Source organism: Tasmannia lanceolata, unplaced genomic scaffold (assembly GCF_043159265.1).
Source record: "Tasmannia lanceolata isolate RefF3 unplaced genomic scaffold, GAP_Taslan_0.1 ptg000002l, whole genome shotgun sequence".
In the NCBI taxonomy this organism is placed as follows: Eukaryota; Viridiplantae; Streptophyta; class Magnoliopsida; order Canellales; family Winteraceae; genus Tasmannia; species Tasmannia lanceolata.
The window spans coordinates 46,917,528-46,988,116 of NW_027518679.1; the positions used below are offsets into that span (position 1 = coordinate 46,917,528).

Consider the following 70,589-nt stretch of genomic DNA (forward strand, 5'->3'; position numbering starts at 1 on the left):
AACCTCAAAGAGTTTCGGGCGAAAATCATATGAAATAGGAACAATTCTCAGGAATCGTCTACCTAAGCATGCATTTCCTGAGGATAAAGAAATGAGCATACATAAAATGAAATAAAAAATGTGTAACCTAAGCAAAGCTAGGTTATGAGTGACATACCTAATGGGTGTCTAAGTACTGGTGGACATACACATGCAAGCTACAGTTAAATGTATAGTATCAGTACAAGAAAGTAAGAAAACACATCAAAACATAAAACACAAATCAATCCTATATATGACAGGACAAGACAAATCCTAACTCTAATGCGACTTGACTCGGACCAAGATGACCGTCCATCCCAGCTGCTCTACGTATCCCGGCCTCGGGAAGAATCGGAGTCAACGTAGTTCGATGACCTATTCTAACTACGATGCCTAACCATCTAGAACCACTAACCTAGACTCGATCCACTAGACTCGACTGATTTTTAAAGCTTTTTGCATGATTACTTAAGTTCAGGTGAATTGTAATTTTTAGGACTCTCTATATGCCCTAACTAATGCAAGTTGATTAGCCTTAAGCTAATGCAGGTGGGCCCTACATCCTATGTATAACTAGGCTGTGCATCCCAAGGAAAACCATGGGCTGACTATATGCTTCCTAGTCTAGCCATCGGTTCGACTAAATGTCTAACCGATCGACTCGAGGCCTCCTAACTCTAGGGACACTCACACGACAGGACACACCACATCAATGCAAATCAAGACAGCCTCCTAACTCTAAAACACCCCAAACAGCTAGGACAGACTCCTAACTCTAGAGGAAGATCTCTTTTGAAAAGGTTTTGAAGAAGCTTTGTATTTTTTGAAGGTTTGACAAATTTATTTTTAAAAGTTTGGCTGGACCTGGGATGTGAATCCCAAGCTGCACTACGTACCTCGTGGAAGAGGATCAAACCAACGTAGTTCGAAACGAACTTTCTAACTACGCTACTAAAAACACTCAACACTTTAAATTTTTTTTAAAGGTTTTTTATGCTTTCAAATGTTTTTGATGTTTTAAATTCCTAATGTTTTTGAGTTTTCAAATATTCCAATACTTTTGGACCTTAAAATGTTTTAACTCTTAAAGGGAACACGCAAGTAACACCACAAACTAGGGCAAAGCCCTAAATCTAAAGGAGAAACCCCGAACAAATAACAAGCAATTAGCGTCTCAAAGAGACGGACTACAACAAGTAAATAAGCGTCCCAAGAACAGAGAAAACAATCTAAGATCCCAAGCAGGGAAGGCTCTAATAAGACTGAGTTAGTCTCGAATCAAGAAGAATGACAATTCTAAAGGAGAAACTCCTAACTAGAAAAACACCAAAGAGGGGTATAAATGAGTCAATGACTCTCTAATAACGCTACCAAGAAAAAGACTCGCTCTAAAAGAGGAGGCCACTCTAACATGAGGCTAGGTAAGCCTCCTAAATGGGAAACTCTCTACGCGAGACAAGGCTTGTCTCCAAATAGGGGTTCTATAAATAAGGCAAGACATGCCTCCCGCACACAAAAGATGCAGACAAAGGATCAACGAGACTGGGCAAGTCTCCTAGTCACGAAGGACGCAAACAAAGGATCTAACGAGACTTGGCAAGTCTCCTTAAACAAGAGAGGGCTCCAAGTATCCCTATCGTCGCCCTTGTAATGAGAAGGGTTCTAATATCTAAAAGGCGTCTAACAGACTAGGCAAGTCTACTATACAAAGGAGGGGTACGCTACTTGGAGTGAGCAAGTCCCCTAAGGATGGGCTTGGGCTAGCGCCTTCATCGCCCCAAAAGAAGAAGGGTTATCTATGGTTCGAAGGGTGTATAACAGGTTAAGAACACCCTACCTAAAGAAGAGGAAAGGTAGAAAGAGGGTGCTACCATGTCTAGGTAAGTCCCCTAAAAGAAAAAGGAAAGTCTTGGAAGGACAACTATAGAAAAAATAGATCCATAAATTTCTGAAAATAACTCTAAGGAATGAGGCATATAAAACATTTTCCAAAAAATAGAATAACAGTATGATATAATTTTGAATAAATAAAACATACTTGTATTAAAAACCTAATCTATCACATATCACTTTACATATGTTAATCAAGCTATACATTAATCACAACTCAATCAACTTCATCCCATTGACATCAATAACCTGAATGAATTATGTACATGTCAAATACCTGTTCATTTTTATTATGTATTACATATTCTAAAAAAAAAATTCTTAGTTTAACTATAAAATTTCTTATTATTAATACCACATATGCGAAATGACTTTGAAGGTCAACCAAAATAGATGATGAAATAATATTATATTCTCAATATGATAATATCCATATTCTACATCATAAAGTTTATAAACATTTTGCAGTACGAATGAACTATAGTTTAGTGAAACCATAACCTATCTATCAATATCTTATCATTTCAGAAATATGACTATTTAATAAGATAAACCATAAGGAAATGTTATTCATATCATTACATTCTTATACCTGCACCAACTCAACTGTCCCCTTGAAATTCATAGAGCATCAAAATTTAAATAACCCTTATATTTGCGAGTGACTTTCTTAAACATAAACTAATTAAGATAAAGTAAACTGCTAATTATATTAACATTATTCCCTAAAGGTATTATAGAAATTAATCTTTTTAAAAAAAACGTACAAACATAATTGCTAGAACAATGGCCTCTGACTATAATTCCTTCAAAGTAAAATAAGAAATCATAATCATATAAGAGCATTTTTCCTTAAATGATAGTACCTTCAGAAAACTGTTTTGAAATTAAACTACTTATAAGAAAGACATAACCTGATCATGTGCTCCAACCTGCCCCATCCCATTTTATCTTTTAATATATTAAGGTATAACTGTTCCTAGTATTTCAACATCACACATCTCTTTAAACCATTTAAATCAACAACATAATCCAAGGAATTATCAACCTTAAGGCTAAAAGCCTCCTATTAGCTTCTCCCCTAAAACAAGATATACATGACACAACATGGTCCAATCACCTCTCGCCACATTTTTTTTTTATATAAGAAACACGGATACACCGCGGCGGATAAATTTCCCCCTTCTATCTGCAAATCAAGAAAATAGCCACGAACAAGAAAACCACAAAGCAAGAAAATAGCAATTCACCACACAAATCAAGAATACACGATTTTAACGTGGAAAACCTTCCGATGTGAAGGGAAAAACCAATGGACAAGCTCCGAAAGAAATCCACTATGAAAAGAGAAATACAAAGTCTTTCTTCTCAAGTTTTTCCAAAAACTTGAGGAATATACAAGAATAGAAGATTAACAATCAAATCTTGGAGGAAATATGGGTTACCTCATGAAACCCTTGCAAGAGAACGCTTTCCTACCTCAAAGAACCAAGCGTGAGAGATCTTCTCCAAGAACCACTCCAAACCCTAGGTTTTGGCTTCTTTTCCCTCTTCCTTCTTGCCCAAGAAAAGACTTTAAGTTTCAATGGAGATTAGGATTTCCAAACCCTCTTTAGGATTACCCCAAAGCAAACCTTAGAGAAAACCCTTTTTTTTCTCCTCTCTCTCCTCACGTTTTTTTTTTCCTTTTTTTCTCGTTGAAAAAACCCGTCTCACGACTCTCTTTTGTTTTACAAGAGAGTTGCGTGAGTGGTGGGCCCTACATCATGGGGTGGACCCACAACAAGTGGATGGGGCTCTTGTTGCTAAGATCTTCTTCCACATACTCAAATTCCACTTCCACATACTCAGTTTTTTTTTTTTTTTGTTGATCTATTTACTTTTCGCTATAAAACCAATAATGTTAGAAATTTGGGGGCAAATTATTAATTCTATGTGATGATGGACTGAAAATTTGGGCCGCAATTGTATATAATCTTCATAATGCTCTATCGGGATGTTTTGGCAGGCCTTTGGACTAAACACTAGTCTATCTCAACAAAGATGCTCTCAAGCGCATTTCAACTACTCACAGATGCTAAAAAACATGGTTGCTAATTTATCAACTGTCTGGAATCTTCATAATGCACATCTGGGAACAGTTTCTTTCTTGATTTATCAACTGTTTCACAAACAGATATCATCTTCTTCTGTTCACCAAACAATCCAACTGGTTCTGCTGGGACAAAGGACAGCTAATGCTGGTGATGTAGTTTGCAAGGGATAATAGATCGATTCTAGTTTATGATTCTGCATATGCCATGTACATTTCAAATTCCAGCTAACACATCTAGTTTATGATTCAAGTGTTATCGTGGGCCAAATTGTCATTAGTTTGCATTTAACTTAAATATGGTTTACTTTGTCTCATCTGAGTCACCTGTATTGCTGGGACTGTACCTACATTAAAGGGTATTTTGGTCATTTATTGTCCCATAAGATGAATCAATAATCACTTGTGAATGTCATTTGTGAAATGATGCGAAGAATGCTAATTCCATTTTATTAGATTATTTTAGTAATTGGTGATTGGCATAATCAGTTACCATAACCACATTCAGTTTTTTAATAATCACAAACAAAAGGGCGTAAAAAAGCATTAGAACTAAGTAATTCTATTACCAAAAAAAGAGGGTGAGAAGAGATGAATTGAATGAATAAGACAAAATATGTGGAAAAATGAGCCTATGTAGCTGCTCTCTCATGCGACAGCAGCGAAATGCCTTCTGCAATGTTCCCTAGCAAATCCCATGCAATAATGTTGGATGGGGGTGGACATGGTTCCGGTTCGAACCGAGGAACCGAACCGAACCGAACCGAATGGTTCGGTTCGGTTCGGTTCGGTTCCAAATCTATATGGTTCGGTTCTGGTTCTGATATCTTGGAACCGGTGGAAATTCAGTTTGGTTCTGGGTTTGGGATCCCGGAACCGAGAACCAACCCTCACCTTAAAACTCACTGCCTCCTCATTTGATAAAATCACCCCACCCCCTTTTAATTCATCCCTCTTTAATGTATTGCTTTGCCTTTAAAATTTTAATTCACCCCCCAAATTTTTGCCTGATTATCTCAAATTTGTGCCTGTTTGTAGTTCATATATAATTTTTGCATTGCTCAAATTTGTGCCTGATTATCCCAAATTTGTGCCTGTTAGTGTTTGTAGCTCATATATAAACATGATCGAACCGAACTGAACCGATTATAAACACGATTAGGCAAAATATCTACATTTGGTGAAGGTTGGGTAAACCTAGAACCGAACCGATTATATATGGTTCTGGTTCGGTTCGGTTCCAAACATATATGGTTCGGTTCTGGCTCCAATTTCAGGGGACCGATTATATGTGGTTCGGTTCCGGGAATACCCCAACACCGAACCGAACCATGTACACCCCTAATGTTGGCCACACAAGGGTGTTAATCACTTTGTATAATGGTCAAAGATAGCCCTGAGTGTATTATATGTGTGTCTTAGAACCCTTTTTATAGAGTTTACAGCACAAACTAGCCGTTTCTGGGTTGTAACGAATCCTACAGACAAGTCACGCTCGGCTCTCTAGAGAGTCGTTTGGACCCACGTAAAACTGCCAAAGCTTTGCATGGTCATCTCTCTCCTGATCGAGTCCCCCAGCTAACTGTGAAAGGGATGATCGGGCTCTTAACTAAGCCTAATCCCTCCATATCACACATCTGAAGGCACAAAGGTGTTAAACACTTTTTGAGGGACTAGATTTTATAGTCTAGACTCTTAAGACTTAACTTGAATATTGAATTCTTCTTCTTCAAATCTTTAGTCCTCTTCTTCTTCTCCGTGGATCTTCTTCTCTATCATTTGGTTCCATTGATCTTCAATCTTAGTGCTTTGATCCATTTTCTGTGCAATCCAATTTGACCGTCAAAAAGAATTCTCAAACGACAATTAAGCATTAGAACTATAACTAATATATTGTGTTTAGAATCATAAGGCATGATTTGAGAAAGCTACCAAGGCAAAACCCTTGGGCTAACAATTATGTGCGAAATTTTCAAAAAGTAGGCCCTACCTTGTTTGAAGATCCAAACCGTTCATTTGGATCGCCCCACCGTAGAAAGGTTGGGCTCCAAAAGTCAACACCAAAGGATGATCCTAACCCTCTATCCCTGCGGTTTTTATAATATGCCATCCTACATATCATATCATCCTTTGGAGATGATCTTGGTGATCCGATCTATTTATATTGGGTCAATCCAAATGAACGGTTTGGATCTTCAAATAAGGTGGGCTCGTCATATTAAAAAAAAAAAAAAAAAACACACACGAGGACATCATTTATAAAGTCCTTTTAAGATAGGCTTAGAGAAGCTTGGGGAAAGATGGCTACACTAGTTTTCGTGTGTTATATGGAATAGATTGTTTGGAAGTAATGTTTATAGATCTAGAAATAATACTAGGGGCATCAATGCGTCCAGACGGTCCTATGGATCCGAACGGTCTGATGAATCCGAACGTTAATGGACAGGATTGAGGCATGATATCTAGATCTGAATGTATCCATTTGATCCATATCCTGTTATCTGGAATGATTGGGCATAAAGCGTGCGAAATTATTTTGGATCGTGACTTAGAAGCAGCCACAAAATTCGATGAGCATCCTTGACCTAAATGGAGGGTGCCAATGAACGAAAATATGCTTCATATTTTTGTTTATTTATGCCTTTCAAATCCAGACGGCTTTTGAGAGGGATGGCTTAGAGAGAAGCAGGAACAGGATTGGGTCCAAACCATAGAATTCAATTCCAGGAAATTGATGGATGTGATCTGTTGCGGCCAAAAATCAGAGATCTGTTGATATGGCTTCGGAAGAGCTGATGTGGACCTACGCGAGGTAGCTAACGGTCAGACGACCGACCCAGAGTTGATGCTCCGAGAAGGCCCTCCGATGCTTAAGTTAGTGACTGCAACATATAAGTAAGGTCTGCTATGAATAGTAAATTTTGGGATCTAAACCCTTACCTCTGACCCTTAGAAGGCTATTTATAGTTGGGTGTCAAGCATGAGATTACCCACGTACCCTTAGATAGGTGTCGACCTGTGATTGCGTAGGGGAGTAGCCTGGAAGCTTCCTATCAGGATGTAATTACATGATTATCCCTTTGCCACATGCCACCCTGTGATTGGGTGTTTATTTTGGTCTCCATCATGATCCAAATGGGAGAACAAGAAAATCTAGAAAAAAGCCCGTAAACATTTCCCAGAAAAATATTATTTTCTATATTTCTCTTTGGACCAATTACCAATGGGGGACAAAAATTAGGTGGAATTATTAACAGGACCCATGCTTTTCATAAATTATCAACGAGGGACAAAAGAGGTCTTGTCATTAAAAGCTGGACGAAAATGCCCTTTTCTTAAGCAACACGTTTTGCTTTTCCACTTTTCCCTCTTCTCTCTTCTTTCCCTCTTTTTTTTTACTTTTTCATTTTCAACTTTGTTTTCACTTGCAAATCATGAACTTGTGGAAGAATAGGCTTACCATCAATCATAGCAAAATCATCATAATTGGCTATAAGAAATCTGTTTGTACCTTCTTCTTCAGCCCTATATTTGAATTCTAGCGCATCCCAGATTTCTCTAGGAGACTTGACATCAGTGAAAAGATCATAGAGACGATCAGACAGAGTGTTGAGAATGTTTCCTCGGCACAACAATTCATCTTCGTCACGTTTCTTCTTTTCTTTGTTGATGCGATCCACTTCTGCAGGGGACAGATTTTCTCCTTCAACGATTGGCTGCAAACCAGGATCCAAAACGTAGATGATCTTCAAGGCAGTCAGGAGAAACTTCATCTTATCTTGCCAACGACTGAAGTTGTTGCCATCAAATTTGTCCAGTTTCATCACTTTGATTGATTCCGACTCCATTAGAACAAAAATAAAGCCTTAAAATTGTTAGAAGATATTGCAGTCGAAATCAGAAAATAAACAAAACCTAGACTTTGAGGCACGATGATCGCTTTCTTTAAGGCTTTATTTGTCCCCACTCGATCTTGAGTTTGCTTAAGGGTTGGAGACAAATTGCCTCCATGATACAACAAAGTCTTTGAGAATTTTCAGAAAGCAAATCTGATAACTCTCCAACGAATTCTCTATGAAATAGTATAAGTATGGCTGTAAGAGTTATAAGAAAGAAAGAGAGAGAGATAGATAATCAGTGTCTATGAAAACCCACTAATTTTAAGTATTTATAGATTATGAATAGTTGCTTCCAATAGTTAGAAAACAGTTAGAAAAAGACACCCTTTCATTTAAATCCTAACAGTCATATCTGTTAGTTTATAACCCCTTTCATTTAAATCCTAGCAGTCATATATGTTACTTTATAACTGTCAAAACTGATTTTTTAAATTCAAAATAAAAGAGTGTCTTTTACAGAAAAATAATTCCGAAAATAATAATTAAAAGTAATGGGCTTACATTGTAATTCAACATTCTTTTTGCAAACAAAATTCAACAAGTCCCTCTTTTGTTTGATGAAATGCCTCTGTTATGAGGTAAAAGTCCTTTCTGGCATGTTGTATGAGAGGGTGAACTCAAAACTAGTCTATTGTGGGCTTTTTTCTATTCTACTACTTTTAGTTATATTATTTTTAGACTGAATTCCATTCGAGTGGCTTTCATGGATTGGTGATGGTTTCTGTAGGCTTTAGATGGAAAGGCCTCAACATGTCCTTTTTGCACTTCACACGATTTGGCAAACATAGGCAATTTAAGGGTCCCAACTAGGGTCCCCTCTTCTGTTTGATGAAATGCCTCTGTTATGAGACAAGGTTTTTGAATTTTCTATTAAAAAAAGAAGCTTTCTGGCGTGTAGTTTGGGGGGAAATGCTTCTGCATTTTGGCTTAGTAGGCTTTTGATGTAATTGGAGTTATACAACTAGGGTCCCAACTAGGGTCCACTCTTCTGTTTGATGTAATTGGAGTTATGCAATTTATGGCTTAGTAGGCTGTTTCCAGAGAAAAAAATTGATTATTAGGAGCAGTCCTTTTTCTTTCTTTTTCCTGTTATGGATTTTAATTTTATGGGGTTTGTAAGGTTCTGTGTTTGAGAACTAATATGACATTGTTGAGCTTGTGTTTCAGAATGGCTCCCTAATGATTATATGCCCTTTTAGATCTATATGATTCGACTGAGAGTTGGCTTCTAACCCCGTTCCAATTGCCATGTATCATTTTTACCAACATTACATGAGCAGCAAAATGCCGATAACCAAGATGGAAATGAGTAAGATTTAGAGAGTTAGACACTTGCTTTCTAGATGAAGGTGCCATTTCTCTCCGCCCATTGTCATTATTTTTAGAAGCTGAAGAAAAAAAGAACATAAGCCAAAACTTAGGAAAAAAATCATTTAGAAGAAACTTTAAATCATGAGTCCTTGGATTATGGGTGTTTTTCTCACTGCCCATTGTCATTTAAAAAAGTTTACATCATTTACAATAAAGTTTAAATCATCATTTAAAAAAAAATCATTTAGAAGGTGCCATTTCTCACTGCCCATTGTCACTAACTTGGTGTTTTTTGTTTTTGCAGACCCACTATCGATCCTTCATTTGGTGCGATCAATACCGGTTGTACTTGCATTTGCTGCCTGTTAGGCTTCATTCTGATTATGGCAGCTATGATTCTTTGGTTTTTGAAGCTGTAATATTGGATGGTAGGCATTGCTAGGATGTTATTTTGCATCTTGAGATCACTATGTAGTATTTGTGATGTATGGTATTTTAGAAACAAACTATTTTAATTGTTATTGGCTATAGAAGACGGGGATATGTAATGGTCTTTTGATAGAACTTGTGCTGCCTTTTCAATTGTTATTGTCAATATGCTATGTACCAACTAATTATGAACGTGGCCTTGCTCTCAGATCATTGACACTGAATGTATGATGTTTAGAATTTGCAAGTAGCAGTGTCATATGAAGAGATTGTTCTCCAACTGAACCACTGCAATTGTCAATCTGAAAACTTTCGCAGATCACTTGTGTAAGAGAGAACAGCATCTAAGATGAATTCTAATTCATCTGCCCAACATAAATGCCCAAGGCAGCCCCCATCATAAACAACAGTGCAGGAATTTTGAAGGTCATTTGGGTGGTAAGAGCATACATGGGAGAATTAATTTATGGAGTTTTTGAACTCGGTAGTTGAACTAGCTGTTCAACTTGTACCTTTGGACGCCCATAATTTTCTTTGGAGAAATATGGATAAACATCTTATAACAACTCTTATTTTTAAACTTTTCTAAATTGGGTGGAAGGGATCGGGATTGTTGGACCAATTCATCAATGGTAGCTGGATGAAAATGAATTGGTCCACAGCCAATGGGGGCACCCTTTTTTTTTTTATTCACGTCATATCAGGTTATAAGGGGGTGTGCATGTATGCCGGGGGGGTGAAAATATCATCTCCCTTTTTTTAATGGTACTCAACGGGAACACTCAATGGAATCGTAGGGTGTTGAATCATATTCCCATTTACAAGTGCTGTATATTATGATCCGTTCCTCTTCTTTTATGGGCCCAAAGAAAACCTCTTTTCTGTATGGAGGATGAGCGTTTTTTACTCTTGAATCACTCTCAATCGCTCTTGCATTTTTCATCTCTTGCATTTTTCGTTGTTTGTTTGGGTGTTGGCTTGACCATCTATGCCAGTGTACTTAATGTCAGCCCTTGAATAAAGTTTATGTCTGTTAATTATCAGAACCATTGGCCAAATGCTTCCCTTAGTCTTTCGGGACCAAAATTAATGACACCAACCAAAGATTAAATGATAGAAAGACCACTAGGCAGGAAATCTCTTCATGCCGGGCTTCAATTTTTTGAAGGTTCTAACTTTTGCTGTATCAAACAAGGTGTGGCTGTTCAAGAGGACTTACACCATTAAGAATGTTCAGTTAATGAAGCCGTTTTACATTTGCTTAAAGACATGTTTAAGTATTTACTGTATGGACAATACTATAGGATGATCCAAACCGTCCATACATAGCCCATAGCTTTTTTTTGGGCACAACTTATTTATGTTATGGCCCGTAACATAGACGGTTTGGATCATCCTATACTGTGGCCGCACAGCTTATTTTGTATGCTTACACCATACAAAATCTTGTGTTATGCTATCAACAAAAATTTAGTTACAGAACTGAATTCTTGATCAAGTAAATCCAATTCCACACAAGTATACGAGTGATGAGTCCTCAGTTGAGGTTTTTTTCCCCACTAATGTGAATAATCTTAGAGGTCTGCACCATTCATGCCACTTTAAACCCCAAATCTGCACCATTCATGATTAAAAAAAAAAAAATTACACGATTTTTGAAGGGAAAAAAAAAGATAAAAAACAAAGAGAAGATCAAAAACCATATCAGAAACACTAAATTTCTGATCTTCCTAACAAAATTTATAACATTTTTTGAGAAGAAGTATGGATTCTCAAAAAATAGTGTTTGCAGAAAATCTTTTTTCTTTTGCAAAAAACATAACAGAATTCATAACATTTTTTGAGAATTCATAACTAACTCTTTTTTTTTTTCCAAAAAAATCATGAAAGGTTTTTTATGTTCCTACAATCCATACTTTTTTTGCAAAAAATTAGGGTTTTTTCCTTCTTTTTGGCAAGAACAGAAACCCTAATTTTTGCAAGAACAAAAAATTAGGGTTTCCTTCTTAAACTAATAACAGAAACCCTAGTTTTTTTTGCAAAACCCAAAATTTCAGCACCATTCATGCCACTTTAAACCCCAAATCTGCATCATTCATGATTTTTTGGCAAAAAAAAAAAGAGAAAAAGAGAAAAAAGTGAAGAACGCACTAACCTTTGAGAAGATCATTCGTCGAGGTTGAGGTTTCGGCCTCTCTCTGTCGAGCTTTTTCGTCCGACGGATCGTGGAAGGTGGCGGATCGTGGAAGCTTTTTCTTTACAAACCAGTCCAAGAGAAAGAGAGAGAAGAGGCGGGGATTTAGGGTTTACAAATGTTTTCTCGAGGGTACGTCTAAGACGCACCCTCGATAACGCAGAAACTCTCTCTTTTTTTTTCCAACCGGGCCCACTAAATTAACCAACGAGAGTGTTTCTCTCTCTTCAACCGCATGGAGGCTTCGTGCGGACACTCTTTTTCCTCATATATATATATATATCTAGAAGGAGATTTTACTGTTCACCCGCCACGTGTCGTCGTCCCTTACTCCCTCAGCCTATTTTTCCCTGCTTCTTTCCGGTTGAACCCTCGAACAATTGGGATTTTTCCTCTTTCTCCACGTGTCCCAGCCATCCCAATTCCTCCCTCAGAGATATTTCTCTTTCGTCTTCTCCTGCAGATATTTTTAAAGAGAAGACTTCTCCTGCAGATATTTTTAAAGAGACGAGCTTTATCTGTTTTGTTTGCTAATATCTCTTTCAAGGTATCTGTTTTGTTTGCTAATATCTCTTTCAAGGTAGCAAGAAAAGGGTGCCATTTGAACGATTTCAAGGTAAAACGTAACGTTCCTATATTTTTCTTGAGATTTCAGATTATCCTCTTCTTTCTTCCTATTTATTTTTTTACTCCAAATCAGGGTTCTATTTGTTTTGGGCATTTCTTCTGTTGGATTATTTTTGTTTTTTTTTGCATAGTCAAGGTGGGGTTTTATGTTTATGAAGCTATTAGCAGGGTGGCTTTTGAAACTGCGAAATCGTTTTGGGGATTTCTTCTGTTGGATTCTTTTTGTTTTTTTTGCATAGTCAAGGTGGGGTTTTATTTCTTCTGTTGAATTCTTTTTTTTTTTTTTTTGCATAGTCAAGGTGGGGTTTTATTTCTTCTGTTGAATTCTTTTTGTTTTTTTTGCATAGTCAAGGTGGGGTTTTATGTTTATGAAGCTATTAGCAGGGTGGCTTTTGAAACAGCAGGGTGGCTTTTGAAACTGGGAAATCGTTTTGGGGATTTCTCCTGTTGGATTTTTTTGACTTTTTTCCCGTAATTGTCATATATTACTACATGTTCTTCGTATTTTTTTTGTAATTTAAAAACTTTGTAACCATTTCTAGGTAATTTTTCATTGAAAACTTTATAACTTTAGCTTATTTACTTTTTTGTGTAATGATTACTTTTTTTCTTGGTTTGCTAGCAACATTTGCCACGCATCTTTGCACCTAGGTTGGCTTTTATGTGTGATGATTACTTCTTTCTTCATTTGCTAGCAACATTTGCCATTTCTTATGCTCTTGATTTTTCATTTCTTGATACTTCTTTCACACTTTAATGGATATTGATTATGCTCTTGATTATGCTCAATAGTGTCTCACCTTTCAAAGCATATCATGGATATTGATTTCATACTTTTTTCAAAACAGATTGTTATATTGAGGCATATTGTTACTGCTTCATAATCGCCTTCACAATGGACACACACGGTAGTGCACGTGAGTATATTTAGACTCCATAGGTGTAATGTATATTATCTTTACTTTACTTATTTTTACATGAAAATTTAAGTATCTACTATTATAGATATTGCACGGAAAAAATACGTTACGAAAATGGCTCACCAACGTAGAATTAGATATTTGCGTATGAAGAGACTCAATATTGCATCAACATATGAAGCTATCAGTACCCACGTGTCGACTGATTTGGCCTCCTCCATTGATATTAATATTCGACCATTTCCGCAACATATTATTCCACCAATCAGACTACGATCTTATCCCGACAGTTAGGCTGTGCTTGATTATGAGATTCATTCTCACTTATACTTACAAATTAAATATCTTTGGTAACATGTTTCGATATATAATTTACAGATATTCCTGCACAACGTACACATGATATCGATCACTTCATGGGGTTCAATTTTTTCCCCTCGAATGACATTCATATTGAGTCGTCAGAAAGGGATTCGTTGCCACAAGAAACTTTACGAATCGGCATACGTCAAAATTTTCATCAAGGTTAGCATTTGGCCAAGTCTGATGTTCATTAATTAAGGGTTAAATATGTTGCATATATGTCTTAATTGCACTTTTCCCAGGCTCTACATCGAATACTGCACAGAGGGAATTTCGAGAATATAACGGATTTACAGAAACTTGGGATTTCAGCCCTCCAAATACGGGATGCCAATTCTGTGGAGCATTAATGTGGAATCAAGAAAGATCTTCTAAGCCCGGCCCTGTCCCAAGATTTTTCATGTGTTGTCAAGATAGCAAAATTCAGTTGCCGTTGCTTGGTGAGGCACCAAATTACTTGCAAGACTTGCATAGAGGAATATATGATAACAATCGTACATGTTTTAGGGAGCTTATCCGTGCTTATAATTCGATGTATAGCTTCACTTCCATAGGTGGTATGATTGATCACAATATTGTTGATGGTCGTAGTCCGTACTCTTTTAGGATTTCAGGTTCTAACTACCACAAGATTGGGTCATTGTTACCAAATCCTAATTGCAAACCAATGTTTGCACAGCTATATGTGTGCGTGACAGGCGATGAGGCCAAAAATAGGATGGATGCTGTTCACATTAACAATGGTCGGTTTACCATTAACGAGGATGTCGTTGCTGGTTTAAGACAAATGCTTGACACTACCAATCCATATGTACAAACTTTTAGATATGGGAGGGATTTCTTGGCTAATAGTGCCGCTGTTGACCTGCGTATTCGAATCATAGAACAGAGATCACGAGATGCTAGGCAATATAATCTACCTACTGCGTCAGAAGTCGCTGCACTAATGGTTGGTGATGGGTCTGAGATTGTTGAGCGTCGTGACATTATTCTTTGCACCAATGATGGATTTCTCCAAAGGATAAACGAGTGCCACCCCGCGTATATGCCTCTACAGTATCCTCTGTTATTTCCATATGGAGAGGATGGTTGGAGAATCAATATACCTATTAGATCAAATCCTAATTCTACCAGCCGTAAACGAGAGTTTGTTAGTATGCGAGAGTTTTATGCTTACCGGATTCAGTACCGACCTTTGGAAGGTAAGACACTTATGAGATCCGGCCGTTTATTCCAACAATTCGTGGTTGATGCTTATGCGGCAATTGAAGAACAAAGATTGTATTGGGTACGGACCAATCAGAAACAACTCCGTGCTAATGTCTATGAAGGTTTGCAGGATGCTGTAAGAAGTGGTGATCATAATGCTGCAAGCATTGGACAAAGGCTGGTTTTACCTTCATCCTTCACTGGAGGTCCAAGATACATGGCTCAAGCTTTCCAGGATGCAATGGCAATATGTCAATGGTATGGCCCTCCAGATTTGTTTATAACATTTACATGCAATGCAAAATGGGAAGAAATATATTCAGCACTACAGCTAATTCCCGGTCAGAGGGTTGAAGATAGACCTGACATTGTCGCGAGAGTATTCAATATAAAGAAAAAACAACTTATAAATGACCTTCGCAGCGAAAAGATATTTGGAACCGTTGTTGCAGGTGCTTCTTATCCTCATGCTCTTAAGCTTTTTCGAGTATCTATATTAAACTACCACATATATATTTACTGTTAGAATTTATATTCATTGTAGTCTTCTTGGTCACCAATTCGTGTCTTTCGACTTTTCCTACGAACAGACATACATGTTGTGGAATTTCAGAAGAGGGGATTGCCACATGCGCATATTTTGTTAACACTTGCAAATCAAGATAAGCTTCTCACCCCAGCTGACGTTGATAATTTCATTTCTGCTGAACTTCCTAATAAAGATACTGATCCTCAGGCTTTCCAAATAGTTTCAAAGACAATGATACATGGTCCTTGCGGAGAGGCCAATCCTTACTCGCCATGCTTCGTTGGTGGTGAATGCTCTAAGAAATATCCTAAGAATTTTAATACTGAGACAGTTATTGACATTAATGGATTTGCTAACTATCGTCGAAGGAATGATGGTCGAAATGCTACAGTTCGAAGACAGGAAATAGATAACCGATGGGTTGTCCCATACAATCGAGCCCTTTTGCTTAAGTACAATTCGCATATCAATGTTGAGTTGTGCGCTAGAACAAAGGTAATTAAGTATTTATTCAAATATCTTCATAAAGGGCCCGATCGAGTTACAATTGTTCTTGAGCCAAATTCTACATCAGCCATACAACCAACTGTCAACTTCCGTCATGATAAGGATGAGGTTAAGCAATACCTTGATTGCAGATACATATCAGCACCGGAGGCCTGTTGGAGAATTTTCGAATTTGATTTACAAGCACAACGTCCATCCGTTGAGCGTCTCCAATTTTACTTGCCGAATGAGCAGACTGTCATATTCTCTGATAGAGATGACCTCCCTACTGTCCTATCCAGGCCTGGTATATCTACTACTATGTTTACAGCATGGATGATGGCCAATAATGAATTTCATGATGCTCGATTGTTGAAATATGTTGAATTTCCAACTGCTTGGGTATGGAAAGCAGAAGAAAAAATATGGGACCGAAGGAAAAGGGGGAGGCGCATTGGTAGACTGTACTATGCATATCCATCATCAAGTGAACGATATTACTTGCGTATGCTTCTAAACATTGTACGTGGCCCTTTGAGTTTGAAGATATTCGGAGAATTAACGGCTTCCTTTGCCCAGACTTTAGATCTGCATGCAATTCTTTGGGTTTGTTGGAAGACGATAACGAGTGGCACGAAGCACTTCAAGAAGCTTCTATTTGGGCCTCACCACATCAACTCCGACATCTATTTGTATCAATTTTAACATCATCTCAAGTGACGAATCCATTGCAATTATGGAACAATCATTGGAGAGACTTATCAGATGACTTGCAGTTTAGAGCCCGAATCGCATTACACCATTCAACCTTATTATTACCCGAAGCTGTCTTGCGAAATGCTGCACTACAAGAGATAGAAATCATTCTTACTTCAGTCGGTAGAGGTCTTTCTGATTATCCTTCTATGCCGATACCTACGATGATAGAACATAGCATTCCAAATAAATATATTCGGGAAGAGTCAAACTTTGATCACACAACAGCAGATCTTGAATTCCATCATCTACATGCCGGCCTAAATTCGGAGCAATTATTGATATTTAACACTATCATCAACTCATGTGTCAATAAGCAAGGCGGCTTTTATTTTGTATATGGTAGTGGTGGTACTGGAAAGACCTACTTATGGAAGACTTTGATTAATAAATTACGAAGTGATGGAAGATTAGTGTTGAGTATTGCATCATCTGGTATTGCTGCATTGTTACTACCAGGCGGTCGTACTGCTCATTCACGCTTCAAAATTCCACTCGATGTATTTGAAACTACTGCATGCACGATTACACATCAATCAGAGTTGGCAGACTTGATAAGAAAAGCTGAACTTATTATATGGGATGAGGCGGCAATGATGCATCGGTACGCCATTGAAGCAGTTGATCGCACATTGAGGGATTTATTAACGACCCCTTCTTTTGATGCACGATCTAAAGTTTTTGGGAGGAAAACTACTGTTCTTGGAGGTGATTTTAGACAAGTACTTCCTGTTATCCCTAGAGGAAGACGAGAGGCTACTGTTGCTGCTTGCTTGCAAAAATCATATTTATGGAAGCAGTGTCAGCTACTGCATCTAACAACAAATATGCATGTATTCCAACAGGGATTATCTTCTATAGAACGTAATGAGGTCTCTGAATTTGCACAATGGCTTCTTGATATTGGAAACGGAACATTGCCTGCAATTTCAATTCATAATCATATGGAAGCTGACTGGATAAAAATTCCAAATGATATGCTAATACTTGATAACGATACTGGAGTGGGCCAATTAATATCAGAGATCTACCCAAATTTAACATCTAATTTGGACAATGATACTTACCTTGAACAGAGAGCTATTTTAGCCCCGAAGAATGATGATGTAGATTACATTAATACTATAATGTCAAAGATCTTGCCCGTTAGCAGTAGAACGTACTTAAGTGCTGATGCTGCTGTTAACAAAGATACTCATTCCTCATCTACTGATTTCATGACTACACCTGAGTATCTACATTCCTTAAATTTTTCAGGAATTCCTAAGCATTCTTTGGAGTTAAAGGTCGGTCTTCCTGTGATGTTGTTGCGTAACCTAAATGCTTCTATCGGCCTTTGCAACGGAACACGATTGGTTGTAGTTAGCCTAGAGCGACAGACTATTCGCACAAGGATTATTACAGGAGCTAACAAAGGTGACATCCACTGCATTCCAAGAATTGTATTGTCCACATCCCCTCGTGATTTTCCTTTCATATTCAAAAGGAGACAATTTCCTTTGAAGGTTGCTTTTGCAATGACGATAAATAAAAGCCAAGGTCAGACTTTGTCAATGGTTGGGATATACCTACCAAAGCCTGTTTTTAGTCATGGACAACTTTATGTTGCTTTATCACGTGTCACTTTTCGATCCGGTGTACGATTGTTACTTGGCAATAAAGAACATCCTAGGCGAGGATACACGCGAAATGTTGTTTTCAAGGAAGTTTTACAGTGGCTTTAATATATGGTATACATATTTCTCTTAATCTATCCATTCTTATAAACTTGCTTCGCAAGTTTGTATTTTTTTACCATATATAATTAATTGAATTTTTTCTTACCAGGATGGAAGGCCGTTCTTATCCACCATTCGCATTTATAAATCCTTCTCAGACCAAATGGAATATTAAGTGTCGTGTGAAGCATATCTACGACATTTACAATTTTGATAATCCTCACAGCAAGGGCCGTCTTGTGAAAATAGTTCTAACTGATGAAAGAGTGCGATCAATTTCCTCAACAATGAATGCTCGCTTTTTTATCTTCAATTATATATGTTTCCTTTATTCACTATTACTTCAATCTATAATTATCGTTATTTCTTTATTCTATCAGGAAGAGGAGATTCTGCTACTTCTTTTTGATGAAAATATTGAAAGATACAGAGGAATATTAAGTGAAGGTGGTGCTTACTGTATACACGATGTGGTTGTTAAACCTAACACTCAGCGTTGCCCAATCACCAATCATCAATACCATTTGCGACCAATGAGATTTACTACCGTTCTTCCATTTGATGGAGACATGATCCCCATCACTTGGAAATTCCCTTCCTTGAAAAGTTTGTGTCAAGCTACATCTTCAACAACTGACTTATGTGGTATGTATTATAATTTCATTCTTAAATATGTTTAAACAACATAAACTCTATACTCTTATTATATTTGACTTCTGTTGCTTTGTGGAAGATATTCTCGGCATTTTGGTTTACATCTCCAAAATTCATACCATTAAGACACAGAACAATTTCACTTTCAAGAAAGAGTTGGTCTTGATAGATGACAGGTAATTTTTTAAGCTTCCTTTATTCATATTATCATCTTACTATTTCATTCAAATTTACAATCTTAACCCAATTGCCTTATTCATACCAGTAATCATCCAGTTCTGTTGACCTTATGGGCTCTTAAGGCTCATTCCGTGACAGAGGACATGGTTCACCTACTCATATTCGATACCGTATTGATGGTGAAGGCCGTCAAAGTTGTTCAATATCAAGGTATATCTAGAATCGCTATTACATTTTCTTTTATTTTCCTTTCTAACATATCACAATATTCTAATAATAATCTCTTATAGGTGGGTCTTTATCAAGCACGGGATACACAACTACAACAATCAATCCAATCAATGTTGGTGCAGAAAGACTACTAGCTTGGTATCCAATTTTCACATTCCTTTAAAATTAAATACAATCCTTTTTCACATATATTTTAATTATAATTTTTTTCTACTTAGGTTGGAAGGAAATGCAACTGCTCGCTCATTACTTAAGAGAATACAATCATCTTCTTCACCATCAAGTGTCGCTTCTATCTTACCGCTAGCCAAAAGAGTTAACATCACTCAGTTTTATCAGCATTTGCAACGTGATGCATTAACGGTAACCCAAATAAACACATTCATTTCTAAGAAATATACAAATTCTTGAACGTTTTTTGGAACTAAGCTGCGGTCTAAAATTGTAGCCTACATATTATCGGATCACCGCAACATTAGCTCAAATTCGCATTGGTCAGTTGCATTGCTACAGTGCATGTGTGGCATGCAAACACAAATTCGTACCCTCAGATAATACAAACAAGTGTAGCTTTTGTGAGTATGGTTGCGATCCACCAATCTTGAGGTATGTTAAAAATTACTTACCCGGTTCAAATGTCATCTTACATACAGTCCATTTATACAAGGCTTTAGTACACACACACACACACACACATATATGTCTGTGTTATCATAAAATCGAATGTCTGCATTAACATTTTCACATATTATTCAGCTACACAATTAAGGCAGAGGTTGTCGATGAGACAGGAACCATGGATTTGAGATTATTTACTAATGAAGCAGAGCATGTATTGGGCCTCACAACATTGGAGTTTAGAACACAGGTTATTGAGGTAAATTCTTATTATAATCTCCAATTATTTTATAATCAAATATTTTCCGACAAATGCATTTCTAATTCATTTACTAATTTCCCCACTTCCGTGTAATTTTTCTTAAGGGTGATGATATAAGCCGTTTCAATCGGATATTCTCTCCACGACTATGGAAAAAATATGTCTTTATTCTATCAAATTTGAAAGGGAAATTAATGATAACTGATACTTCAGACTTCATAGTGCATTCGATCATTGACGTAGATTACTCAGAAGAGAGTCATGCACTACTTCACTTAATTGATGGTATTCTCAATATAGTTAACATTTCATTAGTGCATAAGATTTTGTACGTACACATTACATGCAAATAGAATAATTTCACTTATTTTTAGCTTCAGCACTTGAAGTGGGAAATGATCACTCTCCAATTGAATCAGTCCTTGAATCAGTGACAATGCATTCCTCACTACCAAGTTCAAGCGCTCTTTCTCATGATGTACACTCTTCCTCATCAGTAATTGGAGTAGCCACTCATCAATCCCTAATTGACACAATCACAACACTTTCTTCAACAGCAAGTTCAATCACTCATTCGAAGAATGTGTTACAATCACAGGTCACAAACACAGAAGGTACCATTACACATATGTTAAAGTCAAATGCAATCGTACTTAAATCATATTGCTTACAATTTGCATTATTATTTATTTAGGGTAATAATAGTTTCACCCCCCCTGCATTACATGCACACTTCCCTCATAACCTGATTTCAAGTGAAAATATCATCTCCCTTTATTTATTTTAATTTCCAATTTTTCAACCCAATTCATATTTACTATTACATTTAACAATTCACATAATTAAATATTACATTGTTATAGGAGATGTTTTGTCCTCTGCGGAAGGGAGAGGCAAGCAAGATTCTCCATGCATGGTACTTAATTCACCAAACTTTCTTATCCTATATTGTTAGAAGTTATATCAATTCTCAATATTAAGGTCAATTACGTCTTCTTTTTTCAAAGGAACAAGTATCATATCAGTTCATACTCATGGAGAGAATTCAGCAGTTGAATCAACCATCGCAGAATCTTCAATACATGCCTCACAAAAAAGAACAAGAGATGATGAATTGCATTTAGGAAATGTTTCCGAAGAAGGTATAAACTTTAAGATTTTAATCCCTATGCACACCAGTTGAGTTTAAAACTTATCTGCTCCTATTCTTTAATATGGATATCAATTTCCGACATATACCAACACTCCATCTTTGTTTTATTTTCAGGATGAAGATGTCAGATCAAATGACTTCATTTTGGAAAAAAGTTACATAACTTTCCTATCACTTTAGAGTGGAAAATTATATAACTCGCCTTTTGGTTTGTAAAACATGTTAATATTACATGTAAATTCACTATGTATGAGTGCTTTTGAATACTATGTATATTTTAACTACAACTTTGTAAATAAAAGTTACCTCATGTCTGTATCTTCAGCTCATCTTAAACTATAGATGTAACTTATGTTAAATTCCCCACTTTCATATAATTTTTAAGGGAACCATGAACAACAGCTGAACCCAAACAGGTACTTATTAACTTTTTCCTCTATTTCATTATGTTTCTTTTCTTCCCTTTTTTTTTAACAACTCTATTGTATTTTATTTGCTTCCCATTTTCTTAATTTTCCAGGTTGCCAGAATATGGATTCCATAACCAAAGCTAATGAAAAGGCCAACAACATTTAACATTCTTGCTACATCCATGTACTCCTTCACTCTTGGCTGATATTTCGTTTTGGCTATTTATTTGAACCACGTGCATGTACACCTTCTATAGTATCAAACATTTAACATTCGTATGTGTCATGCATGTACACCTTACATGATCGCGCATGTGATCATGTAAGTGAGACTATAGAAGGCTGCAAATCATAGATCTATGGTAATATACTTTGAAAAGAGTCTTTACTAAACACACCACATTTTTATATAGAGATCAATTGTTGAATGAAGAACATGAAGCACCATGTTTTCCTATCTTTAGCAAGACATGGACATGTGACCTTAAACTACACAAAGGCTTACATAAATTCTATAAATTTTTGCCAATAAAACAGTCCATATCCGTTTCAAGTAAAATTTCATAATTCTAATTTAAATGCAATTGGAATATTTTTTCAATCTTTTTCCTCTTACCACCAAAAACGGCTATAATTCAATGCTTTTCTTCAGGTATGCTAATGATGAAGATCGGCTTCCATTTCCTACTCAATCTCGATTCTTCTACCTCAAATAGCTTTCCACCTCCAATTTCAGGCTTGAAAATCCCTCTCAATCGAGGTACGAAAATCCGTGATTCGAGGGTTCAGATTTAAAATTTCATGAAATTTCAAGTTTTGAAAGTTTTTTTGCTATTTTTTTCGCATCTGTGTGTCTACTGTAGAAAATTCAATTTATATACTCATTTTGAGGAAAGCCAGAAATTTCTGATTGATAGTTCTAAGGTTCTTGCTCTCTCTTCCTAATATTTTTTTATTGATTTATTTTTCCTAATATGAACTGATTTTTAGGTCTCTCACACTATGTGTTGGATCATCTTATATAATGTTTCTTAATTGGCAAATTCAAACTTCGGTATCGAGATGAGATCAAAATCTTTATACCAAGCGCATAAAAATACAAAAGCTTGAAAACAATATCAAGCAATAAATAAGATTTTCAAGCATGCAACACCACAACTAAAATCCCAAATACTATTTTCTAAGTAAACTCTATTTTCTAAATTAAAGTTGTGGAAAAATCACTTGCATTTGTCTTTGACAGCTTCACCACTCCTTTGCAAAGAATGAACTATGAAGACTAACTATCAAGTATTCCATCTTAGATAGACTTATTGTATACACTCCATTTTGTCTGGGCCCGCTAGATTGAAAGATCAAAATCTGGATCTTTCTTGGTAAAATTCAAGTTTTTTTCTTTCTATTTTAAGTTTTATATTCTTTTTCTACAGGTAATACATTAAGTTTTTATAATGTTGTCCTATTTTTTTCTTCCTATTTCTTTATTTTTAATTTTTTCCTATTATTCTCTTCCTTCATTTTGCTTAGTTGTTTTGACTATTGCCTCAAAACTACTCCACTCACACATTTCATTATTCTCTTTTGACTAATCCGGGTAACACATCCACTTTTTTGTATTGTTTTCTAATTTTCTTTTCTCTTCCTATTTCCTTTTTTTTCCCAATTATCCTCTTTTTTTCCTTTTGGCTTCTTGAAGTTGATTTTACTGTTGCCTTCTTATTTGTATTTCTGTTTGTTTAAATATACCAATAGAAGAGGTTTTTGAGAATTTGTGCTTTCCAAACGTATATATTCAATAGAATCGAGATTTCAAGAAATCAAAATGCATTTTTTTCTCTTTCTTTTCCTAATTTCAGGTTTTCTTCTAATAACTCCAAGATAGAAACTGCCTTTTCACCATTAATTCCATTTAGAACCTTTCCAATAATACTTCCCAAACCTGATTCCCTTCCAATTCCATATTCCCTTTCCTACTTCTAAATGAATTCTTATGCACTGCATGCCTTCAAGTTTGGCTACAATAGTAAACCCATTTGGGATTCATGGCCTGATGGGAAGCCGGTTTTCTCATTCTCTTCTTTTCTTTTGTTTTTTTCCAGTACAATTCCATTCTTCCACTATTTCTTTCCAAAAGGGTCTCAGAAGGGCCTTTTTCTTTTGTCTAACTGCAATTTGGTTTTGTTGCAGATGAATAGCAATTAGTCTACTCAGATGCTCAATTTTCATGAATGGCAAATGAATAAAACCACCCCTTATATGGTAGATATCCATGTTTAATGCTACTAATTTAATTCATATTTCTATCTATATCGTAGATATCCATGTCTTATATTAGAGGGAAAATAGTTTTGATAAAAAAAAATCTATGACTTTTGTTGTGTTCTGTTAGTGTCAGATGTTTTATCAATTTGATCTCACAATTGTGAAGTTAACACCTTCCATGCTCATTTATTGTTTTAAGATTTTTGTGTGTGAACTTTTGGAATAACATCACCAGAAATTGCTCATGGTCATGCCCTATTCTCTAAAAATCCACCAACGAAAGTGTTCTCTATCAATTTTTCTTTTGCTATATTGCAGGTTTTGCTCGAAACTATTTGAACCAATTACACATCAAATAAAAATAAAGTATTTGAATGAGTTGTATGTTGTCCATATTCTGAAATACATTTGGGTTTTTTTAGGATTTTGTTATGGAAGCTATATGGGTTGATTATTTTGATTGTGTCGGCTTATGCTGGGCTTTGTTTGTTTTCAGTTTTGGAAACGGATTGTTGTACATATCTCCAACCGTAGCCGCGCCTAAAAACAACTCTATTATCAATGGTAATATAGTTTTTCCTATATTTATTCTTCCGAATGTATCTACTTCTTTTCTTTTTTTAAAATGGCTATCTTCTTTTTCCTTTTTCAAAGAATTTTCTTCAATGGAAGGACTGCATAATTAGATATAGCCTAAATTGAAATAATAGAAGATGTTCTTAACTCCCTTGGAGGCAATTGGTAATTAACCTTGCTTCGTCTTATTCCCATTCTAAGGAATAAATAGAGAGCTTCTTATTTTAAAAGTCTTAATGTTGAAATATCTTTTGATTGCATGCCTTTTGTTTGCACTTTGCAATGTTTTTTTTTGTATTTGGTATTGATTAATTCATGCTATACTGATGCTTTCCAAATCCATTGGTTAGATTAAAGGAAGATTTTACTCTTTTTATGACCTCTCTATACTATCTAGTAGAGTATATAGCACAGCTTACATTCAATTGAATTTTGCTGGAATTGGGAAAACGGTGGCTGCAACTGCTCCTCTGGATAACGGCTCTGTTTTTTCTGGGACAACAAAAACAAATATGGCAGATTGAGATATATGTAATATTTGTTTATGTTTTAGTAGCATTGGAATTTTCCTTTTGATTAACTATAAGCCGTATAACAATGTTTTCTCTTTTCGTCTTCTGCACAACACATAGATTAGGGTTTTTCTCCATCTTCTTCTCATGTAAATAAATAAGGGCTTTCTACATCTTCATTTTTTTTTCTGAAGCACATCTAGAAATAGATTAATCTTCCGAGGCTTTCTCTGAACCAGCTATATAGGGATTTTGTTCCTCTTTTACTCTTTCCTTTCCACAAAATTGATTTGACAAATTAGTTCTTTTCTGAGAAATTTTTTTTCCTGCTCATAGTGCTTAATTAAATATGAGATTATACATATTTTGATTAAGAATGTTTTGGAATGAAATGTGCATTCTTGAATAATACGATTTACTCTATTTTCTAGGAGAGTATGTTCTCTGTTAAGATTCAACATATTATGCTCTCAACCATATGCTTTATGTTCTCTATATAATTGTCATTGATATAGGAAGATTAACAACAACCTCTTGCAGATTATTTTGGTGTAGGAAAACTAACAGCAAAAGGTGATTTCTGCATAAAAGGAAAGCTCCCCTTCAAAGTAGTATTCTTATGATAGCTCAAGGTATTTGACCCTAAAACCATTTTATCCATTAGTGATCTTATTTTGTCCATAATATCACTCAGTGGGGTATCATGTTCACAATAGCTTTATATAGGCACTTAGGGAGTTCTTTCCTTGCATCTTCTAATTAGAGTTCTATTCTGCTCTACCTATTTAATCCTTATAAAATTCTTGCCCTTACATGAAACTGATATTGGTTCTTTAGGCTTTGTTTTGTTAATCTTTTGGCGTAAAGTTTTTTTCCTGTTTCTTATTATTTTGGAGGATTTGAAAACTGATATTAGTTGGTGCGGATGATCTTTTATTTAGATTCTTTTCCCTGTGTATGTTGGGCTATTGTTGTAGTTGGTTTTTTTATGTATTTCGTTATGAAATTATACATAGTTCTTTATTAGCTATTGGTTTTTTATGAGTTTTTTTTCTTTATGAAATTATACATAGTTCTTTATTAGCAGTTGGTTTTTTTATAAGTTTTTTTTTCTTTATGAAATTATACATATTTCTTTACGAGTTTCATTTGTTTTTTTGGATGTGAGCTGCAGGCAAGTAGGATACATCATTTTTAAGGTGGAGGTTGTGTTGGGATTCATGGGTTTGATGACTTTGATCTCTCTGGTAGTTTATCATGGAGGCTGGTATGTGCTTCTGATTACCCATGCATTTAGGATTTCTGGACTGTAGTCAGTTTCTCTCCTTGCTACCAACACTTTGATGCCTTTAAGTTATACATACTTTACTCAAGTAATTAATTTGAGGAATATTTTCATTTTTGATATATAGTAAGGCAATTTATGTTCTGTTTGTATTTCAAATGTGAATTCTTTTATTCTGGATAGGGTAGCTGAAGTAGACTGGATCTACATCACTTTGGCCCTGATTATTTAACTAAGGCCCTGTTTGTTTTGGTTTTTGAGTACCGGTTGTATTTCCATCACTGATTATTGGACTCAAAATTAAGTTCAACTTTAACCCCATTAATCAGTTTTGGACTCTCAATCGGTTCTCAAAAACGAAACAAATGGAGCCTAATTGTAATTCGAGTCAAATGATCTCTTTTGGGCTCACATTCTATCCTCAAAATCTAAATCAAACAGTGTCTAAAATGCATGGAACTTTTGGGATTGCTTTCTCTCTCTAAATCATGCCTTCCTTAATGCCTTCTGCTTGCATTTGATACATGAGTTTTAAAGCCTCTTTTCAGAACCCATTCCTTGCATACCCTGTATCTCTTTGTTAAGATATTTCATATTTCTACTTGCCTTCAAAGATCTCATTTATGGCATTGCTTCTTTTTTTTTTCAGATTGTCATTGCCTTCAATGTAGTGGACCACAGGAGACAGCAATTTTATGGTCAATATGAAAAACTTAAAGAGTGATAATCACAATAGTCAATATACTCATTTTCTGTTCTTTGAATGGATTTGTGCATATGACTACTGACTACAGAAAGAACAACACTCATCACTCGCATCATAAAAATTTCCGCGTTAAATTTTTTTTTTTCAAATGGTAAAGATATTAAGACAAATTACAAAAATCAGCGTTTAATTAGTATTTGGAAGTATGTTTGATTTTAGATTTAACATGGGAAATGAGTGGAACACAACAAATGCAAGTACCTGCATTTACTTCCAATTTAGGGCATTACTAATACTGTTTTTTTAGTGTCAACAGGTTCAGTTTTATATCATTTTTAAAACTCACCTCTTCATTTGACAGTATATTCAAACTACATCTTAATGGAGGGTAAACGCATTAACTTCATTTTTTTGTTATCTTTTCTAGGCATCCAAAGCACTTTTATTTTACAAAGCACACCATATTCCCAGCCTGAATACATTGAAGTTTACATCTTTTGAAGAACTTCGTATCCCTGCTATATCGTCCATATATCTATAATCTTACTAAATTGCAAATATTCCAGGATCTTATTTATTAATAAGACTTTTTTTAATTTCTCTCATATATATGTATGATTTATTTTTGTTTATGCATCTCAGGATCACATATTTGCGATCATTTCTTCATCTTCTCAATTTAACTAAAGTTAAGGGCCTTCATTTAAGGTCTTGCAAGGACAAGAAGATGTAGGCTGCAACAGTAGACGAAGGTAAATATTCCCCATTTTCTTTTATCTTCTTCCAATTTTCTTTGTTTCTATTTTCATTTCTTAACAACAAAACACCCATTTGGAAAAAAATTGGATTTTTGGGGCCGGTTGATTGGCCTTTGATCACTTTATTTCTCAATTTTAGCGAAGTCCTGATTACTAGGGTACTTGTGTCTGATTTCAGAACATTTATGCTGCTTTCTTGGGATCTTTTCATTGATTTTAGATCAAAGGGATCTTCAGATCCCAATATCTCAGCTGAGATTGAGGTCGGGATTTTGTGTTCTCTCTATTTCATAATTAGTTTTACACTTTTTCTTCACATTTTATATTTATTCCTCTAATTTTCAATGTTTAATATGGCTTTGTGGATTTTTTGAAATTTATGGTTTTGGTTACTTATATATGCTATAGGAGACAAAATTCTCACCACCTATGGAGCCTAACCAGCATCAAGAATGCCAAAAATATCCACAAATGTCCACTTGGATGAAACTGTGGAAGATTGTTTAAAGCATAGATTGTTTTCTTCTTTGTCTCCAAATTGGTTTTATTGGTTTCTCTTCAATTGGATGCAATTGTTTCAACTTGGGATGGTACTGGTTTGTAGTTGGAGCACATCGAAGTATCTCGAGGAAGGGGTTTGAAGCTAGAGCCCACCAGGCGTTCATTTAGTATAACGTATCCATTGCACCTGCAAATGAGAGATTGAAAGAAAGTGATCTTAATAAACAATTTAAGGGCAATGATGTTTGATCTATATATGAAACATCATTAGTTGAACTCATATGATGCCTACGGTATGTTTTGTTCATTTCTTTTAGGTGGACTTAATGAAAAGATATCTATTCTGGATATATGATGCTTTATGTCTTTTTTATTTTCAGGTTGATAGTAGTTTAGGAAGCTTTCCTATCCGAATTCCCTTTTTCAACGGTTCACTGAAGGTATGTCTTTTAAAAGTTTATACATTCTTATTTATTGCTTCATCTTCTTGATACATTATGAAAGACTTCAAGTTGTCACCTCAACATGCAATGACCTTTAACTGTTTCCCATGGATATTACTTATTTGACTTATTAGAACAAGCTAATACGTCCTTATTTATTCTTTCAGGTTCTTCACATAATTACAACAACCCGTAAATTCTTTAAAACATCTTCAAATTCATGTTTAAATAGATGTGTGTCTAAATCAAGTATTGTTCGATCCTTTAAGAACCAATCAATGTCAAAAATTACAACCAATCAATGTCAAGGATTACAACCAACCAATGTCAACTATTGCTTCATTTTTTCTATTTTACAATGTTTAAATAAATATGCATATGATCATTTATTTAATTTCTCTAATGCATATAGTTTTAATGCTGCTTCTAATTAGTCACTATCTTTTCTTCGATGCCCCGTGCATCGCACGGCGGGTCTTTACTAGTATATATATATAGTAGAAGAGAAAATAAGAGAATTTTTTGTGGAATTACACATCACTTTTTTGACTTTTTTAAACAAAGGCACCCATTCAACACACATATTTTCAATCCTACCCCCTCCTTTATGTTTTTTAACAAAGGCACCCATTAAAGCCACAGAATTGCAATCCTACCCCCGTCTTTTATGCTTTTTTAATAAAAAAATCTATGGGGTCATCTTAACCATCCGATTTAAGAGGAACAACACATTATGGAAACCTCTAAAAGATTGGAAGGCTAGGATCAGCCTATGGAAATGATTTTTGGGGCACAACCTATTTATGTTGTGTTCCATCACATGGACGGTTTGGATCAACTTGTGATGGTCCATACAGTTCTTTGTCGGCTCGTGCATCGCACGGGGTTTTTTACTAGTGTATATATATATATATATCCAAAATGATAACACCACCAAATTATTGAAAGAAATTTAATTTGTTGCAATAAATATTTATAATTTTTTACTGATGATATTTGACATCTTTTGTTGTCATCTTTAAATATTTTAGGACAACCACATTTTTCTTATTTTCTTTCATAAGATATTCTCTTTCATTTTTATTACCATGTTAAAGAGGGTGAGCCTTGGCGCAACAGTAAGGTTGCTCCATTGTGACCTGGTGGTCATGGGTACGAGTCATGAAAGCCTCTTTGCAAAACAGGGTAAGGCTGCGTACTTCTAGCCCTCCCCAGACCCCGCAATGGCTGGAGCCTCATGCACGGGGCACCCCTTTTTTTATTACTATATTAAATTTTACTAAATAGATACTTTATGAATGGACTTTAATAATTGTTTTTTCAATTAATCTATAAATTGGGTTACATACCACACTGCTTAACCTAAATGTTAAATTCTATGTATTATTAAAACATTTTTTATTTTTTATTTTCTATGAGAGTTTCGTAACAATATCTATTTTTAAAGTATCCCAATAGTTATTGGAGCTGAAGAATTTTCGACAATAATATTCCTCGCATAAGTTTAGATTGGGCGTAAGTTTATGGGGAATAAAGTCGTCTTTCGTGGAAATGTAACCTTCTAGGCTTTTTCTCATATAGTTCTTTTTATAGAACACTAGAGGTGGATCATCTGGTTGTGGCTTCTACTAGCAGGTTGTACTCTTTCCTAGCTCCTCCGTAGGTACCAGCATTTTGTTGGTGTGCAGATGTGAAAAAGATTTTGACTATTGAGAGGTTGGTTTGCAACAGACCCACAATTCTTCCATCATGTGTATTCCTTCAAAGGATCAACATTCCACTTCTTCATTCATTTTCCTTTCACATAGAAATTCCTGTCACCCCATACTGCTTAGTTGGAGGTGGCATGGGCTACTGGCTTCTAATGAGTCTTTGCTAGAAGCTGATTAAATGGAACATTGAAATAGAAATAGCATCTTAGGGAGACCACTGGGCATGCTTGGTTACAATTCTGAGAAAAAAAAAATGACTATTTGAAAATCATACCCGCCTTAATCATAGCCCATAAATTTTGACGTGCCCATTTTATGTAAGAGGAACTACAATAGAAGTTTACGGCCATCATTGCTTTAAGCAAATTATTAGGTTTAATTAATTAGGTGTCCATTCTACATAATAGGAATTGCAATAGTAGTTTATTTGGCTGACTTGATCAGTTTTTGGGTTGAATCTGGTGTTAACGTACCTTGGGACTTTGACACAAGTGTTTTTCATGTTTTCCAAAGACATGCTTGTGTTAGCGTTTTTTATCTCTATTGAAATCGAATATGATGCCTTTCAATCGATAGATAAGAGAGATGTTTTCTCATATATTTTCTCATATAAGAGGAAAGGAAACGGGAAATAGAAGGGGTGCCACATGGTGCATCCACGTCGTCCAGGAGAAATGGAAAATAGAAGGGGTGGCACGTGGCACGTGGCGCTCACGTCGTCCATGATTATGTTTTACATATATATATAATATAATGACATGATGTATTGCTTTGTTAAGCGTTATATTAGAGAGGAATGTTAAGAAGCTGACCCAACGGGGGCGTCTTCCTACCACTTCTCTCACAATTATTTGCATACAAATAAGTAATCTTGGGAGGAATAAGATTGTTTTTGTCCTCAATTGTCTAATGCACACGTGAAACATGTGTGGTGATCGAGGTTGTTGATAAGGTGTGAGACATCTCTTAATTTGTTCATCGCTAATTAGGACACATTTCTCATGTGCCCACAAAGCCCTTGCAATCTCAATCATGCATAATTAGAAAATGGTGGGTACACCCACTGTAGATGGTTGGAAGATTAATCTTGACGGCCCCCCCCGGCCACTGATCGTGCAACGATTGAACGGAAAGTTTTTACCAGACATGTTTGTTGGAAGATCAATTTCCACCATTTGATCAGTGCACGAACCTCAACAATCAAATGATCCTAACCATTAATGGTCTTCTCTACAAAGAAATTTTTCTAGTTTTACATTCGGACAGTTAGGAGAGTCCACTCGTAAGTGTTTGGCGATCACATGTTGGGCCCACATTCTGAACAATCTAGATCAATCGTCATCAAATGAATAGATGATCATCCTCCATCCTGCACGGACGGGACCCACACAAACCTAAAGTACGGCCCAAATAGCATCATGTCGGGTGGGTCCCTTTGTGTGCCCAATGGCATGGATTTTTTTCTTTGTATTTCTAGCCGTGGGTTTGTTGGTCCGTGACTAATCAGCGGTCCGGATTATCTAATTCTCTCGACCCCCACTCATCCTCAATAACGACTAGAGCTAGTTCTTAACTCCTAGTGAAACGCTAGATTTTAGCCTTTTTTCAAGCTGTCCTCATTTTTCCGTTACCTGTAAATAGAGATGGTTATGTAGTTCTATGCGAATACAATTCCCGGGCCCTCAAGCTATATAGGAATAGGACCCATCTCTCTCAACACAATTTCACAAGAATCTCAGAAAAACCCACAACTCTTCTTCTCCTTCTCCGGGTCAATTTCATCGATTTGTCTGCATATATGTCTTAAACCCCACTTTAGTAGTTCTTTTTTACTATTGTATTCTCTACTCTCTCTCATGTTCTGTTTTTTTCTTTTGAAATCGAAGTTGATGATTTTGTGATCCAATTCTACATATGTTTGCATTTATTTCTTTTGATTTACATGTTATCTTGTTGGTTTTTCTATCATCTTTATTTTTTTTTTAAATTGTTTTTTTTTTATTGTTTTCGGGATGAATAGAATAGATTTTGAAATATTAAGTGGTTGGTGTAATACACCTGAAATTATTATTGTTGTTTATTTTGTATAAAACAGGGAAGCATGATTCTTCCCTGGGAGTAGGGAACCCCGATTCCCCGGTTCTCGAATATGAAACGGGATTCTTCTCGAATCTCCAAAAACTTGGAATCCCGGTTCGGATTCCTCGGAAACGGGATTCCCACTTTTGAAAATCGCGGTTTATGATTCCCCAGAAATGTGATTCCCACTTTTGGGAACCGCGGTTTAATGTTATGTGAAACATGATTCCCCGTCAATTCTCCGGAGATTCCTTGGCGATTTCCAACTCCCAACGATTCCCGACGAATCTCCGACGACTCTCCGGTAACTTTCCGGTGACTTCACTATTTCCGCTTCCGACCATTCCAGGAACCTTTGATTCCCGCTTTCGATTCCTGCTCTGGCAACCTTGGTATAAAAGCATATATTTCATTAAAAAAGTAAACCCTCCTAATACTGTTAGATTTTTTATATAGAAGAATATATTGAGAGTCATTGCCGACTATCCATGGAGCTGTAGGCGTCGGGCTGTGTGCGGGCCCACACATGGATGATTCCTAGTTAAACTAGGACTTGCTATTTTAGTAGTTAGAAAAGTTTATAATTTTTGTGGTGAATTTAGAGTAAGATAATACTTTAGAGTTGTAGTTAAGAAAAAGGGAATTTTTGGGTTTTAGAAAGTGAAGGAACGGTTTTGGTATTGGGTTTCTTGAAATTGTTTTGAAAAAGACTCTTGGCGTTTGTCTCCTTGTGTTACATATAAAAGGAGGAGAGGAGAACATGAATACTGGGTGAAACGAAAAACGTCAAAACGTAATTGTGATAGTGGTGTACTGTGTATTATTCAAAGAAGAAAGGTCTCTCTCTTCATTTTGTGAGTTGTGTTTTTGTGTGGCTTTCCTTCTTGGCTTTTGGCTTCTTGGTTTGATTTTTCTTTGAATAAGTGGTATCAAAGCTTTGTGATCATGGTTTTCAGGTTTCAACAGAACATGATTAAGAATAATCTTATATTGTATACAGGGTCTGTTTACATATTTACAAACAGATTTTGACCGGTATTAGGTCTGTTCACATTCTAATAAACTGGTAGGGGTCCCCGTTGAACCCCAGCTTACCGATTAAAAAAAATGATACTAACCCCCTTGATCTAAAAGAGGATTATCTAGGCTTTCTTTCAAAAAATTTTGATCGTTGATATTTGTGAGGTCTTGATCGAGCAAAGGGCCCACAATATGGTCAGTGGTGTTCGACCAGATCAAGGGCTCCGATCGATTTCAATAAGTGGCCAAATTATCCTTCCAAAAGTTTGGATAAAATTTGGAGATTTTTTAGGCGCTTAGTTTGACTTTTGAGAGAAATTTTAAGGAGAAAAGTTAGATAGAATTTTGGAAAAAGTTTGGGTTATTCTAGGAGACTTTGTGCATGGATGACTTTAGTCCTTTTCTTTTCTTTGTTTTAGTTGGATTAGGAAAGCCAAGTTGAGTTGAAGTTGGCCATGTAAAAGCCTACAAATTCATGCATTCTAAACCAAATCAGCCTACGTATCTTCCCCATCTTTATAATTAAAGATTGCATAACCAGTCAAATATCCCTTCCTAAAACCAGTCCCCAACGAATTTAGGAAAAAGTTTGAGTTATTTAAGGAGACTGTGTTGGACGAGTTTTGTCTTGTAGTTGAAATAGGAAAGCCAAGTTGAGTTGAAATAGGAAGGAATTCCATTAATTTCAGATCCTGTTAGTTTCTTTTAGTGCCCTTTTCAACAATTTCAACTAACCTTTTCAACTTTTTACACATCCCTTTTCCCTATCTTTTCCTCCCTCAACTGATCACATTGCTTTAAACCTTACCCTTAAGCCTCACCGTACCCTCGCATTTGATATCAGAGCTTCAGTTACATCACACTCTCATCATCTACTCCCTCTTATGTTCTGATTTTCTGATAATTGGTGTTGAAGACTTTGTGATCTATTTCTAATAGAATTTTGATAAGATTATGTATAATATAAGAGACTTTATCAGAATTCTAATAGTATTAGCACTCTTTTTTTAAATGGCAACAGTATTAGGACTCCTTACATGTTTAAAAATACACATGATGTTATATTGAGTGATAGCAACCTCCTTGGAAAGATTTTGATTGTTGATATTGGTGGGTCGTGATTTCGTCCCACATTATGGTCATGTGGTGGTCCACTACATCACTGGCTCTGATCTATGCGCATTGATGTTGTTAGGGTTTGGCCCTCTTTCTTTGGCAGGATCATGGTTTGGTCGATCTGTGATCCTTGGGTATTCATGAAATCCTATGTGCTATGGCTCATGAAGTTACCGATGCATTTATTATTGTGTTGAATAGGGAGAACTCTTTACTTTAGATAATGCATGAGAAGCTATTGTCTTCCTCAGAACCACTACTGTTATAGCTGATTGATGCATTTCTTGTAAAGTTGAATTGTCACAATTATGTTTCCATTTACTATTAGGATAGTGTGGACCCGATCCCGAGGACGGTGAGCAAGGGACGCGAGATCCCCCGTCAATCCTCTAAGATCTCCACGATGTGAAGGAGAGCTCTACCAAGGAACTCTCGAAACAGATGCCACTCACAGCATGGGTGGCGATGTATATGTATGAGATACATCTTGATCCGGAGACAAGAGCCTCGAAACCAAGACATACCTAAAATAACTTAGAGTCGCCATCCAGGGAGTCGGCCCTGGAACCCCATAAAATGCTCTGTCGCAACGGATAACCAGAGATGCAAAGGTTCGTGCCGAAGAGCACCCCCAATTCTCCCAAGTACAAGCACTTGGTCTCTTGTGCCATTTTTAATTAACGTTGAAGAGTTTTGGGCGAAAATCATGTGAAATGGGAACGAGCGTCCCTGAGAAAACGTCTATCTAAGCATGCATGACCCGGTTAGGGCAAAAGAAAATAAACATCCAAATCCTAACTCATCGCATCTAATCCTAACTCATCACATTCTAGGAAAGCAGTAACATCCGCATGCAGAACTATAACTAAACAGACAATGATAGATATAATGAGATAATGAAAGCAGTAAAGAGCTATAGCTAGACAGTTAATCAGGATAAGACGAACGAGTAAATGCTATAGCTAAGCAACAAAAGCAGTAAAGTAAACACACTAGCATGCGAACCTATGCGAGAGACAAGTTTGAGAAATATCAATCAATCACACGGTAGAGAAATAAGCAAACTAAAGAAAGGCAATTCATGATAAACCAAAGACAAACTCACAATGAGCTGAAAAGATGTAAGAAAATAAAAGGATTGGAAAATCAAAGGTATGCGATGACCAAAAATGCCAGGGAAAATAAAATGGAACACATGATAGGCTCAGAGGGCGATTCAAATGGAATCAAGCCCAGCGATCCTAATCTGCTGAAGATCGGACAAGTCTCACGATTGTCATGACCCATCGTTGGGCTCAACGAGGACGATCATTGTGAAGGGGCCACGCTACGTCATCGCCCGTCCCAAAACTCAATAAAACGTCGGAAAACCGATGAAAACCGGAAAACCATGATCAAAATCGAAAAAGGAATGAAAAGGGGACTCCGAGTGACCTGGCAATCACCATCCTTGCCCATTTTTATTTTTGTTTTGAAAGGTTTGAAAATGTTTGAAAATATTTAATAAAAAGGTTTGACTGAACTTGGGTGGACCCAAGTTATCTACGTACCCTGTGGAAAGGGATCAAGCCAACTTAGTTCGAAACAGCTTTTTCGAAAAATATTTTTGATGTTTTTGACGATTTTTTGATTTTTACTATTTGATTTTTATGTGTTTTTTTATCCCTTTTGATTGAAAGGGGGGTTTTGGCTCAGGAGGTTTCCGTTCGTCGCCTTGACCCGAGAGAAGTGACGAAGTGTTCCCAAAATCGATGGGATCCCGAAATGCAAAGAGTATCCCAAGGAACGTGAAGAGAGTAGTCCCAAAAAGAAGACAAGGTGGAACCCCTGAATCCCATAAGAAATGACGACCTCAGAAAGAAGAGAAACCCCTACACCCTGTAAGAATCTCAAGAAGGGAAAGACGATGTAAAGGGCAAAGGGTTGGCTCAAGAATCATTTCGTCATCGCCTTAACCCGATGGAATGCTCCCAAAATTGACGGAATCCCGAGATGCAAAGAGAGTCCCGAGGAACGTGTGAAGAGTAATCCCGAAAGGAGGAAGAAAGATAACTCCGAACCCTATGAAAGTGATGATGTCAGAGAAGGGAGAACCCCTAAGCCCTATAAGAGTCCTATGGAAGGAAAGAGACCAAGAAGGGTAAGAGGTTTGCTGTTGACTGGCTCCATATGAATCGAAGCCAATCCGACAAAGTCATTGATCAAACAATCATCTTTTCGATTGGATCAATCGAGAACTAAATATGAGCAGATAGCTGAATAGAAGAATGAAAGTGAAAGCTGTAGCCATGCATGTTTAATCACTAATGGGCATGCCATTTTGGTTGATCTAATGGTAAGTCCTTTACAAACCCGAAATCTAGCATGAATTCATATAGAACTTAGATTCTTAGAATCATGAAACTAATTAAGCAAAATACGAATCAAGAGATGAACCTTCAAATCATGTGCCAGAATGACATTAAAAAAAATATCGTGGAGGATATCTTCAGAAACAAATGTGCCTTTAATTTGGCTTTAACAAACATGCCAACTATACTGTCAGCTACTCACTATCATACTGATCAAATTGGCTTTAATTTTTCAATTGCCTAGCAATGGAAGGTATCATCTGAGACGATGAGACTAATTTCACGGGATCTATGGCGCAAGGAAATGGCAATGATGCTCGTGAAATCACAAACAATTCTCCATTAATCAAGATAAAGAAGATGGAGGATACAAATTTTGAGACCCAAAGCAAAAATCAGTAAGGATATATAAATGGGCAGACACAGGTTGCAAAGATGATTTTGACAGGGAATAGGAGGTAATGAAATATAACCATCCGAACAGGTTAACAATAATGCTGGGTCATGGTTCTTGGAGCTCGTTCGGGACTGTAATGGACTTTGAAAGATATCTAAATAATGAAGGACAATTTACATTTATCATTATTAAGCATGCCAGTGAAGATATCCGTAGACCCATGAGCAGACCTACAAGCACAACCTTGTTTTTTTTTCAACAAAAGGAAGAGGGTAGGTCGAGTCTGTGCACTTAACAAGTCATGATGATGCCAAGATAAATCATTGAAGGCTTCAATATAGGCATAATTTTGTCTCTTATGATGTGATTCACAAGAACAACACAAATGGCAGACCATGTCTGTACCAATACTACTTCCCTTAGAGCATGTTTAGATGAGGGGACTTCCTTTAATTGCTTTCAAATGATGGGCTTTATGTACTAATCATCGAATGGAAGGAAAAAATGAAAGTTACCTGAAACATTAATGCCGGCAAGCGAAGATCCAACTCAACTGAAAAAGCGGTGATCGGAAAAGTGACATTGAATGGCCGGATTTGAAGCGTGGTGATGGGGTAATTGGCCAGCTGCTCCCTCTTCCCTTCTACCTTTCTCTGCAATTTCTTTCTCCCTCTGCAAATCCCCCTTCTCCCCCTGTATTTTCAGCAAAATGAAAATACCCCCCCATGAAAACCTTAATCCCATTTGTAGCTCTTTCTCTGATTTTTTCTTTGAAAATCCTTCTGTCTAAGCATTGGGTGAAGTGATGGTGGGGGTTCTACAGATCTTTGAATGAGGGTTTAGAAGATGAGGATGGATGTGGTTGTGATGGAATGAGGTGGTGGTGCAGATGATGAAGGGGCCGTTGGAAATAATGGTGATAAGAGGCTACAGCGGATACTAAGGAAGATGACCGGAGTTCCGGCAAGATTGCCGGAACTAATGGGTTCGTTGGTGGAACAGTGGATGGGGATAGGGTTTTGGGGATACGGGAGTAAGCAAGGAAAATGATAACATCTGTTGGGATGAAAGTGAAGGGAAACGATGTTAGGCTAATGGAGGTGGAGGTGAGATGGCAGTGGGGGGTCGGATTCTTGCCGGATTCCGGTGGTATTCGTCGGAGAAGATGGTGGCTCCGGTGGGATGGTGGTGTCGAGGTGTAGATGGAGGGCCAAGATGGTGGAGATGGCGATGATGGGGCACAAACCCACTTATCTTCTCCTCCCTCTCTCTATATTTTTCTCTCGGTGGCTGCGCCCCCCCCCCCCCCCCCCCCCCCCCCCACTCCCCAAATGAGGTTCCCCTGTTGGGAGAAGCACCAAAAGAAGAACCCCTTCACAAACCCTATTCGATGGGCTCTAAAAGGAAATGATATATTCGAATCTTTTCTCCTCCTTTGGACAGTCCCCATCTAGTACATTTATGACAACTCTTTTTAACATTATAAGGGGTGTCTCTAGGCAAGGAGAGATCCAACACAAAAGGGCAATGATATATCTCACCCCTTTCTCTTACTTGGACAGCCCCTCTACTAGTGTATTTTGACTACTCCTTTATACTACTAAGGGGTGGGTTGGCAATGAGAGGGGCGAATATATCACTTCTTTTTTTAGCACAAGGGAATTGGTAATGACACACCCATTTAGATACTTCACCCGTTTTTTGCCCTGTTTTGCAATTTGCATAGGAATTGATTTCTTTTAGGACTCGGGTTTTCGGGAATTCAGGATTTATTCAATTTTTGGGGAATTGGCGTTAGGTCAAAATGGGGTGTCTACAGATAGCTATATTGATTTCTAAGAATTACTACTATTTGCTTTCTTCGATTAAACCTTTCTCGTTGAAGCAATTCATTTGAGGGATTTGTGAAAACAACCAATTACACCAAAAGCTTAAGCTGTTGGAGAAGGCATTATTTAATCTTTTCATACTTTAACAATCTCCCTCATGTGTGGCCCCTCTTTTTAGGACTGGGCTACGTTTGGCACATGTGGCTCATCTTTTTGGCTTAGCCATTACATGTGGATTTTTAATATCAAGATGAACCCATGCCAATAACCAATTGCTCTGATTCCATGTGAAACTACCAATTACTTCAAAAGCTCAAGCCCTTGTTAAAGTATAAAACGAATAAATGACGGGCAGTGATATCTCCCCCCCCCCCCCCCCCCCAACGGTTTTCGTTAACTTTTATGAAGGGGTGGAGAAGCAACCATTAACTCCAAAAGCATAAAAGTTAACGATTTCTGTTCGGGGGGGGGGGGCGATGTCACTGCCCTAAATAACGCCATCTCCAATGGCTTAAGCTTTTGATTGTCTGACATGGTATCAGAGCAAAGATCCTTGGTTCAAAACTCCTAAAATTCGACATGTAATGGCCAACCCAAAAGAGAGGCCACATGTAGGCCAACACTAGAAAGAGGGGCCACACGTGAGAGGAGTGTTAGAGTATAAAAGATTAAATAGCACCATCTCCAACTGCTTAAGCTTTTGGAGTAATTGGTTGTTTCACAGGATTAAAGTATTAATGGTTAATGTTTAATTCCGGCTTGTGGGTTAATCATTCTTATATTGAACTCTGCTTTTGTTGGTAATGTAACTAACTTAATGTTGCTACTACTTGTTTAACATAGCTCAAATGGATGATATCAGTCACAAAACGAATGGAGATACAAGTATATGGGATCTCCCTCACGATATATTGGTTGACATCCTTTTGAGGCTTCCTATCAAGTCTCTTTTGAGATTAAGATGCGCATCAAAATTTTGGCACTCTTTAATCACTTCTCCAATGTTCATCGACAGACAAATAAAACAATCGAAAAGTAACCCTACTTTTGTCATCCAACCAGTTTTACAAAAATGCTCTGAGCTTTTTTTCATGGAGCAGAAAGGGCTACTTAAGGACATTGAAAAAAGGAAGTCCCCAACACTTATTCCATGTGCTAGAGATCTTGATATGGTGGGTTCCTGTAATGGTTTGGACTGCATTGAGAGTATAGAAAGCCGCCAGATTTGCATTTATAATCCGGCGACCAGAGAATCCGCAATCCTTCCTGATTCTATTTCATCTTGCATGAATATGATACCTGAATATGGATTTGGTTTTGATGTGTCGAGTAAAGAATATAAAGTGGTTAGAGTAAAGGTGAAATTTCACATTGAGTGTGATATATTTGCAGACAAAGCATTTCACTGGATATTAGATTCCAATGGTCCTCAAGTTATACCCTCAATGGATATAAGTGATGAGAAATTGAAAGAGATCAAGCTTCCCGAACCACACTTTAAAAGTTCATTTGATGATTATATATTGGTAGAGTTTAAGGAGTCTCTCTCTCTTTTCCGTTTCTTCCTAGATGGGAGGACAGAAATATGGATTTTGAAGGATCATAAAAATTGTGAATTCTATAGCAGTTAGAAACGATGAGCTAATGTTGATTGTGGCCACTAAGCTGTTTTCTTATAACATAAAGCTCCAACGTTTGAAGGAGGTTGACACTACTGAAATTGGAGATCTAGATTACCCGTGCGTGCATCATGATGTAGATGCCATCGTCTCGTGCAAGAGTGGTTACAACTTAAAGAATACTTATACTTGAATGTATTGCAATTCATCAAGAAATTATAAAATTATATTCCATTGAAGGGATTCTATTCAAAAGCAATGTGTAACTTTCTTTTTGATTTAGGAGTGAGTTCAAATTTTCAATCGAAACTATTTCAAAAGCAATATAATTTATTTTATTTTACTTTTTAGTTTAGGAGTGAGTTAAAACTTTGAATTGATAAAGAAAATGGCTTGTGTCTTAAAAGACACATCATCCCAATGTTCCTCAAGCTCTATGAATGGAAGATTTAAGCTATATTATGTTTTTAAAATTTATTATTGGAATGATACAATGATATGTCCTATAGAGGTGGTGCAAGAATAAACAACAACTCCATATGGTGTGTAAGACCAAAGAAATTATATGGTGCCCGAGTGTGAAGTCTCGTGCAGGCGGTAAGTTAGAAGTACCGCCCTTGATATTTGATCCTCTAACAACCTCTTAAAAAGTGGGCCGCTGTTGGATCAAGTATCAAGGGCGGTACCACCTTCCTTAGCACTGTATAAAATCTTATGAAGACCAATCAATAGTATTCTTGTTTTAGCCTCGTTTGAATATTTTTCTTCACTAGGCCGGGAATAACACTTTATAATTCTACCTTCCGTGGTACCTAAAGATACCCGGCCCCAATACCGGCAGGCCTGTGTTTTCTTTGTAACAATCATCAAAGTTCAGCTGAATTGTATTGCTTGGGGATAGGCACTTTTTAGGGAGGGGACATTTTGCTTTCTTTTCCCAAATGATCTATGGTGAAAAACCCCTGTTACGCAATCTGCAAAATTTCAATGGCAAAGCAAAACGAAACAACAAACACAAGCAAACATACAAAAAACACAAAGATTTATGTGGTTTGGCAAAGCCTAGTCCACAGCAGAGGCGTCGAGAAAAATCCATTAGAACATCAAGAGATTACAAGAGAATATCAGTCTCTCTCACCAAATCCACTAGAAACCCTAGCACACCCTTTTCCCCTTCTTTCGAGCTCTCAACCCTCTTTTCAAGAATTTCCATGAAATAAACCCTAAAAGCCCCTTTATATAAAGCGGGCCATAAATTAGTCTTATTGGGCTGAAAGAACAGGCCGGGCCAAGCGGCCTGGGGCTATGCCGCAAAGCCCACACATTGCCGAATAAACAGATCTTTTCCGGGTCACACACAATATTTCGGATTCCAATTGGGTTTGAATTCAAGACATCTAACTCAACATGATGGACTTCCAATTGTTGAGGGATACACTTTCGTGGTGATGAGGACCAATGGATGATCAGGACGGATCTTCCAGTGGTATTTGTGGGCCAACTAACAAGGTCTCATGGGTGTGGGCGCGAAACACTAGTGTAAAAGTACATCCCCAACTGAAACTGGTGGGAGAACCAACATTTGTGGCAATCAAGCAGACTGTGAAACTGAGCCATCAAACATTCCCTTCGTTTAGCTTAGAACGGCTAATTTGAATCCATTCTACTGGGCCCGAACGTTCAATATCCTAGAAATGGATGGATAAATAGGGAAGAAAATAGTTCACAATCAACATGTAAGATCGGATTGAACGGCTAGCATCATCATTTTTATTACGGTTTGCATCATCATTCTTATATAGAAAACATCAGTTCAGACTTCAGACACCTTTTTAATAAAAGGCTACAGAGTATTTGCTTTGAAATCTCCGAGGAAACACCGAATTTTAGCTTCTCCTTTATTGTATTGTTGTGGCGCAGAACTTTACGCCCACATATTTAGGAGACTAAACTTCACTAGCCATTGTGCAAGCTAAGGCCATGGGTGTCAACTAATTCACTTCCGATGGGATCCACCTATTTCCTGGCTGTTAGAATATGTGTGTGAGATCCAACGGTTGGATTGGGTTAAGATCTCACCGTTGGATCATCTTAGAGGTAGATTGGGTAAGTTGGCTAAATGAAGCAACTAGATAAATTAGCCAAGTGGATTAGAAGAGGCAAGCAAGAGAGATTAGGAAAGTAGATTTAATTAGGATTATTTCCTTCTATAATTATCTTAATTCCATTCTATGTTTATCATGTAAGTGCTCTATATAAGCACACCTTGAGATTATTGTAAAGCATCCAAGAAATTCAAGAATAATAGAAATTCTCTAAAACTCTTCACTGGCCATATCACTCGGATCCTTTTCAGGGTGCATTTCATATACTACTTAATTTCTAAGTCTCGGTCACAATTTATTTCGAATCGGACCATCCATCGAAGTTCACTGGGTCCTACTTATGTTGTACAAAGTTATGACTTACCCTTAGAAAGAGGCAAGGGAAGAAACCTAGAGAGAGGAGAATCGTGAAAAGGGCATGATGCAAAAGCCCAATAATACCCACCACCTCATGTCTTTATTTTGGGTGGATCAACTTTGGCCTTTGCTAAAGATTTGTAGGCCATAATTACATATTTACATCCATTAGTGGGAGCTAGGAGAGCATGTTGTATTAGGCGGGAGGGGTTACCACTTTTATAGTGTACATGTTATTATTTAAATATTTGTTTGACTATTGTGGGAATAGGATCTTGAAAGGGTTGGGCACTTGGGAGGATAAGTAGACCATGCTTGTGATGAGGGACGGAGCCAGGAATTTGCAAAAGAGGGGGCGAACAAATATTGTCATATAATAATTAAGATGAAAGTGTTTCTTCGCACGTGTGACTTGAAAAGCCACCGATTGGTTCGTATGGCGGGTCCACCTCTGTGGGGTCCCCAAAAAGCGACCAATTGGTGGCTTTTTAAGCCACTTGTGAGCAGGGAGCTCCCTGCGCAGGAACACTTTTCTCAATAATTAATAAATCTTCATAAAAGCCTCAAAGGCACTATGATATTGGGAAAAAAACCAAGAAAAATGAGTTAACCAAATACTTGAAAATAAATTTTCCATGGCAAAAAATTTCTCTTCTTCCAAACAACCCCTAAGAGACAACCATTATTTCAAAGAAAAAAATGCTTACAAGAAAGTCAATTCTACAATAAAGTAGGATACGATTTAACTTTTGTAGAGTAATAGTTTTGCGCAAAAAGGGATTGCCCACATTTTTCACTTAGGACAGCCCCTCAAGTGAATTTTTGGCTACTCTTACACACTATAGTGGGTTGTCCTGTGTAAAAAGTGGGCTAGTATATCATGGCAAAAAAAAAGGGTGCTATTTTAGTAAACAGAAAGATACGCTATGCAAAAGTTAGAAAGGGCAATTGCACCATTCATAAAAACCAAGAAATAAAAGGGGGTAAGAGGCTATTTTTGGACTTTAAATGTATATGAAATTTTTTAGGGGGGCAACTTGCCCCCCCTGAATCCGTCCATGCTTGTGATATTATATGAAGATTTTGAATTAGCTTTTGATGGGAAATGATATATTCTTGGTAAGCAACTTGAGGCGAATATGTCACGTTTTTTTGTTTGTTTTGGGTGTGGTTGTTGGCTGCATGGCGGGTGGAGGGTGTGGTGGGGTGTGGGAATGATATATTCACCCCTTTTACTTCCTTGGGGTGTGGGAAAAACTCAAGCACCCTATCTATTCAGCATCACAGCGCCCATCATAGCTTGGGAAATTTGGAAAGAGCGGTGTAGCAGATGAATGGAACGAAAATCTAATCCCACCAATAGAATCATCAGCACCATTTCAGAGGGTATCATAAACCTGGATTGTAGCCATTCTCCTCTCAAGGAACCAGACTTGTTAGAGGTTCTTTCTCTGTCCCAGCTTGGCATTTCTCCTTGCCGTCCAATGATTCAAAAGGATTGCTCGATTCTATGGAAGAGACCCCCTTAAAGGAACTCTTAAGCTCAACATAGATGGAGCTTCGAAGGGGAACCCTGGAGAAGCATGTGGAGGAGGAGTTATTCGAAATGAAAAATCAACGGTTATCTTAGCTTTCTCTCTTTACTACGAGAAAGGCACTAACATGGTTGAGGAAACTCGTGCGCTCTTGGACGGGCTCCGCTGTTGCAAGGCCTATAATATGAGCAAGATGATCGTGGAATCAGATAGCAAAGTTCTAATCGATCTCATTGACGGGAAAGGGCAAATCCCTTGGGCAATCCAATATCTCTGGAAAGAGATTCAACCACTCCTTTGCATTTTGTCTCCCACTTGCAATCACCAATTCAGAGAGGGAAACTCAGTTGCAGATGCCCTTGCAAACTTTGCAATTCAGAGAGGGAAACTCATTTATCCTCAAGCAGTGAACCATTCTCACATAAACCGTTAAAAGCGAGGGGATATTACCCGTTTCGGGGGGGGGGGGGGGTCATTTCCCTACAAAAAACATTTTTCTTTTTTGATTGATGTTGGTGATCTACACTTAGCTAGCTGGATGCTGATTGGCAATTGAGAGCAAGAATTCTAAGTGTTGCTAGGGACCATCACAGAAGGCATTCCATAGGCAAGCTGTTGCATGAGAGAGCAGCCACATCGCGGCCCGTAAAATGCCCCCTGTGATGGTCCGTAGCACATCCATAAAAACAAATTAGAAAAATGTCAAAGAAAGATTGAAGTGGCTGGGAACCAAGTCTTATGTAAAAGCATGGTAAGATCGAACGGTCACCATGGTTTCTTTGTATTATAAAGACAACTGATATTTTGGAAACTGAGCAAAACCACGTTAGAAGATTAACAATTAGATAACTTGTTTGCATGCTTAGCTTTATTTTGACAGAATATAGTAGTTTTAGTTCACGTGAATCCCCTTATGTGAAGTAGATATGATGTTGTCCTTATGTTGCCTTTTGTGACTTGAACACGTGACATGTTGGCTGCTTTGATACCAAATGTTACCTATTAACCAATATGCTAAAATCTTCTTGTGCTTCTGTCACCTAAGAGGACAATGTCCTTTTTTGTCTTCAAACGAAATCCCGTTTTGCTAGGAGCCCTCAAAATAGACAACACTCACAAAAAGGGGAATGATATTTCCCCCCCTCTGACGGATAAAATCCCCCCCTCGACGTTTTTCGTTAAGTTTTAAAGGCAAAGAAAAACGTTAAAGGAGAGGTGAATTTATCCTCAAGCAGTGAACCATTCTCACAGAAACCGTTAAAAGCGAGGGGATATTACCCGTTTCGGGGGGGTTCATTTCCCTACAAAAAACATTTTTCTTTTTTGATTGATGTTGGTGATCTACACTTAGCTAGCTGGATGCTGATTGGCAATTGAGAGCATCTGGAGAATTCTAAGTGTTGCTAGGGACCATCGTAGAAGGCATTCCATAGGCAAGCTGTTGCATGAGAGAGCAGCCACATCGCGGCCCGTAAAATGCCCCCTGTGATGGTCCGTAGCAGATCCATAAAAACAAATTAGAAAAATGTCAAAGAAAGATTGAAGTGGCCGGGAACCAAGTCTTACCGGATGGGTGCACATACTTTATTTTTAAAGTACAATTCAAACCATCCATTTATTAGATCTTGCAATGGATGCCCTGCACATCAAAATTCACTCCCATTGATTAATCCAACTTGTAATCTTTAATACACAGTTACATCTTTGACCAATACCACCTTTGATTAATTTGATCCGTTCCTTTTATATATGCCTTCATATTTCCTAGAAATCATGCAAATCCTCCAATAACACACATAATTTTTTGACTATAAGAGATCTAAAGAAAAGCCTATCAAATGGACGCTTCAGATTAACAAAAGTCAAACGTGCTGACATTGAGGTCTTGCCATAGTGAAGCATTGGGATCCACATGTAAGATCGAACGGTCACAAGGCAAGCAAGGTCAGAAGACCAGACCGGGTTTTACTCCGGATAGGCCCTTCGACACTCAAGTCAGTATGAGCAGGAGTGAAGGGGAGATGTCTAAGAGTTTTTAGGGAGAGAAGGGATTTTTCGCATTACCCATTGGTCTGAGCTTTGATCCTCTATTTATAGGGAAAATCTGGTGAGGTGTCCTGGACAGGTGTCCAGGACAGGTGGCGGCCTGTGAGAGGCTGCAGCTCACCTACTCTGAGACAGGTGGCGGCCTGTGAGAGGCTGCAGCTCACCTACTCTGGGACAGGTGGCGGCCTGTGAGAGGCTGCAGCTCACCTACTCTGGGACAGGTGGCGGCCTGTGAGAGGCTGCAGCTCACCTACTCTGGGATAGGTGGCGGCCTGTGAGAGGCTGGTGTTTTCACACCCCATCAAGGCACAAACCCACTTATCTTCTCCTCCCTCTCTCTACATTTTTCTCTCGGTGGCTGCCCCCCACCCCCACAAATGAGGTTCGCCTGTTGGGAGAAGCACCAAAAGAAGAACCCCTTCACAAACCCTATTCGATGGGCTCTAAAAGGAAATGATATATTCGAATCTTTTCTCCTCCTTTGGACAGTCCCCATCTAGTACATTTATGACAACTCTTTTTAACACTATAGGGGGTGTCTCTAGGCAAGGAGAGATCCAACACAAAAGGGCAATGATATATCTCACCCCTTTCTCTTACTTGGACAGCCCCTCTACTAGTGTATTTTGACTACTCCTTTATCCTACTAAGGGGTGGGTTGGCAATGAGAGGGGCGAATATATCACTTCTTTTTTTAGCACAAGGGAATTGGTAATGACACACCCATTCAGATACTTCACCCCCTTTTTGCCCTGTTTTGCAATTTGCATAGGAATTGATTTCTTTTAGGACTCGGGTTTTTCGGGAATTCAGGATTTATTCAATTTTTGGGGAATTGGCGTCAGGTCAAAATGGGGTGTCTACAGATAGCTATATTGATTTCTAAGAATTACTACTATTTGCTTTCTTCGATTAAACCTTTCTCGTTGAAGCAATTCATTTGAGGGATTTGTGAAAACAACCAATTACACCAAAAGCTTAAGCTGCTGGAGAAGGCATTATTTAATCTTTTCATACTTTAACAATCTCCCTCACGTGTGGCCCCTCTTTTTAGGACTGGGCTACGCTTGGCACATGTGGCTCCTCTTTTTGGCTTAGCCATTACATATGGATTTTTAATATCAAGATGAACCCATGCCAATAACCAATTGCTCTGATTCCATGTGAAACTACCAATTACTTCAAAAGCTCAAGCCCTTGTTAAAGTATAAAACGAATAAATGACGGTCAGTGATATCTCCCCCCACCCCCCCCCCCCCCCTCAACGATTTCGTTAACTTATACTTGAATGTATTGCAATTCATCAAGAAATTATAAAATTATATTCCATTGAAGGGATTCTATTCAAAAGCAATGTGTAACTTTCTTTTTGATTTAGGAGTGAGTTCAAACTTTCTTTTTGATTTAGGAGTGAGTTCAAATTTTCAATCGAAACTATTTCAAAAGCAATATAATTTATTTTATTTTACTTTTTAGTTTAGGAGTGAGTTAAAACTTTGAATTGATAAAGAAAATGGCTTGTGTCTTAAAAGACACATCATCCCAATGTTCCTCAAGCTCTATGAATGGAAGATTTAAGCTATATTATGTTTTTAAAATTTATTATTGGAATGATACAATGATATGTCCTATAGAGGTGGTGCAAGAATAAACAACAACTCCATATGGTGTGTAAGACCAAAGAAATTATATGGTGCCCGAGTGTGAAGTCTCGTGCAGGCGGTAAGTTAGAAGTACCGCCCTTGATATTTGATCCTCTAACAACCTCTTAAAAAGTGGGCCGCTGTTGGATCAAGTATCAAGGGCGGTACCACCTTCCTTAGCACTGTATAAAATCTTATGAAGACCAATCAATAGTATTCTTGTTTTAGCCTCGTTTGAATATTTTTCTTCACTAGGCCGGGAATAACACTTTATAATTCTACCTTCCGTGGTACCTAAAGATACCCGGCCCCAATACCGGCAGGCCTGTGTTTTCTTTGTAACAATCATCAAAGTTCAGCTGAATTGTATTGCTTGGGGATAGGCACTTTTTAGGGAGGGGACATTTTGCTTTCTTTTCCCAAATGATCTATGGTGAAAAACCCCTGTTACGCAATCTGCAATTTCAATGGCAAAGCAAAACGAAACAACAAACACAAGCAAACATACAAAAAACACAAAGATTTATGTGGTTTGGCAAAGCCTAGTCCACAGCAGAGGCGTCGAGAAAAATCCATTAGAACATCAAGAGATTACAAGAGAATATCAGTCTCTCTCACCAAATCCACTAGAAACCCTAGCACACCCTTTTCCCCTTCTTTCGAGCTCTCAACCCTCTTTTCAAGAATTTCCATGAAATAAACCCTAAAAGCCCCTTTATATAAAGCGGGCCATAAATTAGTCTTATTGGGCTGAAAGAACAGGCCGGGCCAAGCGGCCTGGGGCTATGCCGCAAAGCCCACACATTGCCGAATAAACAGATCTTTTCCGGGTCACACACAATATTTCGGATTCCAATTGGGTTTGAATTCAAGACATCTAACTCAACATGATGGACTTCCAATTGTTGAGGGATACACTTTCGTGGTGATGAGGACCAATGGATGATCAGGACGGATCTTCCAGTGGTATTTGTGGGCCAACTAACAAGGTCTCATGGGTGTGGGCGCGAAACACTAGTGTAAAAGTACATCCCCAACTGAAACTGGTGGGAGAACCAACATTTGTGGCAATCAAGCAGACTGTGAAACTGAGCCATCAAACATTCCCTTCGTTTAGCTTAGAACGGCTAATTTGAATCCATTCTACTGGGCCCGAACGTTCAATATCCTAGAAATGGATGGATAAATAGGGAAGAAAATAGTTCACAATCAACATGTAAGATCGGATTGAACGGCTAGCATCATCATTTTTATTACGGTTTGCATCATCATTCTTATATAGAAAACATCAGTTCAGACTTCAGACACCTTTTTAATAAAAGGCTACAGAGTATTTGCTTTGAAATCTCCGAGGAAACACCGAATTTTAGCTTCTCCTTTATTGTATTGTTGTGGCGCAGAACTTTACGCCCACATATTTAGGAGACTAAACTTCACTAGCCATTGTGCAAGCTAAGGCCATGGGTGTCAACTAATTCACTTCCGATGGGATCCACCTATGTCCTGGCCATATCACTCGGATCCTTTTCAGGGTGCATTTCATATACTACTTAATTTCTAAGTCTCGGTCACAATTTATTTCGAATCGGACCATCCATAGAAGTTCACTGGGTCCTACTTATGTTGTACAAAGTTATGACTTACCCTTAGAAAGAGGAAAGGGAAGAAACCTAGAGAGAGGAGAATCGTGAAAAGGGCATGATGCAAAAGCCCAATAATACCCACCACCTCATGTATTTATTTTGGGTGGATCAACTTTGGCCTTTGCTAAAGATTTGTAGGCCATAATTACATATTTACATCCATTAGTGGGAGCTAGGAGAGCATGTTGTATTAGGCGGGAGGGGTTACCACTTTTATAGTGTACATGTTATTATTTAAATATTTGTTTGACTATTGTGGGAATAGGATCTTGAAAGGGTTGGGCACTTGGGAGGATAAGTAGACCATGCTTGTGATGAGGGACGGAGCCAGGAATTTGCAAAAGAGGGGGCGAACAATTATTGTCATATAATAATTAAGATGAAAGTGTTTCTGCGCACGTGTGACTTGAAAAGCCACCGATTGGTTCGTATGGCGGGTCCACCTCTATGGGGTCCCCAAAAAGCAACCAATTGGTGGCTTTTTAAGCCACTTGTGAGCAAGGAGCTCCCTACGCAGGAGCACTTTTCTCAATAATTAATAAATCTTCATAAAAGCCTTAAAGGCACCATGATATTGGAAAAAAACCAAGAAAAATGAGTTAACCAAATACTTGAAAATAAATTTTCCATGGCAAAAAATTTCTCTTCTTCCAAACAACCCCTAAGAGACAACCATTATTTCAAAGAAAGAAATGCTTACAAGAAAGTCACTTCTACAATAAAGTAGGATACGATTTAACTTTTGTAGAGTAATAGTTTTGCGTAAAAAGGGATTGCCCACATTTTTCACTTAGGACAGCCCCTCAAGTGAATTTTTGGCTACTCTTACACACTATAGTGGGTTGTCCTGTGTAAAAAGTGGGCAAGTATATCATGGCAAAAAAAAAGGGAGCTATTTTAGTAAACAGAAAGATATGCTATGCAAAAGTTAGAAAGGGCAATTGCACCATTCATAAAAACCAAGAAATAAAAGGGGGCAAAAGGCTATTTTTGGAATTTAAATGTATATGAAATTTTTTAGGGGGGCAACTACCCCCCCTCGCCTTGCCCCCCCTGAATCCGTCCATGCTTGTGATATTATATGAAGATTTTGAATTAGCTTTTGATGGGAAATGATATATTCTTGGTAAGCAACTTGAGGCGAATATGTCACGTTTTTTTGTTTGTTTTGGGTGTGGTTGTTGGGTGCATGGCGGGTGGAGGGTGTGGTGGGGTGTGGGAATGATATATTCACCCCTTTTACTTCCTTGGGGTGTGGGAAAAACTCAAGCACCCTATCTATTCAGCATCACAGCGCCCATCATAGCTTGGGAAATTTGGAAAGAGCGGTGTAGCAGATGAATGGAAGGAAAATCTAATCCCACCAATAGAATCATCAGCACCATTTCAGAGGGTATCATAAAGCTGGATTGTAGCCATTCTCCTCTCAAAGAACCAGGCTTGTTAGAGGTTCTTTCTCTGTCCCAGCTTGGCATTTCTCCTTGCCGTCCAATGATTCAAAAGGATTGCTCGATTCTATGGAAGAGACCCCCTTAAAGGAACTCTTAAGCTCAACATAGATGGAGCTTCGAAGGGGAACCCTGGAGAAGCATGTGGAGGAGGAGTTATTCGAAATGAAAAATCAACGGTTATCTTAGCTTTCTCTCTTTACTACGAGAAAGGCACTAACATGGTTGAGGAAACTCGTGCGCTCTTGGACGGGCTCCGCTGTTGCAAGGCCTATAATATGAGCAAGATGATCGTGGAATCAGATAGCAAAGTTCTAATCGATCTCATTGACGGGAAAGGGCAAATCCCTTGGGCAATCCAATATCTCTGGAAAGAGATTCAACCACTCCTTTGCATTTTGTCTCCCACTTGCAATCACCAATTCAGAGAGGGAAACTCAGTTGCAGATGCCCTTGCAAACTTCGCAATTCAGAGAGGGAAACTCATTTATCCTCAAGCAGTGAACCATTCTCACAGAAACTGTTAAAAGGGAGGGGATATTACCCGTTTCGGGGGGGGGGGGGGGGGGGGGGTCATTTCCCTACAAAAAACATTTTTCTTTTTTGATTGATGTTGGTGATCTACACTTAGCTAGCTGGATGCTGATTGGCAATTGAGAGCATCTGGAGAATTCTGAGTGTTGCTAGGGACCGTCACAGAAGGCATTCCATAGGCAAGCTGTTGCATGAGAGAGCAGCCACAGCGCGGCCCGTAAAATGCCCCCTGTGATGGTCCGTAGCACATCCATAAAAACAAATTAGAAAAATGTCAAAGAAAGATTGAAGTGGCCGGGAACCAAGTCTTACCGGATGGGTGCACATACTTACCGGATGGGTGCACATCAAAATTCACTCCCATTGACCAATACCACCTTTGATTAATTTGATCCGTTCCTTTTATATGCCTTCATATTTCCTAGAAATCATGCAAATCCTCCAATAACACACATAATTTTTTGACTATAAGAGATCTAAAGAAAAGCCTATCAAATGGACGCTTCAGATTAACAGAAGTCAGACGTGCTGACATTGAGGTCTTGTCATAGTGAAGCATTCGGATCCACATGTAAGATCGAACGGTCACCATGGTTTCTTTGTATTATAAAGACAACTGATATTTTGGAAACTGAGCGAAACCACGTTAGAAGATTAACAATTAGACAACTTGTTTGCATGCTTCGCTTTATTTTGACAGAATATAGTAGTTTTAGTTCACGTGAATCCCCTTATGTGAAGTAGATATGATGTTGCCGCCAATTTTATTAAAATTGGAAAAGAAAATCCCAACAATTTAACGATGGATCTTCTAAGCGCAACATCTTTTCAATGGAAAATAAAATAAAATAAAGTATGCAAAGCATTAGTGAAGACTACTTTGATATTAAAATACCATGGACGATACTAAATCATGTGGTTGAAAAACTATACACATGTTCTCAATCAGTTAATAAAAAAAGAACATAGCAGTTCGAGCCATTTTTTTTTAATAAGATGCAATTTCCACTTTATGTGCATAAATACCCTACTTTGTGTGAATGTTGAAAACAAGTTAGCCTTCAAACAAAATACAAAGGCAAAGCATCCCTTTGTATTTCTTCACCATGGCTACTACCACTCTTCAAAGCCCCTCCACTGAATCAAGTCCTTCTCAAGTTGGGTCATGGTTTGGACTTGGCAAAGAAACACTAGTTTTAATCTCCATTGCAATCTTCACGTTTTCTTGGTTCTTTTGGGTGCTCAGAAAATCGCGAAAGGGAACATTGCCACTCCCACCTGGCCCTAGAGGCTTACCTCTGATCGGAAACCTTCCGTTTATGGAACCCGATCTCCACCGTTATTTTGCCAAATTATCTTCGATCTACGGCCAAATTTGTAAGGTGAAGCTCGGCAACAAAGTCATTGTTATATTGAATTCCCCGGCCATGGCTAAGGAAATCCTTAAAGACCAAGACATCATATTTTCTAACCACGACGATGTGGCCGGAGGAATATCAATGACGTATGAAGGGTCCGATATCGTATGGAGTCGCGGTGCAGTTTGGCGGATGCTTCGTAAGGTATTGTGAAACAACCAATTACTCCAAAAGCTTAAGCTTTAATAGTTGTGTTATTTGAGAAATTATATCCTTGACGGCCATGCATGCACTTGCAGCCCCAAAAAACACTGGGGCCCACATAATTTTAGGTTGATCCAAACCGTTCATTTGTTGGGCCTGACATAGATAGGGCGTGCCCAGAAAATCTTCTCCACAGGATGATCCTAATCCTCAGATCAAACGGGTTAGGATCATCATATGGAGAAGATTTTCTGGGCACGCCCTATCTACGTTATGGCCCAACAAATGAACGGTTTAGATCACCCAAATAATGTGGACCACACCGTTTATTGAGCTGCTCGTGCACGCACGGCCGCCCACCATATAACTTCCCTTGTTATTTAATCATTTATACTTCCACACTCCCATGTGTGGCCTCTCTCTTTTTCGGGTTGGCCTACATGTGGATTTTAAATACCAAGGAATTATTAGGTTTTGATTTAATCATTTATACTTGAACAGGTCTGCGTCCAAGAGGTTCTGAACAATGGGAGCATCGAAGCCGGGCGAGGCATCAGGCAAAGGCAACTTTATCAGACGTTGAGAAATTTGTACACGAAAGTTGGAACTCCGGTTAATATCACAGAGGAAATAACTGAAACAATTGTTAACTCTATGACTAGCATGTTGTGGGGTGAAACTGTGAAAGGTGGGATTGATGCTAGGGTTGCGGCCGAGTTTCGACAAGTGATGGGAGAAATTGTTCACTTATTGGGACAACCTAATATTTCTGATTTGTTTCCGGTAGTAGCCCGGTTTGATTTACAAGGAGTGCGTCGTAAAATGAAGAGTCTTATGTCATGGTTTGATAAGATTTTTGATTCAATCTTAGAACAACGTCAGGGAGTGAAGAGCAACAAGAAAGATAGCTTGGATTTTCTTGATATACTTTTGAAGATTGAAGAGCAAGCCGATCCCAAAATGCCCTTGACCATGACTCAAGTCAAGGCCCTCTTGCTAGTAATTTTCTAACAAAATAGCTAGATATACAATATAATTAAGGATTGGGAAATAATATTTTCATTAGGGTGCAACTTGGGCTGGGCTCAACCAGATTTTCTGCATGCATTGGGCTGGGCTGGGTAGGGTTAGAAAAAGCCATCCTAATTTAATTTGGCCAGTTCAGGGTTGAGGCCTTGAGCAACCCGACCCGACCCGACCCAATTGCAACCCATCCCCCTGATTTTATTGTTATTTCAAAATCTTTGGGGTATGGCCTTTTTTTATTGTAATTTTTTCTGTTTTTGGCTCGGACTGACCGAATTCAATGGTTCTAACCTGATCCAACCTGACCAGATTTGGAAAAACGGGTTGACAAATTTTATAACACATTTTTGTGTGTTTTCGTTTTGTTGACTATTTTTTGTTTAACCAACCTGGCCCAGTTGCAACTGTATAAATCGAGGAACTCTTGCAAAAGCCACCTTCAAGGGTACCCTATTGGTTGATTTCTGCAAAGTCAACACGGTTTCCACTTTTTAGGGCCCCATTCACTTTTTCAGTACCACCATAAATGCACTTTGCAGAAAATCAACCATTCAGGGTGCCCTAGAAGGTGTTTTTTGCAAGGGCGCCCTTCATTCTATCATTGCTCGTATAAATCATTACCTTTAGGTATACTGACACTTGTTCTACTTGTGCTAGGACATGGTGGCTGCTGGGACGGACACAACCTCGACAACATTAGAGTGGGCCATGGCCGAGATGCTACGAAAACCAGAAACATTGAAGAAAGCTCGAGATGAATTAGATGCACTAGTTGGTAGGGACTCCATTTTAGAAGATTACCACGTACCCAAATTACCATATTTAGACGCAGTAGTGAAAGAAGTGCTTCGTTTGCACCCTCCCAATCCCTTCTTGATCCCTCACACTCCGAGTGAGACTTGCGTGGTCAATGGCTACACTGTCCCTAAGAATTCTGGCATTTATGTGAACTCTTGGGCAATACAAAGGGACCCTTCTGTTTGGGAAAACGCCAATGACTTCATTCCGGAAAGGTTCTTGAATACTGGGAAATGGGATTATAAGGGAAATGATTTTCGTTATATTCCATTTGGGTCCGGGAGGAGGATTTGTCCAGGTGTTTCCCTGGCAGAAAAATCACTAGGATTTGTATTGGGTTCACTTTTGCATTCGTTCAACTGGCAATTACCAAAGGGGGCGAAGCTTGATCTTGATGACCAATTCGGACAGATTTTAAGGAAACGAAACCCAGTCATTCTCATCCCCACACCACGATTATCAAAACCAGAGCTCTATGCTCAGTTCTCTGAACAAGATTAGTTCTTGAGCTTGGACGGATGAGTTGACCCCTTTCTTGCTCTTATGTTGCTGGCTTCAAATAATATATCTAGTATATGTAATGCTTGTACTTGAATTGGCTCGTAGAAGTCTTAATAAAGTTTTAATATTTTCTTAAATACGATGAATCCATTTCAGTTCTTATGGTTTCTAGCTTCATGTTATATCTGTATTGTAATTGAGTTGGCACAAATGATCTGTTGAGAATTTAGGGAATAATATGGCTTACTAGACTGTGATTGAGAAATAGAAACAATCAAACAAATGATGTTAGTGAAACCTTTTCCGATGCGGCGAGATGAGGTGCAAACTTTGTCACTCCCTTTAAGGTGAATTTGCGCCTATGTGGAAACTAATTTCGATGCAGCAGATTACTGGCCGCAATCACCCCCAGTACAACAGCCCGACGCATCGTCGATCTCCAAGAACTGCATGATCTCAGAGATTTGAACCACACAAACACTACAGTAGGTGTGGACCCCGATCCGAGAGAGGCGGGGGGACGGGCCCCCCAGAAAGTCTCTAGATCATCCATGTGAAGGAGAGCTCCACCAAGGAACTCTCGAAAGAGTGCCCCTCACAGCATGAGTGGCGATGTAAAGTGAGATACTTCTCGATTCGGGGACTAGCCCGGATTCGAGGCGTACCTTAAACAAAGAAAGAGTCGCCATCCAAGGAAGTAGGCCCTGGATCCCATGTTGTGCTCTGTCGCAACAGATAACCAGAGATACAAAAGGTCCGTGCCTGATGACGAATGGAGAAGGGGTTAGGCGCCCCCAATTCGCCCAAGTGCAAGCACCTGGTCTCTTATGCCATTTATTATTAACTTTGAAGAGTTTTGAGCGAAAATCATGCAAAATGGGAACGAATATCCCCGAGATAACGTCTAACTAATCATGCATGTCTCGGAGATGAATAAGAAGCATGCACAAAAGAAATAAAAGACATGTCACCTAAGAATAGCTAGGTTATGAGTGTCATGCCTAATTGGGTGTCTAAATTCTGATGGGCAAACACATGCATGCTAAAGCTAAAGGTATAGGGTCTGTACATGAAAGTAAGAAAACACAGCAAAACACACAACACAACACTACTCGACACACGACTCGATGCGACAAACCCTAGACTCTAATGCGATACTTTACTCGGACCAAAATGGCCATCCATCCTGGCTGCACTACGTATCCCGGCCTCGGGAAGAATCAGAGTCAACGTAGCTCGGCGATCTATGCTAAACTACAATGCCTAACTCTCTAGGACCGCTATCATAGACTCGATCAACTAGACTCGACTAGTTTTTAAAGCTTCTTGTTATTACTTAAGTTCAAGTGAATGGTAATTTTTAGGACTCCCTATATGCCCTAACTAATGCAGGTGGGCCCTACACCTTATGTGTGACTAGGCTGTGTGTCCTAAGGAAAACCATGGGCTATCTAAGCGCATTCTAGTCTAGCCATCGGCTCGACTAAGTGTCTAACCGACCACGACTCGAGGCCTCCTAACTCTGAGGACACTCACACGACAAGACTCAGCATATCAACACACACAGGACGGACTCCTAACTCTAAGACACCCCAAACGCCTAGGACAGAGTCCTAACTCTATGGGAAGATCTTTTGAAAATTGTTGGTAAGGTTATTTTGAAGAATTTTTGTAGTTTTGGAAGGTTTGAAAGGTTTTGAAGCTTATAAAAGTTTTTGAAGTTGTGACTGAACTCAGGATACCAGCTGCAAGCTTGAGCTGCCTACGTACCCCTCAGCTAGGGATCAAGCCATCCGTAGTTCGGACAAAATAGTGAGAAATATTTGTAAAAATGGTGACTGGACTCAGAATGCCTGCTGCATACCTGAAGGGGGGAGGGGAAGTAGAAAACAGGGTGAAGATTCTCCTCTCTCTAAATGATCCTCACCCCTTGATTTGATCCAAGGGTCACTAAGGATTGCTTACATCTTAAGCAATATTAGAATTCCAAAATTACCCCTCTGAAGGTGGCAAATCACCATTTTACCAAACAAAATATCTTGCATTTTATAGAAAAAGGAGGGTGATATCTACACCACCAAGCTTTGATAATTCATACCCTATCACAACCCAGTTTTGATTATTGCACAAACTTCGTCCGTCTTTCTTTACATTTTTCGCCCGATTGCCGCAAAATTTTGCAACCCTGAGAATACTAACAACCTCCTAGGGAATTTGTACCTAGGAATACGCACAATAAGATGCTAAAAAACTCAAGCCTTCTTCTTATTTTGGGCCCAGTCCTTCAGGAATTTGTTGAGATTAATTTCGGGATATTTTGGGACTCGGAATTTAGGAATTTCATTCGATTTTTGAAGCTCTTATTCGATTTTGGGGACTTTTAGGGTCCGGTCAAAATGGGGTGTCTATAGTAGCCCAACAAAATACGTTAAATAAACAGAGGAAGAAAGAAAACACTATTTATAGTAAAGTAGAAAAACAAGAAAAAAACAGTAGTTTTTTGTTCTGTTGTTGTGTTTATAAAACACAGAGAACATCCTCTTTTATACAGCCAAACATGTCTGTTCAATACTTTAATGGAGTGAAGACGACCTTTGAGAAAAGAGCCGTTTAAAAAATGTTTCAGATGTGAAGAGTCATTTTTGCAACAGTCACAACGATTAGGTACGCCGACGCTATTCAGTTACGCCAGCGTTATTAAGGTACGCCGTTGTGGACCCCGATCCGAGAGATGATGAGGAAGCGAGTCCCTACATCATTTGGATCATCCACGTGTGAAGGAGAGCTCTACCAAGGAACTCTCAAAACGGATGCCACCCTCATAGCATAGCACGAGTGGCGATATAAAAGGGATAACTCCCGATTCGGGAACAAGTCCGGATTCGAAACGTACCTAAACAAACTCAGAGTCGCCATCCATGGTATACGGCCATGGATCCTCAAACAAAATAGGCTCCGTATACCATGGATAACCAGAGATATGTATGGGTCCGTGCCTGATTACGAATGGAGAAGGTCTGAAGAGCACCCCCGATTTGTCCGAGTGCAAGCACTTGGTCTCTTATGCCATTTATTATTAACCTCAAAGAGTTTCGGGCGAAAATCATATGAAATAGGAACAATTCTCAGGAATCGTCTACCTAAGCATGCATTTCCTGAGGATAAAGAAATGAGCATACATAAAATGAAATAAAAAATGTGTAACCTAAGCAAAGCTAGGTTATGAGTGACATACCTAATGGGTGTCTAAGTACTGGTGGACATACACATGCAAGCTACAGTTAAATGTATAGTATTAGTACAAGAAAGTAAGAAAACACATCAAAACATAAAACACAAATCAATCCTATATATGACAGGACAAGACAAATCCTAACTCTAATGCGACTTGACTCGGACCAAGATGACCGTCCATCCCAGCTGCTCTACGTATCCCGGCCTCGGGAAGAATCGGAGTCAACGTAGTTCGATGACCTATTCTAACTACGATGCCTAACCATCTAGAACCACTAACCTAGACTCGATCCACTAGACTCGACTGATTTTTAAAGCTTTTTGCATGATTACTTAAGTTCAGGTGAATTGTAATTTTTAGGACTCTCTATATGCCCTAACTAATGCAAGTTGATTAGCCTTAAGCTAATGCAGGTGGGCCCTACATCCTATGTATAACTAGGCTGTGCATCCCAAGGAAAACCATGGGCTGACTATATGCTTCCTAGTCTAGCCATCGGTTCGACTAAATGTCTAACCGATCGACTCGAGGCCTCCTAACTCTAGGGACACTCACACGACAGGACACACCACATCAATGCAAATCAAGAAAGCCTCCTAACTCTAAAACACCCCAAACAGCTAGGACAGACTCCTAACTCTAGAGGAAGATCTCTTTTGAAAAGGTTTTGAAGAAGCTTTGTATTTTTTGAAGGTTTGACAAATTTATTTTTAAAAGTTTGGCTGGACCTGGGATGTGAATCCCAAGCTGCACTACGTACCTCGTGGAAGAGGATCAAACCAACGTAGTTCGAAACGAACTTTCTAACTACGCTACTAAAAACACTCAACACTTTAAATTTTTTTTAAAGGTTTTTTATGCTTTCAAATGTTTTTGATGTTTTAAATTCCTAATGTTTTTGAGTTTTCAAATATTCCAATACTTTTGGACCTTAAAATATTTTAACTCTTAAAGGGAACACGCAAGTAACACCACAAACTAGGGCAAAGCCCTAAATCTAAAGGGGAAACCCCGAACAAATAACAAGCAATTAGCGTCTCAAAGAGACGGACTACAACAAGTAAATAAGCGTCCCAAGAACAGAGAAAACAATCTAAGATCCCAAGCAGGGAAGGCTCTAATAAGACTGAGTTAGTCTCGAATCAAGAAGAATGACAATTCTAAAGGAGAAACTCCTAACTAGAAAAACACCAAAGAGGGGTATAAATGAGTCAATGACTCTCTAATAACGCTACCAAGAAAAAGACTCGCTCTAAAAGAGGAGGCCACTCTAACATGAGGCTAGGTAAGCCTCCTAAATGGGAAACTCTCTACGCGAGACAAGGCTTGTCTCCAAATAGGGGTTCTATAAATAAGGCAAGACATGCCTCCCGCACACAAAAGATGCAGACAAAGGATCAACGAGACTGGGCAAGTCTCCTAGTTACGAAGGACGCAAACAAAGGATCTAACGAGACTTGGCAAGTCTCCTTAAACAAGAGAGGGCTCCAAGTATCCCTATCGTCGCCCTTGTAATGAGAAGGGTTCTAATATCTAAAAGGCGTCTAACAGACTAGGCAAGTCTACTATACAAAGGAGGGGTACGCTACTTGGAGTGAGCAAGTCCCCTAAGGATGGGCTTGGGCTAGCGCCTTCATCGCCCCAAAAGAAGAAGGGTTATCTATGGTTCGAAGGGTGTATAACAGGTTAAGAACACCCTACCTAAAGAAGAGGAAAGGTAGAAAGAGGGTGCTACCATGTCTAGGTAAGTCCCCTAAAAGAAAAAGGAAAGTCTTGGAAGGACAACTATAGAAAAAATAGATCCATAAATTTCTGAAAATAACTCTAAGGAATGAGGCATATAAAACATTTTCCAAAAAATAGAATAACAGTATGATATAATTTTGAATAAATAAAACATACTTGTATTAAAAACCTAATCTATCACATATCACTTTACATATGTTAATCAAGCTATACATTAATCACAACTCAATCAACTTCATCCCATTGACATCAATAACCTGAATGAATTATGTACATGTCAAATACCTGTTCATTTTTATTATGTATTACATATTCAAAAAAAAAATTTCTTAGTTTAACTATAAAATTTCTTATTATTAATACCACATATGCGAAATGACTTTGAAGGTCAACCAAAATAGATGATGAAATAATATTATATTCTCAATATGATAATATCCATATTCTACATCATAAAGTTTATAAACATTTTGCAGTACGAATGAACTATAGTTTAGTGAAACCATAACCTATCTATCAATATCTTATCATTTCAGAAATATGACTATTTAATAAGATAAACCATAAGGAAATGTTATTCATATCATTACATTCTTATACCTGCACCAACTCAACTGTCCCCTTGAAATTCATAGAGCATCAAAATTTAAATAACCCTTATATTTGCGAGTGAGTTTCTTAAACATAAACTAATTAAGATAAAGTAAACTGCTAATTATATTAACATTATTCCCTAAAGGTATTATAGAAATTAATCTTTTAAAAAAAAACGTACAAACATAATTGCTAGAACAATGGCCTCTGACTATAATTCCTTCAAAGTAAAATAAGAAATCATAATCATATAAGAGCATTTTTCCTTAAATGATAGTACCTTCAGAAAACTGTTTTGAAATTAAACTACTTATAAGAAAGACATAACCTGATCATGTGCTCCAACCTCCCCCATCCCATTTTATCTTTTAATATATTAAGGTATAACTGTTCCTAGTATTTCAACATCACACATCTCTTTAAACCATTTAAATCAACAACATAATCCAAGGAATTATCAACCTTAAGGCTAAAAGCCTCCTATTAGCTTCTCCCCTAAAACAAGATATACATGACACAACATGGTCCAATCACCTCTCGCCACATTTTTTTTTTATATACGAAACACGGATACACCGCGGCGGATAAATTTCCCCCTTCTATCTGCAAATCAAGAAAATAGCCACGAACAAGAAAACCACAAAGCAAGAAAATAGCAATTCACCACACAAATCAAGAATACACGATTTTAACGTGGAAAACCTTCCGATGTGAAGGGAAAAACCAATGGACAAGCTCCGAAAGAAATCCACTATGAAAAGAGAAATACAAAGTCTTTCTTCTCAAGTTTTTCCAAAAACTTGAGGAATATACAAGAATAGAAGATTAACAATCAAATCTTGGAGGAAATATGGGTTACCTCATGAAACCCTTGCAAGAGAACGCTTTCCTACCTCAAAGAACCAAGCGTGAGAGATCTTCTCCAAGAACCACTCCAAACCCTAGGTTTTGGCTTCTTTTCCCTCTTCCTTCTTGCCCAAGAAAAGACTTTAAGTTTCAATGGAGATTAGGATTTCCAAACCCTCTTTAGGATTACCCCAAAGCAAACCTCAGAGAAAACCCTTTTTTTTCTCCTCTCTCTCCTCACGTTTTTTTTTTCCTTTTTTTCTCGTTGAAAAAACCCGTCTCACGACTCTCTTTTGTTTTACAAGAGAGTTGCGTGAGTGGTGGGCCCTACATCATGGGGTGGACCCACAACAAGTGGATGGGGCTCTTGTTGCTAAGATCTTCTTCCACATACTCAAATTCCACTTCCACATACTCAGTTTTTTTTTTTTTTGTTGATCTATTTACTTTTCGCTATAAAACCAATAATGTTAGAAATTTGGGGGCAAATTATTAATTCTATGTGATGATGGACTGAAAATTTGGGCCGCAATTGTATATAATCTTCATAATGCTCTATCGGGATGTTTTGGCAGGCCTTTGGACTAAACACTAGTCTATCTCAACAAAGATGCTCTCAAGCGCATTTCAACTACTCACAGATGCTAAAAAACATGGTTGCTAATTTATCAACTGTCTGGAATCTTCATAATGCACATCTGGGAACAGTTTCTTTCTTGATTTATCAACTGTTTCACAAACAGATATCATCTTCTTCTGTTCACCAAACAATCCAACTGGTTCTGCTGGGACAAAGGACAGCTAATGCTGGTGATGTAGTTTGCAAGGGATAATAGATCGATTCTAGTTTATGATTCTGCATATGCCATGTACATTTCAAATTCCAGCTAACACATCTAGTTTATGATTCAAGTGTTATCGTGGGCCAAATTGTCATTAGTTTGCATTTAACTTAAATATGGTTTACTTTGTCTGATCTGAGTCACCTGTATTGCTGGGACTGTACCTACATTAAAGGGTATTTTGGTCATTTATTGTCCCATAAGATGAATCAATAATCACTTGTGAATGTCATTTGTGAAATGATGCGAAGAATGCTAATTCCATTTTATTAGATTATTTTAGTAATTGGTGATTGGCATAATCAGTTACCATAACCACATTCAGTTTTTTAATAATCACAAACAAAAGGGCGTAAAAAAGCATTAGAACTAAGTAATTCTATTACAAAAAAAAGAGGGTGAGAAGAGATGAATTGAATGAATAAGACAAAATATGTGGAAAAATGAGCCTATGTAGCTGCTCTCTCATGCGACAGCAGCGAAATGCCTTCTGCAATGTTCCCTAGCAAATCCCATGCAATAATGTTGGATGGGGGTGGACATGGTTCCGGTTCGAACCGAGGAACCGAACCGAACCGAACCGAATGGTTCGGTTCGGTTCGGTTCGGTTCCAAATCTATATGGTTCGGTTCTGGTTCTGATATCTTGGAACCGGTGGAAATTCGGTTTGGTTCTGGGTTTGGGATCCCGGAACCGAGAACCAACCCTCACCTTAAAACTCACTGCCTCCTCATTTGATAAAATCACCCCACCCCCTTTTAATTCATCCCTCTTTAATGTATTGCTTTGCCTTTAAAATTTTAATTCACCCCCCAAATTTGTGCCTGATTATCTCAAATTTGTGCCTGTTTGTAGTTCATATATAATTTTTGCATTGCTCAAATTTGTGCCTGATTATCCCAAATTTGTGCCTGTTAGTGTTTGTAGTTCATATATAAACATGATCGAACCGAACTGAACCGATTATAAACACGATTAGGCAAAATATCTACATTTGGTGAAGGTTGGGTAAACCTAGAACCGAACCGATTATATATGGTTCTGGTTCGGTTCGGTTCCAAACATATATGGTTCGGTTCTGGCTCCAATTTCAGGGGACCGATTATATGTGGTTCGGTTCTGGGAATACCCCAACACCGAACCGAACCATGTACACCCCTAATGTTGGCCACACAAGGGTGTTAATCACTTTGTATAATGGTCAAAGATAGCCCTGAGTGTATTATATGTGTGTCTTAGAACCCTTTTTATAGAGTTTACAGCACAAACTAGCCGTTTCTGGGTTGTAACGAATCCTACAGACAAGTCACGCTCGGCTCTCTAGAGAGTCGTTTGGACCCACGTAAAACTGCCAAAGCTTTGCATGGTCATCTCTCTCCTGATCGAGTCCCCCAGCTAACTGTGAAAGGGATGATCGGGCTCTTAACTAAGCCTAATCCCTCCATATCACACATCTGAAGGCACAAAGGTGTTAAACACTTTTTGAGGGACTAGATTTTATAGTCTAGACTCTTAAGACTTAACTTGAATATTGAATTCTTCTTCTTCAAATCTTTAGTCCTCTTCTTCTTCTCCGTGGATCTTCTTCTCTATCATTTGGTTCCATTGATCTTCAATCTTAGTGCTTTGATCCATTTTCTGTGCAATCCAATTTGACATTCAAAAAGAATTCTCAAACGACAATTAAGCATTAGAACTATAACTAATATATTGTGTTTAGAATCATAAGGCATGATTTGAGAAAGCTACCAAGGCAAAACCCTTGGGCTAACAATTATGTGCGAAATTTTCAAAAAGTAGGCCCTACCTTGTTTGAAGATCCAAACCGTTCATTTGGATCGCCCCACCGTAGAAAGGTTGGGCTCCAAAAGTCAACACCAAAGGATGATCCTAACCCTCTATCCCTGCGGTTTTTATAATATGCCATCCTACATATCATATCATCCTTTGGAGATGATCTTGGTGATCCGATCTATTTATATTGGGTCAATCCAAATGAACGGTTTGGATCTTCAAATAAGGTGGGCTCGTCATATTAAAAAAAAAAAAAAAAAAAAACACACACGAGGACATCATTTATAAAGTCCTTTTAAGATAGGCTTAGAGAAGCTTGGGGAAAGATGGCTACACTAGTTTTCGTGTGTTATATGGAATAGATTGTTTGAAAGTAATGTTTATAGATCTAGAAATAATACTAGGGGCATCAATGCGTCCAGACGGTCCTATGGATCCGAACGGTCTGATGAATCCGAACGTTAATGGACAGGATTGAGGCATGATATCTAGATCTGAATGTATCCATTTGATCCATATCCTGTTATCTGGAATGATTGGGCATAAAGCGTGCGAAATTATTTTGGATCGTGACTTAGAAGCAGCCACAAAATTCGATGAGCATCCTTGACCTAAATGGAGGGTGCCAATGAACGAAAATATGCTTCATATTTTTGTTTATTTATGCCTTTCAAATCCAGACGGCTTTTGAGAGGGATGGCTTAGAGAGAAGCAGGAACAGGATTGGGTCCAAACCATAGAATTCAATTCCAGGAAATTGATGGATGTGATCTGTTGCGGCCAAAAATCAGAGATCTGTTGATATGGCTTCGGAAGAGCTGATGTGGACCTACGCGAGGTAGCTAACGGTCAGACGACCGACCCAGAGTTGATGCTCCGAGAAGGCCCTCCGATGCTTAAGTTAGTGACTGCAACATATAAGTAAGGTCTGCTATGAATAGTAAATTTTGGGATCTAAACCCTTACCTCTGACCCTTAGAAGGCTATTTATAGTTGGGTGTCAAGCATGAGATTACCCACGTACCCTTAGATAGGTGTCGACCTGTGATTGCGTAGGGGAGTAGCCTGGAAGCTTCCTATCAGGATGTAATTACATGATTATCCCTTTGCCACATGCCACCCTGTGATTGGGTGTTTATTTTGGTCTCCATCATGATCCAAATGGGAGAACAAGAAAATCTAGAAAAAAGCCCGTAAACATTTCCCAGAAAAATATTATTTCTATATTTCTCTTTGGACCAATTACCAATGGGGGACAAAAATTAGGTGGAATTATCAACAGGACCCATGCTTTTCATAAATTATCAACGAGGGACAAAAGAGGTCTTGTCATTAAAAGCTGGACGAAAATGCCCTTTTCTTAAGCAACACGTTTTGTTTTTCCACTTTTCCCTCTTCTCTCTTCTTTCCCTCTTTTTTTTTACTTTTTCATTTTCAACTTTGTTTTCACTTGCAAATCATGAACTTGTGGAAGAATAGGCTTACCATCAATCATAGCAAAATCATCATAATTGGCTATAAGAAATCTGTTTGTACCTTCTTCTTCAGCCCTATATTTGAATTCTAGCGCATCCCAGATTTCTCTAGGAGACTTGACATCAGTGAAAAGATCATAGAGACGATCAGACAGAGTGTTGAGAATGTTTCCTCGGCACAACAATTCATCTTCGTCACGTTTCTTCTTTTCTTTGTTGATGCGATCCACTTCTGCAGGGGACAGATTTTCTCCTTCAACGATTGGCTGCAAACCAGGATCCAAAACGTAGATGATCTTCAAGGCAGTCAGGAGAAACTTCATCTTATCTTGCCAACGACTGAAGTTGTTGCCATCAAATTTGTCCAGTTTCATCACTTTGATTGATTCCGACTCCATTAGAACAAAAATAAAGCCTTAAAATTGTTAGAAGATATTGCAGTCGAAATCAGAAAATAAACAAAACCTAGACTTTGAGGCACGATGATCGCTTTCTTTAAGGCTTTATTTGTCCCCACTCGATCTTGAGTTTGCTTAAGGGTTGGAGACAAATTGCCTCCAGGATACAACAAAGTCTTTGAGAATTTTCAGAAAGCAAATCTGATAACTCTCCAACGAATTCTCTATGAAATAGTATAAGTATGGCTGTAAGAGTTATAAGAAAGAAAGAGAGAGAGATAGATAATCAGTGTCTATGAAAACCCACTAATTTTAAGTATTTATAGATTATGAATAGTTGCTTCCAATAGTTAGAAAACAGTTAGAAAAAGACACCCTTTCATTTAAATCCTAACAGTCATATCTGTTAGTTTATAACCCCTTTCATTTAAATCCTAGCAGTCATATATGTTACTTTATAACTGTCAAAACTGATTTTTTAAATTCAAAATAAAAGAGTGTCTTTTACAGAAAAATAATTCCGAAAATAATAATTAAAAGTAATGGGCTTACATTGTAATTCAACATTCTTTTTGCAAACAAAATTCAACAAGTCCCTCTTTTGTTTGATGAAATGCCTCTGTTATGAGGTAAAAGTCCTTTCTGGCATGTTGTATGAGAGGGTGAACTCAAAACTAGTCTATTGTGGGCTTTTTTCTATTCTACTACTTTTAGTTATATTATTTTTAGACTGAATTCCATTCGAGTGGCTTTCATGGATTGGTGATGGTTTCTGTAGGCTTTAGATGGAAAGGCCTCAACATGTCCTTTTTGCACTTCACACGATTTGGCAAACATAGGCAATTTAAGGGTCCCAACTAGGGTCCCCTCTTCTGTTTGATGAAATGCCTCTGTTATGAGACAAGGTTTTTGAATTTTCTATTAAAAAAAGAAGCTTTCTGGCGTGTAGTTTGGGGGGAAATGCTTCTGCATTTTGGCTTAGTAGGCTTTTGATGTAATTGGAGTTATACAACTAGGGTCCCAACTAGGGTCCACTCTTCTGTTTGATGTAATTGGAGTTATGCAATTTATGGCTTAGTAGGCTGTTTCCAGAGAAAAAAATTGATTATTAGGAGCAGTCCTTTTTCTTTCTTTTTCCTGTTATGGATTTTAATTTTATGGGGTTTGTAAGGTTCTGTGTTTGAGAACTAATATGACATTGTTGAGCTTGTGTTTCAGAATGGCTCCCTAATGATTATATGCCCTTTTAGATCTATATGATTCGACTGAGAGTTGGCTTCTAACCCCGCTCCAATTGCCATGTATCATTTTTACCAACATTACATGAGCAGCAAAATGCCGATAACCAAGATGGAAATGAGTAAGATTTAGAGAGTTAGACACTTGCTTTCTAGATGAAGGTGCCATTTCTCTCCGCCCATTGTCATTATTTTTAGAAGCTGAAGAAAAAAAGAACATAAGCCAAAACTTAGGAAAAAAATCATTTAGAAGAAACTTTAAATCATGAGTCCTTGGATTATGGGTGTTTTTCTCACTGCCCATTGTCATTTAAAAAAGTTTACATCATTTACAATAAAGTTTAAATCATCATTTAAAAAAAAATCATTTAGAAGGTGCCATTTCTCACTGCCCATTGTCACTAACTTGGTGTTTTTTGTTTTTGCAGACCCACTATCGATCCTTCATTTGGTGCGATCAATACCGGTTGTACTTGCATTTGCTGCCTGTTAGGCTTCATTCTGATTATGGCAGCTATGATTCTTTGGTTTTTGAAGCTGTAATATCGGATGGTAGGCATTGCTAGGATGTTATTTTGCATCTTGAGATCACTATGTAGTATTTGTGATGTATGGTATTTTAGAAACAAACTATTTTAATTGTTATTGGCTATAGAAGACGGGGATATGTAATGGTCTTTTGATAGAACTTGTGCTGCCTTTTCAATTGTTATTGTCAATATGCTATGTACCAACTAATTATGAACGTGGCCTTGCTCTCAGATCATTGACACTGAATGTATGATGTTTAGAATTTGCAAGTAGCAGTGTCATATGAAGAGATTGTTCTCCAACTGCACCACTGCAATTGTCAATCTGAAAACTTTCGCAGATCACTTGTGTAAGAGAGAACAGCATCTAAGATGAATTCTAATTCATCTGCCCAACATAAATGCCCAAGGCAGCCCCCATCATAAACAACAGTGCAGGAATTTTGAAGGTCATTTGGGTGGTAAGAGCATACATGGGAGAATTAATTTATGGAGTTTTTGAACTCGGTAGTTGAACTAGCTGTTCAACTTGTACCTTTGGACGCCCATAATTTTCTTTGGAGAAATATGGATAAACATCTTATAACAACTCTTATTTTTAAACTTTTCTAAATTGGGTGGGAGGGATCGGGATTGTTGGACCAATTCATCAATGGTAGCTGGATGAAAATGAATTGGTCCACAGCCAATGGGGGCACCCTTTTTTTTTTTATTCACGTCATATCAGGTTATAAGGGGGTGTGCATGTATGCCGGGGGGGTGAAAATATCATCTCCCTTTTTTTAATGGTACTCAACGGGAACACTCAATGGAATCGTAGGGTGTTGAATCATATTCCCATTTACAAGTGCTGTATATTATGATCCGTTCCTCTTCTTTTATGGGCCCAAAGAAAACCTCTTTTCTGTATGGAGGATGAGCGTTTTTTACTCTTGAATCACTCTCAATCGCTCTTGCATTTTTCATCTCTTGCATTTTTCGTTGTTTGTTTGGGTGTTGGCTTGACCATCTATGCCAGTGTACTTAATGTCAGCCCTTGAATAAAGTTTATGTCTGTTAATTATCAGAACCATTGGCCAAATGCTTCCCTTAGTCTTTCGGGACCAAAATTAATGACACCAACCAAAGATTAAATGATAGAAAGACCACTAGGCAGGAAATCTCTTCATGCCGGGCTTCAATTTTTTGAAGGTTCTAACTTTTGCTGTATCAAACAAGGTGTGGCTGTTCAAGAGGACTTACACCATTAAGAATGTTCAGTTAATGAAGCCGTTTTACATTTGCTTAAAGACATGTTTAAGTATTTACTGTACGGACAATACTATAGGATGATCCAAACCGTCCATACGATAGCCCATAGCTTTTTTTTGGGCACAACTTATTTATGTTATGGCCCGTAACATAGACGGTTTGGATCATCCTATACTGTGGCCGCACAGCTTATTTTGTATGCTTACACCATACAAAATCTTGTGTTATGCTATCAACAAAAATTTAGTTACAGAACTGAATTCTTGATCAAGTAAATCCAATTCCACACAAGTATACGAGTGATGAGTCCTCAGTTGAGGTTTT

At 38.0% G+C, this 70,589-nt stretch overlaps 6 protein-coding genes and 4 long non-coding RNA genes across 13 annotated transcripts; 8 read left to right on the plus strand and 2 right to left on the minus strand.

Annotated features, from left to right (window-relative positions):
* Positions 1-11,111: 11,111 nt before the first annotated feature.
* Positions 11,112-12,082, minus strand: LOC143885760 (uncharacterized). Its single transcript, XR_013253579.1, has 2 exons — positions 11,798-12,082; positions 11,112-11,256 (listed from the first exon to the last, which is right to left on the minus strand). It is a non-coding gene; the product is annotated as an uncharacterized LOC143885760 (long non-coding RNA).
* Positions 12,083-12,317: 235 nt separating this feature from the next.
* On the plus strand, positions 12,318-21,862 carry LOC143885776 (replication factor A protein 1-like). Of its 4 annotated transcripts, none has more exons than XM_077389848.1 (14): positions 12,318-12,452; positions 18,554-18,710; positions 18,825-19,089; positions 19,178-19,274; positions 19,364-19,488; positions 19,569-19,647; positions 19,728-19,872; positions 19,958-20,115; positions 20,266-20,386; positions 20,494-20,674; positions 20,764-21,003; positions 21,253-21,305; positions 21,397-21,531; positions 21,657-21,862. In XM_077389848.1, exons 2-13 carry the CDS (start codon positions 18,555-18,557, stop codon positions 21,511-21,513), a joined length of 1,737 nt encoding a protein of 578 aa, XP_077245963.1. In that variant the 5' UTR covers positions 12,318-12,452; position 18,554; the 3' UTR covers positions 21,514-21,531; positions 21,657-21,862. The 4 variants fall into 4 exon arrangements, 3 of the variants coding, with proteins under 3 accessions (XP_077245963.1, XP_077245970.1, XP_077245961.1); XM_077389855.1 differs by lacking the exon at positions 12,318-12,452 and adding an exon at positions 13,343-13,380; XM_077389846.1 differs by lacking the exon at positions 12,318-12,452 and adding an exon at positions 18,089-18,456.
* LOC143885767 (uncharacterized) lies at positions 14,400-17,917 on the plus strand. Its single transcript, XM_077389838.1, has 2 exons — positions 14,400-15,407; positions 15,546-17,917. The coding sequence occupies exons 1-2, from the start codon at positions 14,414-14,416 to the stop codon at positions 16,673-16,675; spliced, it is 2,124 nt and encodes a 707-aa protein (XP_077245953.1). The 5' UTR covers positions 14,400-14,413; the 3' UTR covers positions 16,676-17,917.
* Positions 16,891-18,257, plus strand: LOC143892408 (uncharacterized). Its single transcript, XM_077397010.1, has 2 exons — positions 16,891-18,142; positions 18,232-18,257. Exons 1-2 carry the CDS (start codon positions 16,891-16,893, stop codon positions 18,255-18,257), a joined length of 1,278 nt encoding a protein of 425 aa, XP_077253125.1.
* Positions 21,863-26,503: 4,641 nt separating the features above from the next.
* Positions 26,504-27,960, plus strand: LOC143885802 (uncharacterized). The gene is made up of 3 exons (XR_013253628.1): positions 26,504-26,569; positions 27,721-27,779; positions 27,936-27,960. It is a non-coding gene; the product is annotated as an uncharacterized LOC143885802 (long non-coding RNA).
* A 525-nt stretch (positions 27,961-28,485) lies between these two features.
* On the plus strand, positions 28,486-29,285 carry LOC143885804 (uncharacterized). Its single transcript, XR_013253639.1, has 3 exons — positions 28,486-28,845; positions 28,933-28,992; positions 29,163-29,285. It is a non-coding gene; the product is annotated as an uncharacterized LOC143885804 (long non-coding RNA).
* LOC143885796 (uncharacterized) lies at positions 28,550-38,957 on the minus strand. Its single transcript, XR_013253615.1, has 2 exons — positions 38,186-38,957; positions 28,550-28,739 (listed from the first exon to the last, which is right to left on the minus strand). It is a non-coding gene; the product is annotated as an uncharacterized LOC143885796 (long non-coding RNA).
* A 1,390-nt stretch (positions 38,958-40,347) lies between these two features.
* LOC143892416 (F-box protein At3g07870-like) lies at positions 40,348-41,130 on the plus strand. Its single transcript, XM_077397023.1, has one exon. It carries the CDS (start codon positions 40,348-40,350, stop codon positions 41,128-41,130), a length of 783 nt encoding a protein of 260 aa, XP_077253138.1.
* Positions 41,131-45,242: 4,112 nt separating this feature from the next.
* On the plus strand, positions 45,243-45,548 carry LOC143892421 (uncharacterized). Its single transcript, XM_077397037.1, has one exon. The coding sequence runs from the start codon at positions 45,243-45,245 to the stop codon at positions 45,546-45,548; it is 306 nt and encodes a 101-aa protein (XP_077253152.1).
* Positions 45,549-53,493: 7,945 nt separating this feature from the next.
* Positions 53,494-56,453, plus strand: LOC143885811 (flavonoid 3'-monooxygenase CYP75B137-like). Its single transcript, XM_077389873.1, has 3 exons — positions 53,494-53,991; positions 54,493-54,990; positions 55,675-56,453. Exons 1-3 carry the CDS (start codon positions 53,536-53,538, stop codon positions 56,314-56,316), a joined length of 1,596 nt encoding a protein of 531 aa, XP_077245988.1. The 5' UTR covers positions 53,494-53,535; the 3' UTR covers positions 56,317-56,453.
* Positions 56,454-70,589: the final 14,136 nt, after the last annotated feature.

Bases quoted from the DNA above. Each gene is read 5' to 3' on its own strand.
- LOC143885767 (XM_077389838.1), top strand. From the start codon at position 14,414: ATGTTTGCACAGCTATATGTGTGCGTGACAGGCGATGAGGCCAAAAAT. The intron at 15,408-15,545 runs GTGCTTCTTATC...TCCTACGAACAG, and splicing joins ATTTGGAACCGTTGTTGCAG to ACATACATGTTGTGGAATTT.
- LOC143892408 (XM_077397010.1), top strand. From the start codon at position 16,891: ATGATAGAACATAGCATTCCAAATAAATATATTCGGGAAGAGTCAAAC. The intron at 18,143-18,231 runs GTGACATCCACT...TTTCCTTTGAAG, and splicing joins TATTACAGGAGCTAACAAAG to GTTGCTTTTGCAATGACGAT.
- LOC143885776 (XM_077389846.1), top strand. From the start codon at position 18,317: ATGGACAACTTTATGTTGCTTTATCACGTGTCACTTTTCGATCCGGTG. The intron at 19,489-19,568 runs GTATATCTAGAA...AATCTCTTATAG, and splicing joins CAAAGTTGTTCAATATCAAG to GTGGGTCTTTATCAAGCACG. The intron at 20,387-20,493 runs GTAAATTCTTAT...ATTTTTCTTAAG, and splicing joins TTAGAACACAGGTTATTGAG to GGTGATGATATAAGCCGTTT.
- LOC143892416 (XM_077397023.1), top strand. From the start codon at position 40,348: ATGGATGATATCAGTCACAAAACGAATGGAGATACAAGTATATGGGAT.
- LOC143892421 (XM_077397037.1), top strand. From the start codon at position 45,243: ATGGTTGAGGAAACTCGTGCGCTCTTGGACGGGCTCCGCTGTTGCAAG.
- LOC143885811 (XM_077389873.1), top strand. From the start codon at position 53,536: ATGGCTACTACCACTCTTCAAAGCCCCTCCACTGAATCAAGTCCTTCT. The intron at 53,992-54,492 runs GTATTGTGAAAC...ATACTTGAACAG, and splicing joins TTTGGCGGATGCTTCGTAAG to GTCTGCGTCCAAGAGGTTCT. The intron at 54,991-55,674 runs GTAATTTTCTAA...TACTTGTGCTAG, and splicing joins AAGTCAAGGCCCTCTTGCTA to GACATGGTGGCTGCTGGGAC.